We start from the raw sequence: 72,089 nt of genomic DNA on the forward strand, positions 1-72,089 counted from the left end.
CACAAGTTTATCCTTTCGGAGGACAATGCGCTCCTGATTGACAGCTCGGCCGGCAGCATAGCTGAGCATCCTCTGCTGTTGCTGTATGTCAGTCGCTTGCACCGTCCTCCCCCGCCACCTTACCAGGGACAGCGCGGTATATTTGCTGGTGGCTGCGCCGGGCACTGCAGCTCGCTCCTAGTCATTTCAATGGGACCAAGCTGTACTTGCAGGCAAAGCTGCTGGTGAAGGAATATCAGTAATCTGCTAAACACGGACAGGCCATGATTCCTGCAGAACTACAGAGCCCCTTTATTATACGAGCCGGGATTTACTGCATGCAGAACACTTTATTAAATAATCAGAAAAACTGTGCAGGTTGTGTGCTGGGAAGCCTGGGAACAGGTAAAAAAAAATTCTGAAGGGATCCGTCCGCAGAAACCTGTCGGGAAGAAAACATGAGATTAATATTCAGAGGTGGATGCAGTAGACTGAGGAGTACGGCACAGACCCCGTTTTTCAGCACCAATTGCCAAAATTAGGTTACTTGCAGTTTTTTTTTCCTTCAGCTGCGGTTTTTATCTTTTTGATTGTTGGAAGTGTCCTGTCACTTAGCTTGTATAAACTTTATTGATAATTATGAATGTAACCCATACATGATTATTTTGTTTTTATTTTTAATCTGTGGACTTTCCTCATCTCAATCAAAATTACGTGGAAAATCCGGGAAAAAAAAAAAATGCATCTTAACCTCGATAGAAATTGACATACTGCAGATTGCAAAAATCACACTGCAGGTTATGTATGGTTTATACAAAGAAAAGCATGAGATTTGGAGCAATCCAGTCCACTCTGCCGGAACTGTGAGACGCTGTGGTTTTTTTTTGTTTTTTTTTTTGCACAGTGGAAAAAAACCATGAAATGCTCATCATGGAAACTTGCAGGACTAAGCTTGTATATAGGAGAGAAGAAAAAACAAGCCGCACAGCCTGTAGTGAAAACCTGGTGCGTAATTGGCCACTAGAACTGACGTACTCAGGAGGGGCTCGCGTTAGAAAACAGCACATAAATTGTATATTGAGAGGAAAGCACGCGGCAACACTCACCGAGCCTGTGATAGGAATTCAACTTTATTGAAGCATATTTGTACCAATCTTCACGGCACGGGGGAGCAACAGAAGAAGAAATGGGAGCAGGAAAGGAACGACGGCCGTTTCACGCCAAAGTCGGCGCTTCTACGGGTTCAAGTTGAGAGGATGTGACGCCCGGGGAGGTAAGTGTAAAGCCCCCACCCCCTCAGTGTCAGAACCAATCAAACTTGTAGAGTGACAGGTGCAAAAAAATAATTAAGCAAGTTAAAAACAACAGGACCAACATTTCAACTTAATCTCAAAGTTATTAAATATACTGAAAACTCATTTTCTGGTTATATCTCACATAAATAAACAATTGTTAAAGAAAGCGACAGAATCGAGGGTCCAACGCTACATATAATCCAGAAACTGTGTCGAAGACCAAGAACGCCTACTAGCTGTCAGAAAAAAAACAAAACACAAAACTCTTTTGTTAACTGAATTAACCCAGAAACACGGACATGTCAATTTTTTCATTAAGACCAGCAGGTCCAGTTGCCCGTGTTCTTAGGATCCATCTCGCCTCTCGTTGTAACAATAATTTATGTAGGTCTCCTCCCTGTCTGGGTAACACAACCTTTTCAATACCAGCGAAAGTCAGACTATCCGGGTTACCATTATGGCATTCCCTGACATGTTGCATAAGTCTAGGCACCCCTTTTCCTGAGCGGATGGATTGAAAGTGTTCTCTAAACCGTACATATAATTTCCTGATTGTTTTCCCAATATAGAACCTCCTGCAGGGACAAAAAAATCACGTACACCACATATTCAGTTTTGCATGTTATAAACTGCTTCACAAAGTGTGTACAAGGTCCAATATTCAGGACAGAATCCTGAATATGGAACCGACAAAACTGGCATTGGCCGCAGCGATGGTTGCCTTTTGGAATAGCCTGTTCCAACCAAGTGGTCTTTACCTTGGTTAATCTGTTTTGGACTAACATGTCTCTAAGTCTTTTTCCTCGTCTATTAGCGATGAGGGGTCCCCCCGCTGCTTTTTTCTCTAGGTCTCTATCTCTTTCTAACACGTGCCAATGCTTTCTGATTATCGATCTAATCTCCCTGTCCATCGGGCCGTATTGGAAGCAAAAAGTAAAGCGTTGTTGAGGAACTGCACCAGAGTGCTCTGACTGAGTCTGACAATTGACCCGCTCCATTGCATTTAATAGAACTTCTTCGGGGTAGCCTCTATTTCGGAATCTGTTACAAATCTCTAGGGACTGAGTTTCAAACCCTTTGTGAGTATTATTCACTCTTCTGGATCTCAAAAGTTGGCTATAAGGTAGGGATCTCTTTACATGTGGGGGATGACAACTCTTGAAATGTAGAAGTGAATTGACGGCCGTGAGTTTACGATAAATCGACGTGCATAGTTTCCCCTCCTGAATATCGATTGCAACGTCCAAAAAATCCAATTTTTGACCCCCAAAAACATAGGTGAAGGACATACCCATATCATTATTAGTGTTGAGGAACTCAACAAATTGGGTGAATTCGTTTTCAGTACCGTCCCAGACTAGAAACACATCGTCGACGTATCTCAAAAAAAGCCTGATATTTTTCAACAAAACATTACAATCTGAGTATATATAATTCTCCTCAAACACCGCCATGTATAGATTCGCAAAAGTACATGCGACCGGGGTCCCCATGGCAGTCCCCGTGGTCTGTTTATACCAGGTATCAAGGAAGGTAAAGATCTTGTGGGTGAGGATAAACTGGAGACCCCCACACACAAAATCTATATAACCCTGACTTTTATCCGCTGTCTCCAAAATGCGTCTAATAGCTCCTATACCTCTCTCTTGTGGAATATTCATGTAGAGGTTAACCACCTCAGTGGATGCCATGGAGAACCCCGGTTGCCAATCGAATTTTTGAATGTGGCTGATGAAGGACTTAGTATCTTTAATATATGAGGGAATATCCTTCAACATAGGACGCAATAACCAGTCCATGTATTGAGATAAAGGCTCCGTAAGGGAGCCTATACCTGATACGATGGGTCTTCCCGGGGGGGGATACGACCGATTTGTGAATTTTGGGGAGGTAGTACCAATGAGGTTTGGTGGGGAATAAGGGAAGAAGTTTTTCTGCTTTCCTATGTGAAATGATTTTATTCTCCACTGCATTCCTCAAAAACGTGCATTATTCTCCCTTAAATTTATGTGTATAATCCCCCTTCAATTTGGTATAAATAGAAGTATCAGCTAATTGGCGATTCGCTTCAATCAGATATGCTTCTCTAGGTAAGAGCACAATTTTGCCTCCTTTATCGGCTGGACGTACAATGACGTCCGACCAACTGGCTATTTCTTTTAAAGCTCTTGTCTCCATCGTTGTAAGGTTAGAAGGAATCTTCTTATATAATAGCGCTTCCATATCTTTCAAGACAAGAGTCTCGAATAGATCAACCATATTTCCAGGGGACAGGGGAGGCATATATGAAGAAGGAATCCCACCCAAGAAGGGACTGTCAGATATCAACTCTGAATCCCCTAATTCTTTGGCAGTGTCAGTCAGACTCAGGAGGAGCCTGGCATCTTCTCGTACATCAGCGAGAGTACCCCCCTGTTCGTCAGCCATAAAGCCTAAAGGTCCTATGTGACAAGGTCGTTCACCTTCCAAAGCAATAGAATCTACTGTGTTTGAAGAAAAAGATTTAAATAAGTGAATCTTTCTAGTTGCTTTAAACAGGTCAATTTGAAAGGTAGAAAAGTCAAAGTCTTCAGGGACACAAAAATTAAGGCCTTTCGAGAGTAACATATGATGTGCTGGGTCCAAGTTATATGTGGTCAAGTTCAATACGTTGTCTTCATGGGTAGCCTCTGGTGCAGTTACTGTCTCCACGATACGAACTTTCTCTTGCGTCGCCATCCCGGACCAGTGCCTGTGTTTACCCCTCCTGGTTTTCCTCCTAAAGGGATCGAGGAGGTAGAAGGATTTTCAGAGGCAATCTCTTCTGATGAGCCAGCGTTGTTACCACAACCCTCACTTAGGCTGGAATCAGACTCAGCGGTTACATAGTCTCTTCTGGTAAACTGATTGCGTTGTCTCAAATTACGTTTTCTCTGTCTATGTCCATGGCCTTGGGAGCGAAATTCTTTACTCTTTGTTACCGTTGCGGATCTTATTCCAAGTAAATACATTGCCAGTATCATAATCATTTTTGTCACGCAAAAATTTATCACGTTTTTTGGATTTAATCTCAGCCTGCAATAAAATAAGTTTGGTGTCCAGTTTCTTATTATATGTAGACCATTGGTTCTCTGTTAATCTGCTTTTTAGTTCCGTCTGTGTTTTTGTTATTTCAGTATTAACCATGAATTCACCCAATTTGTTGAGTTCCTCAACACTAAGGCCGGCGTCACACTCGGCATAAGACAATACGGTCCGTATTTTACGGCCGTAATACGGAGAAATGTTCCCAAAATATTGATCCGTAGTCAGGGTGTGTCAGCGTATTGTGCGCATGGCATCCTCCGTATGTAATCCGTATGGCATCCGTACTGCGAGATTTTCGCACAGGCTTGCAAAACCGACATCTAATGGATTTATGTGCTCAAATGTTCAGGAAAACATATATACAGTGTGTGTGTGTATGTATGTATATATATATATATATATATATATATATATATATATATATATATATATATATATATATATGTCATTGAGACACATATATATATATATATATATTCTGTATTTATATTTAATTCAGCGCGATCTCTGTGAAAAGCCGGTAATTCAATTGCCGGCTTTTCATTTCTCCTGCCTAAACCCGACAGGATATGAGACATGGTTACATACAGTAAACCATCTCATATCCCCCTTTTTTTTTGCATATTCCACACTACTAATGTTAGTAGTGTGTATGTGCAAAATTTCAGCGCTGTAGCTGCTAAAATAAAGGGTTAAATGGCAGAAAAAATTGGCGTGGGCTCCCGCGCAATTTTCTCCGCCAGAGTGGTAAAGCCAGTGACTGAGGGCAGATATTAATAGCCAGGAGAGGGTCCTTGGTTATTGGCCCCCCGTGGCTACAAACATCTGCCCCCAGCCACCCCAGAAAAGGCACATCTGGAAGATGCGCCTATTCTGGCACTTGGCCACTCTCTTCCCACTCCCTGTAGCAGTGGGATATGGGGTAATGAAGGGTTAATGCCACCTTGCTATTGTAAGGTGACATTAAGCCAGATTAATAATGGAGAGGCGTCAATTCTGACACCTATCCATTATTAATCCAATTGTTTGAAAGGGTTAATAAACACACACACACATGATTTAAAAGTATTTTAATGAAATAAACACAGCGGTTGTTTTAATATTTTATTGCTCTCTCAATCCATTTGCAGACCCTCGCTTGGCAAAACAATAAACCCACAATATACATACCTTCTGCTGACCCGTCACGTCCCACGAGGTAATCCATCTGAAGGGGTTAAAATAATTTACAGGCAGGAGCCCTGCAAATGCAGCTGTGCTCGTGCTTGTAATTCCCCGGTGAATGAAGGAAATGTAGGTCATTGACCTACATTTCCTTCAGTCGCGGTGATGCGGTGATGCGCCCCTGCTGGATGTTCTGCAGCCTGGGAACTTTTTCCCACGCTCCAGGTCATATGAGGACATCCACTAGGGGGCGCATCACCGCGACTGAAGGAAATGTAGGTCAATGACCCCTTCAGATGGATTACCTCGTGGAACGTGACGGGTCAGCAGAAGGTATGTATATTGTGGGTTTATTGTTTTGCTAAGCGAGGGTCTGCAAATGGATTGAGAGAGCAATAAAATATTAAAACAACCGCTGTGTTTATTTCATTAAAATACTTTTAAATCATATGTGTGTGTTTTTTAACCCTTTCAAACAATTGGATTAATAATGGATAGGTGTCATAATTGACGCCTCTCCATTATTAATCTGGCTTAATGTCACCTTACAATAGCAAGGTGGCATTAACCCTTCATTACCCCATATCCCACCGCTACAGGGAGTGGGAAGAGAGTGGCCAAGTGCCAGAACAGGCGCATCTTCCAGATGTGCCTTTTCTGGGGTGGCTGGGGGCAGATGTTTGTAGCCACGGGGGGGCCAATAACCATGGACCCTCTCCTGGCTATTAATATCTGCTCTCAGTCACTGGCTTTACCGCTCTGGCGGAGAAAATTGCGCGGGAGCCCACGCCAATTTTTTCCGCCATTTAACCCTTTATTTTAGCAGCTACAGCGCTGAAATTTTGCACATACACACTACTAACAGTAGTGTGGAATATGCAAAAAAAAAAGGGGATATGAAACTCAGTCCCTAGAGATTTGTAACAGATTCCGAAATAGAGGCTACCCCGAAGAAGTTCTATTAAATGCAATGGAGCGGGTCAATTGTCAGACTCAGTCAGAGCACTCTGGTGCAGTTCCTCAACAACGCTTTACTTTTTGCTTCCAATACGGCCCGATGGACAGGGAGATTAGATCGATAATCAGAAAGCATTGGCACGTGTTAGAAAGAGATAGAGACCTAGAGAAAAAAGCAGCGGGGGGACCCCTCATCGCTAATAGACGAGGAAAAAGACTTAGAGACATGTTAGTCCAAAACAGATTAACCAAGGTAAAGACCACTTGGTTGGAACAGGCTATTCCAAAAGGCAACCATCGCTGCGGCCAATGCCAGTTTTGTCGGTTCCATATTCAGGATTCTGTCCTGAATATTGGACCTTGTACACACTTTGTGAAGCAGTTTCTAACATGCAAAACTGAATATGTGGTGTACGTGATTTTTTGTCCCTGCAGGAGGTTCTATATTGGGAAAACAATCAGGAAATTATATGTACGGTTTAGAGAACACTTTCAATCCATCCGCTCAGGAAAAGGGGTGCCTAGACTTATGCAACATGTCAGGGAATGCCATAATGGTAACCCGGATAGTCTGACTTTCGCTGGTATTGAAAAGGTTGTGTTAGGCTACTTTCACACTAGCGTCGGGAACAACCCGTCGCTGTGCGTCGGGCCGACGTTCCCGACACTAGCGTGGTCTCCGCCGCACAACGGGGGCAGCGGATGCATTTTTCCCACGCATCCGCTGCCCCATTGTGAGGTGCGGGGAAGTGCGGGGAGGTGGGGGCGGAGTTCCGGCCGCGCATGCGCGGTCGGAAAAAGCGGACCGTCGGGAGCAAAAAACGTTACATGTAAAGTTTTTTTCTCCCGACGGTCCGCTACCACACGCCCAAGCGTCGCAAATCGGACGCGACGTTTGGCAATGCGTCGCAAATGCGTCGCTAATGTTAGTCTATGACGAAAAAACGTATCCAGCAAGAACTTTTGCTGGATGCGTATTTTCGGCAAAACGACGCATTTGCGACGTATTGCAGTTAACGCTAGTGTGAAAGTAGCCTTACCCAGACAGGGAGGAGACCTACATAAATTATTGTTACAACGAGAGGCGAGATGGATCCTAAGAACACGGGCAACTGGACCTGCTGGTCTTAATGAAAAAATTGACATGTCTGTGTTTCTGGGTTAATTCAGTTAACAAAAGAGGTTTTTTTGTTTTTTTTCTGACAGCTAGTAGGCGTTCTTGGTCTTCGACACAGTTTCTGGATTATATGTAGCGTTGGACCCTCGATTCTGTCGGTTTCTATAACAATTGTTTATTTATGTGAGATATAACCAGAAAATGAGTTTTCAGTATATTTAATAACTTTGAGATTAAGTTGAAATGTTGGTCCTGTTGTTTTTAACTTGTTTAATTATTTTTTTGCACCTGTCACTCTACAAGTTTGATTGGTTCTGACACTGAGGGGGTGGGGGCTTTACACTTACCTCCCCGGGCGTCACATCCTCTCAACTTGAACCCGTAGAAGCGCCGACTTTGGCGTGAAACGGACGTCGTTCCTTTCCTGCTCACATTTCTTCTTCTGTTGCTCCCCCGTGCCGTGAAGATTGGTACAAAGATGCTTCAATAAAGTTGAATTCCTATCACAGGCTCGGTGAGTGTTGCCGCGTGCTTTCCTCTCAATATACTAAGCTTGTATATGCAGCACGTCATCAGTAGGGGGCGCTCCGTCTGCACTGAGATCCCCTGGTGTCACCCACTGAGGCCGTGTGTCTGATCCCATCATACCGTCTGCTGGGCTGGAGGATCTGAACCTGTCTCTGATACTGTCTATAAAGATGAGATGGTGAACGGTTTGCTGAGCTGCTGTATCTAAGCCTGTAGTGTGTGACACGAGGCTGAGGTGTATCTAAGCTGATCATTCTTGATCGGATACAGCTGCTCTGCAGAGTATTGTATCATGAATGATGCTGTCTGCTACTGTGCTGGATCTAACCCTTCTATGTGGGATTCTGTCTGCTGCATCTAAACCCAGAATGTATCTATACCATGTACCCACAGCAGCAGCTTATTAGCACCATGAAAGGCAAAATCCAAGAGCAACCCACATCTTTATTAATACGTCTAAAATAAACTCCGCAGATGAGATCAAGATGAGAGGAGAACACCAGGATAAAGTGCCCACCCTGCAATGTCAATGTCTACCACAAGATGGCGGTGTCTACCACAGGCGCTGAAAACCCAGAAGTGTTTGTGTTCCATTAAAGAGAAAATTAAAAGGGGTAAAAAAAATATATATATATATAGCATTAACCGATGCCACAAATGTGGGGCTCCCGGGAAGGCTGACAATAATAGCAAAAAAAAAAAACAGCCCCCCACTGAAGTAGGCATATGTTCCTGCAGTAATGCAAAGTGACACGACACAAAACTTACCAAGCAAAAAGCGCGTTCAGTGCGGCGCGTCCCGGCTGTTCACTGTGTATTATTGCGGGAACTCTTGTTCATGAGCCGCTTTAAAAGGTGACTGCCACTTTTTTTTTGTTGCTATTATTGTCAGCCTTCTTAGGAGCCTAATTTTACCACATTTGTGGAGTGGGTTAATGCTTAATATTTCTTGACTTTCCTTTAACCCCATTTACTCTATTTCTCCTTGAGTAACACAAACACTTCTGGGTTTTCAGCGCCTGTGGTTAGACACCGCCATCTTGTGGTTAGACACCGCCATCTTGTGGTAGACATTGACATTGCAGGCTGGACACTTGCTCCAGTTGTTCTCCTCTCCGGTCTGTATTATCGTGTTGTCTCTGTCCTGATCCCGTCGGTGTATTTTATATTAGATACAGTAATAAACCTCTAGAGCCCCAGTCATTATTACATTTACACCTTTGTCTAGTTTTACATTTTAATCGCCTGTTTTTCATTTGCGACTTATTCTTTTAATTTGCTCCTTATTAATGTTTATTTTGTGTTCCCATTTTTTTTTCTGTTCATGTTTTTATTATTTCTTTTGTCTTCCACTTGTTTGCGACCAATTCATCAATTGCGGCTTTTTAAAAAGCCGCAACGTGTTTGTGCAGATGGGCTCCAGCCCGGCCCCCCGGAGGGACTTTATTTAGGCGACATTGTAGTTAAATATGCAGCTTTTTGTGCTGAAAAGTTGTAAAAAAAAAAAAAAATGTTAAAGCTAAAAATAATGAATTTTTGGCTTTGATCATATGTCTGTTAAGGCTGCGTTCACATTTGCGTTGTTGGGCGCAGCGTCGCCGACGCAACGCAAAACGCATGCGTTCAACGTTTACATGAATTTTGGACGCAGAAAAACTGCATCATGTAGAGTCGGCTGCGCCCGGACTGTTGCGCCCAAATGATGCATGCGTTAGACAACGCATACCGGCGCATGCCCATGCGCCCCCCATGTTAAAGATAGGGGCGCATGACGCATGCGTCGGTATCCGCCGGCGACGCTGCGCCCAACAACGCAAATGTGAACGTAGACTGCGCTGTATCTAAGCCCGTCTTGTTTGATATCGTATTGTATCTAATCCTGTCCCGTGTGATACTGCGCTGTATCTGAGCCTGTCCCGCGTGGTACCGTCTTCTCACCTCGGTCACTTCTTCCTCATGGAGGTCCGCGGTTTCTCCCGCTCTGATGACGTCTTCTTATTCACCTTTTCTTTTTTGTCTTTCCTGCCGCTCAGATTCTCATAAACCATTCCTTCATCTTTAGGCCTGAAACAGCAGAAGTCGACCGTGAGGACATCAGGGGCACCGACGCTGGGGCACACTGACACTGGGGGGCAACGACGCTGGGGCACACTGACACCGGGGGGCACCGACGCCGGGGGACACCGATGCCGGGGGGCTACACTAACACTGCAGGGCAAGGACATCCTACCTGGAGGAGCTCCGTGTCACCTTCATCTTGGACAAGGACAGACCCAGGTTCCCATATTCTGACTCTGTCGTCTTCGTTCTCTGTTGGGGGAGAATTTCTTTTCATTGGGGGCACATCACTGTATACAGTCCACTTCCTTCAATCCAGAAGTTCCGATAGTTTGGCTCAGACTGCGGTATAATCTAGAATCTACATTATAGTGCCAGATTATCACATAACAGCCGCACTTCCCGTACCTCCAGCGCCTGCAGCTTGTGTTTGGCCGAGTCGATGTACTGGGCTATGGCGGCGTAGGTAAACCGGTACTGCGCCTCCGTCTGCACCATCCCCGAGCGCTGCGACCGCACCATCTGGATGGTTTTCTGTACGTCGATGTCACAGTCCAGACCTGCGGGCGACACGGGAACAGTGACAGACGGGAACGTACCAGATGAGACGAGCAAATCAATGATCCCCAGGATTCGGCGTCGGTCCATGGTCGCTGGGCAGGAGCTGTATGAGCGGCCTCCTACCTGCCGGCGTCCCCGACTCTACAATGTTGTGTGTGCACCGCAACAATAAGCCTACTGGTGAGAAGAGCCGGGGATCCAGCAGCTGGGAGGAGACAGTTCCCAGGACCCCTGTCCGGCGGCCATGCGACTCCTTAAGTGAGCGCTGGACCCCCTATGTGCATTGCAGCCAAATTCACTCCATAGTCTCAGCTTTATGGCCCGACTATTGTCTGATGGGGTCTGCGGTTGTCTGAAATCCACCTCCTGTCTCATCAGAGGCTCAGGCTGCCTGTCCCCTATGCTTTTCACTGCAGCTCTGATTGGATCCTGCGTTGTCTCAACTTCTTAAATGGATAAAAGTTCTAATAAAAAATCCTCTCAGTTCCAAAGAATAGAATAATTTTTTTTAAATGCTATCATTTATTATTCATTGCCTAGGTTACTGGCCACCTCTGCAGTAGTGGCCGGTCTCTTAGACAAGGAGAGCAGCACTTACAAGCTTTTTTGCTGTAGAGCTTGTAAGCACTTGCTCTGAAGCTGGTGGGATCTGCAGAGACTAAAGAGCGCACAGTTCAGGACCAGAGATGTGATGAAGCCGCTGGTCCCAGCTGTCAGTCTTCAGGAGCGCACCAGGGACCAGGAGGCAGAGGAGCGATATGCTCCTTTAAAGGGGTTGTTAAATCTATTATTTTTTTAAACACAAGCCCAGCAGGAAGAAATCTTGTTTTCCTTCTTACCTTTTGTCTGGATGGTGTCAACCAACATGTCAATAACGATAATGGTCCCGGTACGGCCAATACCGGCGCTGTGAAAAGAGCAGAAGAGGCAAAAAATGATGCACGTCTGATCACCAAGAGGCAGAGGAGGCCACAAATGATGCACATCTGGCCACCACGAGGCCACGAATGATGCAGTCTGGCCACGAATGATGCAGTCTGATCACCACGAGGCAGAGGAGGCCACGAATGATGCAGTCTGGCCACCATGAGGCCACGAATGATGCAGTCTGGCCACCACGAGGCAGAGGAGGCCACGAATGATGCAGTCTGGCCACCATGAGGCAGAGGAGGCCACGAATGATGCAGTCTGGCCACCATGAGGAATCTATCTATAGCTATTAGATTATGGTTCCTACTTCAATCACATCCAGAGCTGCATTCAGAATTCTGCCGCCTGCCAGACGCAATCTGTCAGATGCTCATCACAGCGCAGTCTGTACAGAACTGGGACCAGTAGAAGGCAGGAGGGCAAGTTCATATCCAGCAGTCAGAGGGTTAACTAAGCGTTAGCATTGTGATTTGTATGCAGCTCTGGTTGTGACTGGAGCACGAGCGATGCTTGTGACATTACCTGCAGTGCACAATGATGGGTCCGGCCTTAGGAATGCTTTCTTGCCTGCGATTGACCTCCCCTAGAAAGCTCAGGACGCCGCCGGGGTCAGCGGGCACGCCGTGGTCCGGCCAGCTCAGGTACTGGTAGTGGTAGATTTCCCGGCTCTTGCCACCCTGACAACACAAGCACATAGTGTGAGACCTTGCCACGGCGGGGGGCACAATCAATCTACAGCCAGACGGTGGTGGTGGAGGCGGCGACATTACTGCCGAGCTTTTCTTATTCTGATACTTGATGTTCAGCAAAATTCCAATAATCCGGCACAGATCAGAAATCCTACACGGGAGAGGATCCCTATAAATTGGAGGATCGGAATCCTTTATTTCCTAGTCGGCTAATACAGAAAATCTGTGCGACACCGGAGATGTAGACGCCGGATTACTGAAATATTACGGTATCTGTGTTCTGATCATCTGGAAACCGCTTTCGTCATTGGACTTTTCTAATATAAAAAGTTAAAGTTCAGATTAATTTCTATATTTTACTTTTATTTCATCCTCGTCCTTTGATGATGGTTTCCTGATTTCCTTCACTATTTCATTACACCATTTTTTTTCATTTTGGAAAATTTAAAATATTAGTTTGCAAAATTCTACACGGGGATCACAGAGAATTCGCCTGATGCTCCGCTTCATACTAACATAGGAAACTCGTAGAGACCGGATCTTGTATTCCATGGCTTCATGCTCTGATTGAAATTCAACCAAAAAGTTTCCAAACTCCTTGGTCCCAGCCTCCGGCCAGTAGAGGACGCATTTAGTCTAGAATTAAATGGAATGAGAATTAATCGAGTCTAGAAAGGAGGAGACATAAGGAAACAAAGATAAAAGCAAAAAAAGAAGAGCAGAAAGTTAGATTATAAAAGTCCAGCTGCCACCACTAGGGGGAGCTCCCTGCACACACATGGACATCAGTAATAACACAGTGAGCGGTGAGCTCCCCCTAGTGGTGGCAGAATGTCAAATAATACAGACTGAAAATATAAAATAAATTTTATAAAAAAACAGAATGTAAGAGACAACAAGAAGCCTCACCCGCCCTTTCTCTATTTCTTTGGTGGTCATCACTATGACCCGGCTATTCTCCTGCCAAACCATCTGCCAGAAGTCTCCTGTGGTGGACGCTAAACACCCCTGACAAGCAATGAAGCGTTTGGAGGGTTCATCTTCACCAATTAATTGGTTCTAAGAAAGAAAAAAAAAAAAAAACTTTTAAAATCTGAAAATTGTCACTTTTTTTATTTTTTTCTGGATAGGTGGAGAAACATTTGGAAGAAATGATCAAGGATCAATAGAAAGAGGCTGTGACCCCACAATCAAAATGATCCAAGATCAACTTGGAAGGAAATGTAAAAGCTTTTATGTCCCTTCTCCCAAACGTTCTTCTGTTCGGCGTCTCCTGGAGATCGTCCCGTCCTCCTCCTGGAGATCGTCCCGTCCTCCTCCATCCCTGGGACTCACCGTCACGTAATTGGCGTTGATGTAATCGGAGCCTGGAACGTTCGGGTCTCCGCTATGTAGAACGACTCTCGTGTGGTCAACTAGAAAAAAGGACAGAATTGGATTTAACAAAATAAAAAGGGAAAATGAAAGAAAAATTATTTCATAGGTCCAACTTAAAGGGATTGTTTCATCGGTCTTCTGTCGTGTTCTTACAGGGGATTCAGTGCAAACCAAAGGACTGAGAGGTGGGATTAATGGCAGGATCTGAACTGGGCGCCCCCAATGCTGCAAGCAGAGGCAAAATCAGAGGCCACTGGGCACAGAAGCCGCCAGGTTACAGCGACACATCCAGCGTCAGAGCAGTGTGTGAGCAATAAAGCAAAGAGCTTGTAAGCGCTGCGCTCCTCACCTAGGAGGCCGGCCGCCACTGATGGACTACAGAGGAGATGCTCTATTCTGAGGAGTGTCTGGAACATAGGGCGGCTGGCACAATGCACTTAGAGCGGCTGCCACTGAAAGTGACGGGCACAAAGAGAGGCAGGCACAATGAATGTTTGCCACTTAGAGTGGCTGGTACTTGGGGCAGCGGGAACTTGGTGCGGCTAGCACTTGGGATGGCTGGCAGTCGGAACGGCTGGCACTTGGGGCGGCTGGCATTTAGAGCGGCTGGCACTTGAGGCGACTGGCATTTAGAGCGGCTAGCACTTGGGGTGGCTGGCACTTGGTGCGGCTAGCACTCGGGGTGGCTGGCATTTAGAGCGGCTGGCACTTGGGGTGGCTAGCATTTAGAGCGGCTAGCACTTGGGGTGGCTGGCACTTGGTGCGGCTAGCACTCGGGGTGGCTGGCATTTAGAGCGGCTGGCACTTGGGGTGGCTGGCACTTGGTGCGGCTGGCACTTGGGGTGGCTAGCATTTAGAGCGGCTAGCACTTGGGGTGGCTGGCACTTGGTGCGGCTAGCACTCGGGGTGGCTGGCATTTAGAGTGGCTGGCACTTGGGGCAACTGGCATTTAGAGCGGCTGGCACTTGGAGCGGCTGGCATATAGAGCAGCTGGCATTTAGAGTGGCTGGCACTCGGGGCGGGTGACACTCGGAATGGCTGGCACTCGGAATGGCTGGCACTTGCAGCAGCTTCCTTGCTTTCAATCATCGGGAGATCTGCATCTGAGCAAATGAAATGAAGGAGGCGCCATTGTAATTACTACTAGATCATAGTTACGGAGTCTCCCGGAATAGAAAAATGGAGGCTCTCCTGGAAGACTTGGGCAGAAAAACTTCCCGGAAAGCAGTGTGATGTGGTAAAGTGGAGCTCCAACATCAACATTCACATTCAATGGTGGATAGAAGGACGTAGCGTGAAGAAAGGGTGAAAAAATGAATAAATAAACCTCCACGGATGCTCATATACACATGTGTGGGCGCATGACCCGAACATGGACACAAATGAGGTGAAAAGAAGGTCATGGCTGAGATTCAGGCAAACTCACAGGGAAGGATATTTTTGTAGCGGTTTTTGCTTTTGTTTTCCGGCCTCTGACCCTCCGTCCTCTCGTAGCATAAATTGGATTCCTGTTTCTGAAGAACCTGATGAGGAGAAAGACGTAAGATGAATGAAGAAGCCCTCAGTAATCCGCACCAAACACTGACATCTACCACCATGACGCCTCGTGGTGAAGCTCGGATGGCTGTGGTGTCTAACGGACAAATCTAAGAACTAGAAGAACTTTCTTGGCCAACGTCTGAAGGAAACGACATCAGATTCTTTAGATTTCCCCCCCGTAGTCATCAGCCATTTCTGAGTGACGTTTCCTTCCCTGTCTCGTGACTCCTCAGCTCCTTGCCCAAGCGACCGGAGACATTCTGTGCCCCATCCTGACCTAAAACACCCTGTAAAACCCCATAGGATCGGCTCATCTGCTTTAGATAAAGGCAAGAAAGGAGAGTGTACGAACACGAGCGATTGAGGGCGGTCAAAAATTACGTTTTCTGTGGAATAAATGAAAAAATTCACCAGAGTGGGACTGTCCTACTAAAAAGGCAGCGTAAAAGAGGGATAGAAAAAGAAGATAATTCGGACCAAACCCCTAAGACCAGGCCCCAAATTAAATCTAGAATCCCAAAAACATCCAGGCTCAAAGAAAAGAGACCCCAGACCAAATCCCCAAATTAATCAAGACACCTCCCCCCCAAAAAAAATCAGAACCTGAACCCCCCAAAAAACACCCCAGAATACATCCAGACCAGACCCCAGAATACATCCAGACCAGACCCCAAAATATTTCAGACCCCACCCCAGACCAAAAGAAAAATTAAATTGAAAACAGACCTCTAAAAAAAATTTCTACCCAAGACTAGAAGCCAATATAAATCCAGATCCCCAAGTCCCCCAAAAATATCCAGGCTCAAAAATAAATTGAGACCCCAAAATAAATTAATGTCACAGTCTAGATTTCTAAATAAAGACCCCATCGTAGGACACGTGATAATATCAGATCCTAAAGTATAATCAGACCCCAAAGTTTTTCAGACCCAAAAATTAATCCAGACCAGACCCCAAAATAAACTCACACAGCAGACCGGGCCTCAAGACTGATTTCTATCCAGATCACAATCTAAAATTAATCCAGATCCCCAGAACTAAAAGTCCAATTAGAACTCGAGACCAATCCCGTATATTTCCTTACTCCCATCATTCCTGAGAAGGGTCCTCACCAAGTCCCAGTGCTAAGGTGCCCGCGGGCAAGGGGAACTCGACTCTGGGGGTGAAAGAGGACCATACTCGGGATGTTGGGAGGACCCAACTCGGGGGGTGTTAGGAGGATTCGACTTGAGGGGTGAGGAGAACATGACTCGAAGAGTGAGGAGGACCCGACTCGAGGGATGAGGAAGATCCGGTTCGAGGGGTGAGGAAGACCCGACTCGAGGGGTGAGGAGGACCCAAATCATTGATAGCGGTGGACCCAGCTTGGCAGGTGAGGAGAACACGCTACAGGGGGTGAGGAGGAACCGAATCAGGGGGAAGGAGGATCCGACTCGGGGTGAGGAAGATCTGACTTGGGGGTTAGGAGGACTGACTCTAGTAATTGGGGCTGAATAGTCTACTCTATTGGGGGCTGCAGAACCCCTTTATTTGGGGGCCTAGTGTGCCTGAGCCTAGAGTAGGGGGTTTCAACCTAACAATCCTAAACTGAGACATCCCCCTAAAATAAATAAACCCCCCAAGAGCAATGTCTTATTACATAATTGGGTGGTGAACCACGGAGGACTTACATCAAACTCTTCCCAGAATCCAGCCTTCGATGTTTCCTCTTTTTCAGACTTTTTGTCTAGTTCCTTCATGCGACTCTCAATGTCAGCTGCGTTAACTCTGGTGGAGTGGTACGGCTGTGGGAGAAATGGACGGAGGGAGGAAGATAAATGAGAACCCCGAGGAGAGAGGAAACGAGGAGCCAAAGCGAATGTTTATCACATAACCCCCCATATATAACGCTGAGAATGTCCTGACACAAGAAGTATAATACCCAATGTAGTCCATAGTATAGAGGAGGAAATATAATACCGCAGATCTCCACTCACCACATCATCAAGTTCTTTTCTCACCTTTTGCAAGTAAACGTAGGCTCCAGAAACTTCTTCTATATGACGCTTCTTATAGGCTTCAATTAAATCCGTGAGAGAATCAAACCTTATATCCCCCAACGAATAATTCTCCCCCTACAGAGACAAAGAATAACATCCACAATAACACATAGGGGCAGTATTATAGTAGTGATATTCTTGTACATAGGAGCAGTATTATAGTAGTTATATTCTTGTACATAAGAGCAGTATTATAGTAGTTATATTCTTGTACATAGGAGCAGTATTATAGTAGTTATATTCTTGTACATAGGAACAGTATTATAGTAGTTATATTCTTGTATATAGGAGTATTATAGTAGTTATATTCTTGTACATAGGGGCAGTATTATAGTAGTTATATTCTTGTACATAGGGGCAGTATTATAGTAGTTATATTCTTGTACATAGGGGGCAGTATTATAGTAGTTATATTCTTGTACATAGGGGGCAGTATTATAGTAGTTATATTCTTGTACATAGGGGCAGTATTATAGTAGTTATATTCCTGTACATAGGAGCAGTATTATAGTAGTTATATTCTTGTACATAGGGGCAGTATTATAGTAGTGATATTCTTGTACATAGGGGGCAGTATTATAGTAGTTATATTCTTGTACATAAGAGCAGTATTATAGTAGTTATATTCTTGTACATAGGGGACAGTATTATAGTAGTTATATTCTTGTATATAGGGGCAGTGTTATAGTAGTTATATTCTTGTACATAGGGGGCAGTATTATAGTAGTTATATTCTTGTACATAAGAGCAGTATTATAGTAGTTATATTCTTGTACATAGGGACAGTATTATAGTAGTTATATTCTTGTACATAGGGGGCAGTATTATAGTAGTGATATTCTTGTACATAGGGGGCAGTATTATAGTAGTTATATTCTTGTACATAAGAGCAGTATTATAGTAGTTATATTCTTGTACATAGGGGACAGTATTATAGTAGTTATATTCTTGTATATAGGGGCAGTGTTATAGTAGTTATATTCTTGTACATAGGGGGCAGTATTATAGTAGTTATATTCTTGTACATAAGAGCAGTATTATAGTAGTTATATTCTTGTACATAGGGACAGTGTTATAGTAGTTATATTCTTGTACATAGGGGGCAGTATTATAGTAGTTATATTCTTGTACATAGGGACAGTATTATAGTAGTTATATTCCTGTACATAGGAGAAGTATTATAGTAGTTATATTCTTGTACATAGGGACAGTATTATAGTAGTTATATTCCTGTACATAGGAGAAGTATTATAGTAGTGATATTCTTGTACATAGGAGCAGTATTATAGTAGTTATATTCTTGTACATAGGAGCAGTATTATAGTAGTTATATTCTTGTACATAGGGGCAGTATTATAGTAGTTATATTCTTGTACATAGGGGCAGTATTATAGTAGTGATATTCTTGTACATAGGAGCAGTATTATAGTAGTGATATTCTTGTACATAGGAGGCAGTATTATAGTAGTTATATTCTTGTACATAGGGGGCAGTATTATAGTAGTTATATTCTTGTACATAGGAGAAGTATTATAGTAGTTATATTCTTGTACATAGGAGCATTATTATAGTAGTTATATTCTTGTACATAGGGACAGTATTATAGTAGTTATATTCCTGTACATAGGAGAAGTATTATTGTAGTTATATTCTTGTACATAGGAGCAGTATTATAGTAGTTATATTCTTGTACATAGGAGCAGTAATATAGTAGTTATTTTCTTGTACATAGGGGCAGTATTATAGTAGTGATATTCTTGTACATAGGAGCAGTATTATAGTAGTGATATTCTTGTACATAGGAGGCAGTATTATAGTAGTTATATTCTTGTACATAGGGGGCAGTATTATAGTAGTTATATTCTTGTACATAGGAGAAGTATTATAGTAGTTATATTCTTGTACATAGGAGCATTATTATAGTAGTTATATTCTTGTACATAGGGGCAGTATTATAGTAGTTATATTCCTGTACATAGGAGAAGTATTATTGTAGTTATATTCTTGTACATAGGGGCAGTATTATAGTAGTGATATTCTTGTACATAGGAGCAGTATTATAGTAGTTATATTCTGGCAGTATTATAGTAGTTATATTCTTGTACATAGGAGCAGTATTATAGTAGTTATATTCTTGTACATACGGGGAAGAATTATAGTAGTTATATTCTTGTACATAGGAGCAGTATTATAGTAGTCATATTCTTGTACATAGGAGCAGTAGTATAGTAGTTATATTCTTGTACATAGGTGCAGTATTATAGTAGTTATATTCTTGTACATAGGAGCAGTAATATAGTAGTTATTTTCTTGTACATAGGGGGAGTATTATAGTAGTTATATTCTTGTACATAGGGGCAGTATTATAGTAGTTATATTCCTGTACATAGGGGGCAGTATTATAGTAGTTATATTCCTGTACATAGGGAGCAGTATTATAATAGTTATATTCTTGTACGTAGGAGCAGTATTATAGTAGTTATATTCTTGTACATAGGAGCAGTATTATAGTAGTTATATTTCTGTACATAGGGGCAGTATTATACTAGTTATATTCTTGTACATAGGGGCAGTATTATAGTAGTTATTTTCTTGTACATAGGAGCAGTATTATAGTAGTTATATTCTTGTACATAGGAGCAGTATTATAGTAGTTATATTTCTGTACATAGGGGCAGTATTATAATAGTTATATTCTTGTACATAGGGGCAGTATTATAGTAGTTATATTCTTGTACATAGGGGCAGTATTATAGTAGTTATATTCTTGTACATAGGAGCAGTTGTATAGTAGTTATATTCTTGCACATAGGAGCAGTATTATAGTAGTTATATTCTTGTACATAGGAGGCAGTATTATAGTAGTTGTATTCTTGTACATAGGGAGCAGTATTATAGTAGTTATATTCTTGTACATAGGAGCAGTATTATAATAGTTATATTCTTGTACATAGGGGGCAGTATTATAGTAGTTATATTCTTGTACATAGGGGCAGTATTATAGTAGTTATATTCTTGTACATAGGGGCAGTATTATAGTAGTTATATTCTTGTATATAGGGGCAGTATTATAGTAGTTATATTCTTGTACATAGGAGCAGTATTATAGTAGTTATATTCTTGTACATAGGGGCAGTATTATAGTAGTTATATTCTTGTACATAGGGGCAGTATTATAGTAGTTATATTCTTGTATATAGGGGCAGTATTATAGTAGTTATATTCTTGTACATAGGAGCAGTATTATAGTAGTTATATTCTTGTATATAGGGGCAGTATTATAGTAGTTATATTCTTGTACATAGGAGCAGTATTATAGTAGTTATATTCTTGTACATAGGAGCAGTATTATAGTAGTTATATTCTTGTACATAGGAGCAGTATTATAGTAGTTATATTCTTGTACATAGGAGCAGTATTATAGTAGTTATATTCTTGTACATAGGGGCAGTATTATAGTAGTTATATTCTTGTACATAGGGGCAGTATTATAGTAGTTATATTCTTGTACATAGGAGCAGTATTATAGTAGTTATATTCTTGTACATAGGAGCAGTATTATAGTAGTTATATTCTTGTACATAGGGGCAGTATTATAGTAGTTATATTCTTGTACATAGGGGCAGTATTATAGTAGTTATATTCTTGTACATAGGGGCAGTATTATAGTAGTTATATTCTTGTACATAGGAGCAGTATTATAGTAGTTATATTCTTGTACATAGGAGCAGTATTATAGTAGTTATATTCTTGTATATAGGAGCAGTATTATAGTAGTTATATTCTTGTACATAGGAGCAGTATTATAGTAGTTATATTCTTGTACATAGGAGCAGTATTATAGTAGTTATATTCTTGTACATAGGAGCAGTATTATAGTAGTTATATTCTTGTACATAAACATTTTACCTCACAAATGATCTTAATGTGCGTCACCCGGGGTTTCCCATCTTTTACATCTGCCGTCAGAACAGAGATGACAAAGTCTCCCGGTTTACTACGACTTTCTCTGACAAGGAATGTCCATGGTTCCCCCTTTTGCTGTAGTAACTTCTCTGCATCTGGCCCAGAGAGATACCCGTGGTACCAGCTGTGGAATTTCAGAACATTAATAAAATCAATACATTTTCACTTCTGTTTTCCACAAGGTGGCGCTCTACAGATGCATAAATCAATATGAATGGAAAACTAATACCGATAAGTAACAACTGGTGAGAAGAATGCAAAATAGAGTAAAAATACCCGCAGCAGATAACAATACGTCTGTTAATACACAAATAAGCCTCTAAATATAACAGAGAACCTCACATGAGCGAAAGTAAAGTTGTAATAAGAGTTTTCACGCCTCTATAAGAGCAGAGGAAAGTAACAAAACGTCAGAGATGTAAGAACAATGTCATGAAAAGATGATTTTACTATATTGCAAATGATTCGGATGTAACCACTGAACAGAGAGAGCTCAGAGATAGATCTAAATGTCTGTGTGCAAGGGCAAGTAGCTGAAGTTTGAGTGCAGCTCTGGAGGTGAAAGGGGTATAACCCTTAGATAACATAGATAATAGATAGATAATAGATTGTTCTCATAATATTTGATGTGGTTTTCTAATTAATCAACAAAGATTTTCTGACACATTTTTTTCCACCATATTGCAACCTGTATAAAAAAATTGTGGTCACTTGGCCTCATTTATAAGCCGTAATCAGGACCGGAAGGTACAGGCAGTGGATTAGAGCAAACAACTGCTACCAGAGGCCCAATAACCTAGATCAGATACTACCATATATCATTCTGCATCCTGGGAGCAGAGAAACTCTGTACATTGCTCCTCTCTCCTCCTGCACTTGTGTGCCGTGTTTTACTCAGGTTTATTGTACTTGTCTATATTTGCCCCGTTCACATGTAAAGCGCCATGGAATAAATGGCGCAATAAAAATATATAATAATAATAATAATACATCAGTACTGCAGAGCAAACACACATCTCCCGCAGTGCACAGCATCACACAGGATCAGTAATGTAATGTATGTACACAGTGACTGCACCAGCAGAATAGTGAGTGCAGCTCTGGAGTATAATACAGGATGTAACTCAGGATCAGTAATGTAATGTATGTACACAGTGACTGCACCAGCAGAATAGTGAGTGCAGCTCTGGGGTATAATACAGGATGTAACTCAGGATCAGTAATGTAATGTATGTACACAGTGACTGCACCAGCAGAATAGTGAGTGCAGCTCTGGGTTATACTACAGGATGTAACGCAGGATCAGTAATGTATGTACACAGTGACTGCACCAGCAGAATAGTGAGTGCAGCTCTGGAGTATAATACAGGATATAACTCAGGATCAGTAATGTAATGTATGTACACAGTGACTGCACCAGCAGAATAGTGAGTGCAGCTCTGGGGTATAATACAGGATGTAACTCAGGATCAGTAATGTAATGTATGTACACAGTGACTGCACCAGCAGAATAGTGAGTGCAGCTCTGGGGTATAATACAGGATGTAACTCAGGATCAGTAATGTAATGTATGTACACAGTGACTGCACCAGCAGAATAGTGAGTGCAGCTCTGGAGTATAATACAGGATATAACTCAGGATCAGTAATGTAATGTATGTACACAGTGACTGCACCAGCAGAATAGGGAGTGCAGCTCTGGAGTATAATACAGGATGTAACTCAGGATCAGTAATGTAATGTATGTACACAGTGACTGCAGCAGCAGAATAGTGAGTGCAGCTCTGGAGTATAATACAGGATGTAACTCAGGATCAGTAATGTAATGTATGTACACAGTGACTGCACCAGCAGAATAGTGAGTGCAGCTCTGTAGTATAATACAGGATGTAACTCAGGATCAGTATTGTAATGTATGTACACAGTGACTGCAGCAGCAGAATAGTGAGTGCAGCTCTGGAGTATAATACAGGATGTAACTCAGGATCAGTAATGTAATGTATGTACACAGTGACTGCACCAGCAGAATAGTGAGTGTAGCTCTGGAGTATAATACAGGATGTAACTCAGGATCAGTAATGTAACGTATGTACACAGTGACTGCACCAGCAGAATAGTGAGTGCAGCTCTGGAGTATAATACAGGATATAACTCAGGATCAGTAATGTAATGTATGTACACAGTGACTGCACCAGCAGAATAGGGAGTGCAGCTCTGGAGTATAATACAGGATGTAACTCAGGATCAGTAATGTAACGTATGTACACAGTGACTGCACCAGCAGAATAGTGAGTGCAGCTCTGGGGTATAACATAGGATGTAACTCAGGATCAGTAATGTAATGTATGTACACAGTGACTGCACCAGCAGAATAGTGAGTGCAGCTCTGGGGTATAATACAGGATGTAACTCAGGATCAGTAATGTACTGTATGTACACAGTGACTGCACCAGCAGAATAGTGAGTGCAGCTCTGGGGTATAATGCAGGATGTAACTCAGGATCAGTAATGTAATGTCTGTACACAGTGACTGCACCAGCAGAATAGTGAGTGCAGCTCTGGAGTATAATACAGGATGTTAATCAGGATCAGTAATGTAATCTATGTACACAGTGACTGCACCAGCAGAATAGTGAGTGCAGCTCTGGGGTATAATACAGGAGGTAACTCAGGATCAGTAATGTAATGTATGTACACAGTGACTGCACCAGCAGAATAGTGAGTGCAGCTCTGGGGTATAATACAGGAGGTAACTCAGGATCAGTAATGTAATGTATGTACACAGTGACTGCACCAGCAGAATAGTGAGTGCAGCTCTGGGGTATAATACAGGAGGTAACTCAGGATCAGTAATGTAATGTATGTACACAGTGACTGCACCAGCAGAATAGTGAATGCAGCTCTGGAGTATAATACAGGATGTAACTCAGGATCAGTAGTGTAATGTATGTACACAGTGACTGCACCAGCAGAATAGTGAGTGCAGCTCTGGGGTATAATGCAGGATGTAACTCAGGATCAGTAATGTAATGTCTGTACACAGTGACTGCACCAGCAGAATAGTGAGTGCAGCTCTGGAGTATAATACAGGATGTTAATCAGGATCAGTAATGTAATCTATGTACACAGTGACTGCACCAGCAGAATAGTGAGTGCAGCTCTGGGGTATAATACAGGATGTAACTCAGGGTCAGTAATGTAATGTATGTGCACAGTGACTGCACCAGCAGAATAGTGAGTGCAGCTCTGGAGTATAATGCAGGATGTAACTCAGGATCAGTAAAATATTTGCAAAGCTGCTCAGCATTAAATGTTGACTTGCAGTGTAAATTGTTATGGGGATGTAGTAAAATTCTGACATATTTGTTTTGGATTAGTGTAAGGTGAGATATTTCGGGACACTGCAGGTATCTGGCTCGCGGCCATCACATCCACAATGCACTTGCTTATCAGACACCATTATGTTATGAGGCACCTGCCATAGTTCCCCACCGCGCAGTTTGCATTTTGCACAAGAGGATTGTGTGGTTGAGTTGTCAGAAGTCACATGATGGAAACTTTAGTGACAAATTATTTCAAAACAGAGCAGAGAATTTTCCAACCGCAAGAAGGAAGCTCAGAGGGACACAGCGGTGCACGGTATGGGTGGGGAGTCAGGGAGGAAAGAAGAAGGGGGAAACTGAGAACTAAGACCTGTAACTGCAAGCGCCCCGAAGTGTAAAACCGAGAAGGCGCAAAATAAAAGGTTAAATATAGAACAGACAGATAAAGTGAGATAAATAGATAGATATATAGATAAATAATAGATAGATGGATGATAATAGATAGATAATAGATAGATAGATAGATGATAATAGATAGATAGATAATAGATAGATAGATAGATAGATGATAATAGATAGATAGATAATAAATAGATAATAGATAGATAATAGATAGATAGATTACACAATAAGACATCCCTCTGACATTGAATGCAGACATACAGATTTATTTAGCCCTTGAGGCCATTTCAATCATCCGGTAACTGCAGAAATTTACTTTTTATATTTTGCTCCAATAAAACAGCTCTGCACAGTGCACTCGTCCATCAGCCCCATAGACATGAATGGAGCAGCTCTGTACAGTGCACTCATCCATCAGCCCCATAGACATGAATGGAGCAGCTCTGCACAGTGCACTCGTCCATCAGCCCCATAGACATGAATGGAGCAGCTCTGTACAGTGCACTCGTCCATCAGCCCCATAGACATGAATGGAGCAGCTCTGCACAGTGCACTCGTCCATCAGCCCCATAGACATGAATGGAGCAGCTCTGCACAGTGCACTCGTCCATCAGCCCCATAGACATGAATGGAGCAGCTCTGCACAGTGCACTCGTCCATCAGCCCCATAGACATGAATGGAGCAGCTCTGCACAGTGCACTCGTCCATCAGCCCCATAGACATGAATGGAGCAGCTCTGCACAGTGCACTCCTCCATCAGCCCCATAGACATGAATGGAGCAGCTCTGCACAGTGCACTCATCCATCAGCCCCATAGACATGAATGGAGCAGCTCTGCACAGTGCACTCGTCCATCAGCCCCATAGACATGAATGGAGCAGCTCTGTACAGTGCACTCATCCATCAGCCCCATAGACATGAATGGAGCAGCTCTGTACAGTGCACTCGTCCATCAGCCCCATAGACATGAATGGAGCAGCTCTGCACAGTGCACTCGTCCATCAGCCCCATAGACATGAATGGAGCAGCAGAGGTCACACAGGTCCAGGTTGATCCATTCAATCCCACCTGTGGCAGAATGAGTGGGAGATTGGGATCTCCCCTAGTGATCGGTGGGGGTTCTCGCAGTGGGGTCCTGATAGATCGGACACTTAGCACCAGCTCTTGATGATAGATGATAAAAAGCATTTGTGAAAAAAATATTAAAAGGAGTCATCAAAGATTTATAAAAAACAAACAAACAAACAAACATGTATTTCTTCACCACTACACACGGGTGTAATGACCGTTGTGACAGAGGGTGCAACGCAACAGGACCCTTGGAATCAGGGGGCCCTCCGACGCCAGCACCATTTTTAGCTGAACGTGGATTATGTTAGTGGAGCTCTGTGCACAAGGCAGCAATTGTGAAAGCAGCTCTGGATGTGACTAGAGTATAAAGTATTATGCAGCTTAACTCCTCAGCGACAAATGATGGATCTACTTGTCACGAGTGGCTGATAGTGCCCGGAATGTGATGAATATACCCGTTATAAAGGCTCGAGCTATGAGATCATGGCAGACTACAGTTGTGCTCAAAAGTTTACATACTCCGGCAGAATTTTTGCTTTCTTGGCCTTTTTTCAGAGAATATGAATAACACCAAAACTTTTTCTCCACTCATGGTCAGTGGTTGGGTGAAGCCATTTATTGTCAAACTACTGTGTTTTCTCTTTTTAAATCATAATCACAACCCAAAAAATCCAAATGACCCTAATCAAAAGTAACAGATCAACTTGGCCTTGTGTTTAGGATCGTTGTCATGTTGGAACGTCCAAGTACGTCCCATGCGCAGCTTCCGGGCTGATGAGTGTAAATTTGCCTCCAGTATTTGCTGATAACTTGCTGCATTAATCTTTCCTTCAACTTTGACCAAGTTTTCTGTGCCTTTGTAGCTCACACATCCCCAAAACATCAGCGATCCACCTCCATGCTTTACAGTAGGAATGGTGTTTCTTTCATCATAGGCCTTGTTGACCTCTCTCCAAATGTAACGTTTATGGTTGTGGCCAAAAAGTTCAGTTTTGGTCTCATCACTCCAAATGACCTGGTTGCAGTAGTTTTGAGGCTTGTCTCTGTGCTGTTTTGCGTATTGTAGGCGAGATACTTTGTGGCATTTGCGCAGTAATGGCTTTCTTCTGGCGACTCGACCACGCAGACCATTTTTCTTCAAGTGCCTCTTTATTGTGCATCTTGAAACAGCCACACCGCTAGTTTTCAGAGAGTCCTGTATTTCAGCTGATTTTATTTGTGGGTTTTTCTTAGCATCCCGAACAATTTTCCTGGCAGTTGTGGATGACATTTTTGTTGGTCTCCCTGACCTTGGTTTTGTTTTTACAGAGCCCCTGATTTTCCATTTGTTAATCACAGTGTGAACGCTGCTGACTGGCATTATCAATTCCTTGGATATCTTTTTGTATCCCTTTCCTGTTTTATACAGTTCATCCACCTTTTCCTGTAGATCCGTTGACAATTCTTTTGCTTTCCCCATGACTCACAATCCAGAAATGTCAGTGGCTGGATGAAAGATGCAAGAGTCTGTCTGGATCCCAGAAACTCACTCGGCTTTTATGCACACACACTGGTTACAAGCAAACAGTTCACAGGTGAGGATGTTATCTTTAGCAGCCATTCAAACCCATTTGTGTCAACTTCTGTGCATGTTATCAGCCTAAAATCACCAGGGTATGTGAACTTTTGATCAGGGTCATTTGGATGTTTTAGGTTGTCATTATGATTTAAAAAAGAGAAAACACAGTAGTCTGACAATAAATGGCTTCACCCAACCACTAACCATGAGTGGAGAAAAAGTTTTGCTATTATCTTTCATATTCTCTGAAAAAAGGACAAGAAAGCAAAAATTCTCCCAGGGTATGTAAACTTTTGAGCACAGCTGTATATATAGTCCGGCTCCTGCTGCAGATAACTCAGATCCTGACTGATTTACCCCCTTGGATGCCGCAGTCAATAACGACCTGGGCATCTAAGGTGTTTGAAAGAGAAAGGGGGCTCCCCATGGATCAATATGCAGCTGGAAGCCTAATGAAGACCCCCACAGTTTGCCATTGTCTTCTGACTACGGGGAAATTCCAGAATGTACCATTGACAGGTTATAATACTAATTTTTATACTATTTATTCAAAGAATCGCTGCTTCAACTAGTGGGAGAATTTAAAAAAAAAAAAACAGTATTACAAAAATATATTACTTTTTAAAGTTGCTCAACCCCTTTGTCCCATTAAATACTATTTTTTTTTTTTATAAATTGGTTCAGAAAAAAGTATATATAGTTCCAAAAAGTTTTGTAAAAAAATGAAAAGAATAAAAAAACAAAAAAGACAAAGGTTTGAATCACTCGCCCCAATTTTCCCAATCTAAAAATAAAGATATTTAAAAAAAATAAACACATCCAGATCTGGTATCATCACGTCCCTAAAAGTATGATATATGAAAATACCAAAAAAAAAAAAATGAACCCATAAGATAAATGCCGTAAAGAAAAAGGAAATTGCCATTTTTATGTCGACAAAACTCACAAAGAAATCCAGTAAAAAACGAACAAATCATCTTACGCACGTGGACAAAACTGTTGGTACCTTCTATTAAAGTAACAAATGCAAACAATAGTCACTTAATTAACCTGGAACTGACAAAAGTAATTTTCAATATAAATGTACACAATATCAACTAAATATAAACCAAATTTTGGTTCAACAGAAAAGTTTAAACAAACTAATGAAAATTGCCTGGACACAAATGATGGTACTCTCCTAGAAAAAATAGTAAAAATAATTTGAACATAGGGACATGTAAAACTAAGATGTGTCCCGAAATTATCATCACGGGTGTCTACAAACTATCAGTCAGTCGCCTATTTAGAAAGTGAAAAGTAGTCATGGTGCTGTTTGGGATCACGGTGTTTATCACACTGAACATGGAGCAAAGAAAGCTGAGGAGAGAGTTGTCTCAGGAGATTAGAAAGAATATTAGAGAGAAAAAGTTTAAGGTAAAGGCTATAAGACGTCTCCAGATAGCTTGATGTTCCTGTTACTCCAGCTGCATATATTATTCTGGAGTGTAAAGTCTGGGGGATTGTGGCCGACCTCCCTGGATGTGACTGAAAGAGGAAAATTGGAGAGAAATTGAAGAGACTGATAATATGAATGGTAACCAAAGAGCTCAAAACAACTTCCAAATATTAGAGGAGGCCTCCAAGGTCAAGGTCCATCAGGGTCAAGTTGCACCCTTCGTCACTGTATGGCCAAAGTGGACTTCATGGAAGATGACCGAGGAGGAAGCCCACTGAAATTATATCATAAAAAAGTGAGACTGGATGACAAAATGCACACTGATGAGCCACAAAGCTTCTAGAAGAATGTCCAATGGAAGAAGGAGACAGAACTGGAGCTTTTTGGCTTCACATCAGCTCTATATTCATAGATTAAAAAATGAAGCCTACAAAGAAAAGAAACGTTGTACCTGCTGCTAAACATGGTGGAGGCTCAGTTATTTCTTGGGATGGGTTTGCTGCATCTGGCACAGGGGCTCTTGAATCTGTACTGTGTATAATGAAATCTCAAGACTACCAAGGCATTCTGGAGCAAAATGTGCTGCTCGGTCTGAGCTGTAGGTCATGGGTCCTCCAACAGGATAGTGACCCAGAAAAATCCGAGAACAGGGAAGAGCAAAGCATCGGACTCTTCTGAGGTGGCTCCTATGAGCCCTGATCCAAATCCCACAGAACATCTGAAACCTGAGTCTGGATAAGATGCCTCCACACCTGAGAAACAAGGAGCTGTGTGCTCTTGAGGAGACGGACAAAATCTCTATGGATGGGGGCAGAGGTCTCATGAGAGTCAGAAATGATTTTTATAATAATAACAACGTTAGTTGTGCGACCCCAGCTGTAGCCTAAGTATATAGCCCTTTAAACTAGTAATCAGAGACACTTGATAGGGAGAGCAGATCCGTCAACAGCAGCTCACTGCTGGTTTCTCTATGACCTAGGATCAGAAATAACCTGAATTATTGGCTCCTGATGCGATCTGTGTCCAGCTGTGACCCCGGCAGCAGATCGGCCGCAGGTTACTACAATCAGCCCCATCCTGTCTACAAGACCCGACGCCACATCCTTATTTCAAGACATGGAGGTGGTGACGCGACTGGCCAAACCTCATCCTGTACCCAAAATAGCATCACGTCTCCGAGCGCCCGCATATTACTGAGACTAGGGGAGTTAAAGGGGTCCTCCAACTTTATACATGAGTAGCATATCCCACCTCTGGGGAGGAGTCCCTGGTTAGGACCCCTCCCCCCATCTATAAGACATTGGGGCCATATCTGCGCTGATCTCTGAAGGTTGGAGGACCCCTTAAATGTGACAGTGACATGATGAGAGTCCCAGCTAAAAAAAAGCCATCATGAGCTCAAGCACCATTTATTAGTGTGTATCTAAGCCCATTATGGTATTACCTGATGAGCCAGTGTATCTAAGCTTTCTGTGTGTAACAGTGTATCTAGGCCTATCATGGGTGATACCACCTGAGTGTACCTACGCTTATTGTCTGCTGAGCTATGTATATAAATCTCTCCTGTATGATACTGTAAAAGTGTATCTAAGCCCATTACATTTAATGCTGTCTGATAAGAGGTATGTCTAAGTTTTGGTGCGATACTGTTAAAGAGTATCTAAGTCCAAGATATGTGGTACAGACTGCTGAGAATTGTATCTCAGCCTATAGACTTTTATAGTATTTGCTGAGCTAGTGTATCTAAGCTTACCACTGTGTTCCGAATTTATGTATCTAAATCTCTCGTAAATTATACTGTTCAAGTGTACCTAAGCACATCGTATGTGATACTGTCTGCTGAGAGGTGTATCTAAGCCTATACTGTCTACTGAGATGTGTCTAATCCAGTCATGTGTGATACTGTCTGCTCAGTATATAAGTCTCTAAAAGCTACTAAGATAGTGTATCTAAGCCTATCATGTGTGATACCATTTTCTGAGATTATATATTTAATCCTATGTATCTAAGACTCTCCTAATTGATACTTTTCAAGTGTAACTAAGCTTTTCGTTTGTGATACTGTCGGCTCAGAGGTGTATCTAAGCCTATGCTGTCTATTGAGATGTGTCTAAGCCAAATGTGTGATACTGTCTGCTGAGCTGTGTATCTAAGCCACCATGTCACACAGGACTCTATACCATTACATACGACTTTAGTTTACAGACGGTTATAGTTTTACAAGATTATTAATAATTTACGGGGAAAGCGTTAACAAGTACAAGGTGCAGCCGGCGTCTCTCCTGGTTAGCCAATATTTACATATCCAACGTCATAACACAAAGGGGCGGAGCCAAGACACCAGCCAATCACATGCTGCGAGAAATCCGACAAGTGTAAATGTAATTACCACCCTCGTCATCAGGCAGGCTGCGCGGTGAAGATTTAATGAAAAAAAAAAAAAAAAACACAATAGACGACAAAATAAGTGAAAAATCAAAATAGAAATAGTAAAAATAGATAAAAGTGTAAAAATAAATGTGTAAAAAAAAAAATAAACAGTAAAAAGTAACTAAAACTTTTTGCATTTTTTAATTGTATTTTTTTTTTATCTGAAGAAAAAAGAATTTTGGTTCAATGAAAACAGAACAGGATATAAGCATTAAAGGGATATGTCGGGAAAAAAAAAGTCTGAAAGATCTCGGCCACCTGTATTTCAGGAATGGCACACCGCTGCGTGATTATAGATGTGCAGATCTTCATTCACTTCACCGAAAATTACCAAACAAACAACAGGCTACAAATGTCCCAGAGAGGAGAACCCCTTTAAAGGGGACCTGTCAATACACTTTAACATATAGTAATAGTGTTACGGCAGTGCAGGTGATTGTACCCCAGTAATGATGACACCTTTTTCATAAAGATTCGACGTGCCAGTCATTAGAAATTTAATGTAGAAGCCATATGCAAATCAAGCAGAAGTGTACAGGGGGTGTGTCAATGCAGAAGAAAAAAGAGGAAATGAGTCTCCTGACAAAACCCCCCAGAAAGGACATATTTAAAAAAAAGTTTCCTGTCCCCCAGGGTCCAAATGCACATCTACAGGGGTGAGGCCAAGATGTAGAGGTGTGGAGAAAGGGTGTGACCTCCAACATGGGGTGTACCCAAACTGCGGCTCACTGCCTGTAAGGAGCTCACTACCTGTAAGAAACTCACTGCCTGTAAGGAGTCACTGCCTGTAAGGAGATCACTGCCCGTAAGGAGGTCACTGCCTGTAAGGAGCTCACTGCCTGTAAGGAGTCACTGCCTGTAAGGAGGTCACTGCCCGTAAGGAGGTCACTGCCTGTAAGGAGGTCACTGCCTGTAAGGAGATCACTGCCCGTAAGGAGGTCACTGCCTGTAAGGAGATCACTGTAAGGAGGTCACTGCCTGTAAGGAGCTCACTGCCTGTAAGGAGTCACTGCCTGTAAGGAGTCACTGCCCGTAAGGAGATCACTGCCTGTAAGAAGGTCACTGCCTGTAAGGAGCTCACTACCTGTAAGAAACTCACTGCCTGTAAGGAGGTCACTGCCTGTAAGGAGATCACCGCCTGTAAGGAGTCACTGCCCGTAAGGAGATCACTGCCCGTAAGGAGATCACTGCCTGTAAGGAGATCACTGCCTGTAAGAAGGTCACTGCCCGTAAGGAGGTCACTGCCTGTAAGGAGTCACTGCCTGTAAGGAGTCACTGCCCGTAAGGAGGTCACTGCCTGTAAGGAGGTCACTGCCCGTAAGGAGGTCACTGCCCGTAAGGAGTCACTGCCCGTAAGGAGCTCACTGCCCGTAAGGAGTCACTGCCCGTAAGGAGATCACTGCCTGTAAGAAGGTCACTGCCCGTAAGGAGGTCACTGCCTGTAAGGAGTCACTGCCCGTAAGGAGTCACTGCCTGTAAGGAGCTCACTGCCTGTAAGGAGATCACTGCCTGTAAGGAGGTCACTGTCTGTAAGGAGATCACTGCCTGTAAGGAGGTCACTGCCTGTAAGGAGATCACTGCCCGTAAGGAGCTCACTGCCTGTAAGGAGATCACTGCCCGTAAGGAGGTCACTGCCTGTAAGGAGGTCACTGCCTGTAAGGAGATCACTGCCTGTAAGGAGCTCACTGCCTGTAAGGAGATCACTGCCTGTAAGGAGCTCACTGCCTGTAAGGAGATCACTGCCTGTAAGGAGGTCACTGCCTGTAAGGAGGTCACTGCCTGTAAGGAGCTCACTGCCTGTAAGGAGATCACTACCTGTAAGGAGATCACTGTCTGTAAGGAGCTCACTGTCTGTAAGGAGGTCACCGCCTGTAAGGAGGTCACCGCCTGTAAGGAGATCACCGCCTGTAAGGAGCTCACCGCCTGTAAGGAGGTCACTGCCTGTAAGGAGGTCACTGCCTGTAAGGAGATCACTGTCTGTAAGGAGGTCACTGCCTGTAAGGAGATCACTGCCTGTAAGGAGATCACTGCCTGTAAGGAGCTCACTGCCTGTAAGGAGATCACTGCCTGTAAGGAGCTCACTGTCTGTAAGGAGGTCACTGCCTGTAAGGAGGTCACTGCCTGTAAGGAGATCACTGCCTGTAAGGAGGTCACTGCCTGTAAGGAGCTCACTGCCTGTAAGGAGGTCACTGCCTGTAAGGAGATCACTGCCTGTAAGGAGGTCACTGCCTGTAAGGAGATCACTGCCTGTAAGGAGGTCACTGCCTGTAAGGAGATCACTGTCTGTAAGGAGATCACTGCCTGTAAGGAGATCACTGTCTGTAAGGAGGTCACTGTCTGTAAGGAGGTCACTGCCTGTAAGGAGGTCACTGCCTGTAAGGAGATCACTGTCTGTAAGGAGATCACTGCCTGTAAGGAGATCACTGCCTGTAAGGAGCTCACTGCCTGTAAGGAGGTCACTGCCTGTAAGGAGCTCACTGCCTGTAAGGAGCTCACTGCCTGTAAGGAGGTCACTGCCTGTAAGGAGGTCACTGCCTGTAAGGAGGTCACTGCCTGTAAGGAGATCACTGCCTGTAAGGAGGTCACTGCCTGTAAGGAGGTCACTGCCTGTAAGGAGATCACTGTCTGTAAGGAGATCACTGCCTGTAAGGAGATCACTGTCTGTAAGGAGGTCACTGTCTGTAAGGAGGTCACCGCCTGTAAGGAGGTCACCGTCTGTAAGGAGATCACCGTCTGTAAGGAGGTCACTGCCTGTAAGGAGATCACTGTCTGTAAGGAGATCACTGTCTGTAAGGAGGTCACTGCCTGTAAGGAGATCACTGTCTGTACGGAGATCACTGCCTGTAAGGAGATCACTGTCTGTAAGGAGATCACTGCCTGTAAGGAGATCACTGTAAGAAGGTCACTGCTTGTAATGAGATCACTGCCTGTAAGGAGATCACTGCCTGTAAGGAGATCACTGTAAGGAGGTCACTGCCTGTAAGCAGATCACTGCCTGTAAGGAGATCACTGCCTGTAAGGAGATCACTGTAAGGAGATCACTGTCTGTAAGGAGATCACTGCCTTCTTGTTTGTTGCTCTTGGACAGCAACGATGTCAACACCATAGTGATGTCACTTGTGTCACAATATTGAATGTGTGATGAAGAGAAACCTGCAAGGAAAAGTGACCGCACCTGAGTGTCAGCACACACAATGCTATGGCTGTCACTCACTGCCTCTGAGGAATGAGAAGAGAAGGAGAGAGAAGAAAGGAGAGACAGAAAGAGAAGCAGAGAGGAGAGAGTAGGGAGGAGAAACAAAAGGGAGAGAGAGAGGGGGAGAGAGAGAGGGGGAGAGGAGAGAGACAGAAGGGAGAGAAAAAGAGGAGAGAGATAACAGATAATTTCACAGATCTCTACACCGGACATTTCTATCTGTTATTCTGTCCAGTGCGGCCGCTGCTTCTACTGGACACAATTCTATAGATACTATTTGTACGCGGTTATTGTCCTTACATAGGTTGTAGCCATATGTATCACACATGTGGGATTACATACACTAGCACTGTATCACACATGGTGAGATTAGATACACTAGCACTGTATCACACATGGTGAGATTAGATACACTAGCACTGTATCACACATGGTGGGATTAGATACACTAGCACTGTATCACACATGGTGGGATTAGATACACTAGCACTGTATCTCACATGGTGGGATTAGATACACTAGCACTGTATCACACATGGTGGGATTAGATACACTAGCACTGTATCACACATGATGGGATTAGATACACTAGCACTGTATCACACATGGTGGGATTAGATACACTAGCACTGTATCTCACATGGTGGGATTAGATACACTAGCACTGTATCACACATGGTGGGATTAGATACACTAGCACTGTATCACACATGGTGAGATTAGATACACTAGCACTGTATCACACATGGTGGGATTAGATACACTAGCACTGTATCACACATGGTGGGATTAGATACACTAGCACTGTATCTCACATGGTGAGATTAGATACACTAGCACTGTATCACACATGGTGAGATTAGATACACTAGCACTGTATCACACATGTGGGATTAGATACACTAGCACTGTATCTCACATGGTGGGATTAGATACACTAGCACTGTATCACACATTGTGGGAATAGATACACTAGCACTGTATCACACATGTGGGATTAGATACACTAGCACTGTATCTCACATGGTGGGATTAGATACACTAGCACTGTATCTCACATGGTGGGATTAGATACACTAGCACTGTATCACACATGTGGGAATAGATACACTAGCACTGTATCACACATTGTGGGAATAGATACACTAGCACTGTATCACACATTGTGGGAATAGATACACTAGCACTGTATCACACATGTGGGATTAGATACACTAGCACTGTATCACACATGGTGAGATTAGATACACTAGCACTGTATCACACATGGTGGGATTAGATACACTAGCACTGTATCTCACATGGTGAGATTAGATACACTAGCACTGTATCACACATGGTAAGATTAGATACACTAGCACTGTATCACACATGTGGGATTAGATACACTAGCACTGTATCTCACATGGTGGGATTAGATACACTAGCACTGTATCTCACATGGTGGGATTAGATACACTAGCACTGTATCACACATGTGGGAATAGATACACTAGCACTGTATCACACATTGTGGGAATAGATACACTAGCACTGTATCACACATTGTGGGAATAGATACACTAGCACTGTATCACACATGTGGGATTAGATACACTAGCACTGTATCTCACATGGTGAGATTAGATACACTAGCACTGCATCACACATGGTGGGATTAGATACACTAGCACTGTATCACACATGATGGGATTAGATACACTAGCACTGTATCACACATGTGGGAATAGATACACTAGCACTGTATCACACATTGTGGGAATAGATACACTAGCACTGTATCACACATTGTGGGAATAGATACACTAGCACTGTATCACACATGTGGGATTAGATACACTAGCACTGTATCTCACATGGTGAGATTAGATACACTAGCACTGCATCACACATGGTGGGATTAGATACACTAGCACTGTATCACACATGATGGGATTAGATACACTAGCACTGTATCACACATTGTGGGAATAGATACACTAGCACTGTATCACACATGTGGGATTAGATACACTAGCACTGTATCTCACATGGTGAGATTAGATACACTAGCACTGTATCACACATGGTGGGATTAGATACACTAGCACTGTATCACACATGATGGGATTAGATACACTAGCACTGTATCACACATGGTGGGACTAGATACACTAGCACTGTATCACACATGGTGGGATTAGGTACACTAGCACTGTATCACACATGGTGGGATTAGATACACTAGCACTGTATCACACATGATGGGATTAGATACACTAGCACTGTATCACACATGGTGGGACTAGATACACTAGCACTGTATCACACATGTGGGATTAGATACACTAGCACTGTATCACACATGGTGGGATTAGATACACTAGCACTGTATCACACATGGTGGGACTAGATACACTAGCACTGTATCACACATGTGGGATTAGATACACTAGCACTGTATCACACATGGTGGTACTAGATACACTAGCACTGTATCACACATGGTGGGACTAGATACACTAGCACTGTATCACACATGTGGGATTAGATACACTAGCACTGTATCACACATGGTGGGACTAGATACACTAGCACTGTATCACACATGTGGGATTAGATACACTAGCACTGTATCACACATGATGGGATTAGATACACTAGCACTGTATCACACATGGTGGGACTAGATACACTAGCACTGTATCACACATGGTGGGACTAGATACACTAGCACTGTATCACACATGATGGGATTAGATACACTAGCACTGTATCACACATGGTGGGATTAGATACACTAGCACTGTATCACACATGTGGGATTAGATACACTAGCACTGTATCACACATGGTGGTACTAGATACACTAGCACTGTATCACACATGGTGGGACTAGATACACTAGCACTGTATCACACATGTGGGATTAGATACACTAGCACTGTATCACACATGGTGGGACTAGATACACTAGCACTGTATCACACATGTGGGATTAGATACACTAGCACTGTATCACACATGATGGGATTAGATACACTAGCACTGTATCACACATGGTGGGACTAGATACACTAGCACTGTATCACACATGGTGGGACTAGATACACTAGCACTGTATCACACATGATGGGATTAGATACACTAGCACTGTATCACACATGATGGGATTAGATACACTAGCACTGTATCACACATGGTGGGATTAGATACACTAGCACTGTATCACACATGGTGGGATTAGATACACTAGCACTGTATCACACATGATGGGATTAGATACACTAGCACTGTATCACACATGGTGGGACTAGATACACTAGCACTGTATCACACATGGTGGGACTAGATACACTAGCACTGTATCATACATGATGGGATTAGATACACTAGCACTATATCACCCATGGTGGGATTAGATACACTGGCACTATATCACACATGATGGGATTAGATACACTAGCACTGTATCACACATGGTGGGATTAGATACACTAGCACTATATCACACATGGTGGGATTAGATGCACTAGCACTGTATCACACATGATGGGATTAGATACACTAGCACTATATCACCCATGGTGGGATTAGATACACTGGCACTATATCACACATGATGGGATTAGATACACTAGCACTGTATCACACATGGTGGGATTAGATACACTAGCACTATATCACACATGGTGGGATTAGATACACTAGCACTGTATCACACATGTGGGATTAGATACACTAGCACTATATCACACATGGTGGGATTAGATACACTAGCACTGTATCACACATGATGGGATTAGATACACTAGCACTATATCACACATGGTGGGATTAGATACACTAGCACTGTATCACACATGATGGGATTAGATAAACTAGCACTGTATCACACATGGTGGGACTAGATACACTAGCACTGTATCACACATGTGGGATTAGATACACTAGCACTATATCACACATGGTGGGATTAGATACACTAGCACTGTATCACACATGATGGGATTAGATACACTAGCACTATATCACACATGGTGGGATTAGATACACTAGCACTGTATCACACATGATGGGATTAGATAAACTAGCTGTAGTCTGTATCACACATGAAGAGATTAGATACACCAGCACTAGTGGATATCACACATGATGGGATTAGGTACTACTGCTGAGCCAGTGTATCTAAGCCTATCATGTGTGATACTGTGCAGCTAAACTAGTGTATCTAAGGCTATCATGTGTGATACTGAGCTGCTTAGGTAGTGTATCTAAACCTATGATGTGTGATAGTGTACAGCTGAGCCTTGGTATCTAAGCCTATCATGTGTGATACTGTGCCGCTGAGCTGTGAATCTAAGTCTAATCTTAATGATACTGTTTGAACCCTGAAATATATGTTGCATGACCCTGTGTGACTGTATCTAAGCCACGTTATGCTCACTCTGTGTATCTAATCCCGCTCTGTGCGGTACTGTGTCAGTGGATCTCAGCACACTCTGTGTATGTGGCGCCCTGCAATGTCAGACGTCACACACATCTGTGAGCTCTGATGGGCGAGCAGCGGCTCTTCAGCCATCTTTACACACACAGTAATTAGTGTAATTAGGCTTCTTTCACACTTCCGATGTTACAATGTGCACAGGATCCGTCAAAATGTTGAAATGACGGATTCTGTGCAGATTGTAAAAAACGGGTGCACTGGGCCTGTTTTTTTGACGGACCCGTCGAGGCTATGTGCACCTGTTGTGTATGCTTCTTCGTAGCGGTTTTCCACTGCAAAAACGCATACACAACACAATCCATGTTAAAAATAATAAAAAAAATCTTGATATTCTCACCTTCCGGCGTCCCTCGCAGCCTTCCCGATGCTCCCGTTCCCAGTAATGCCTTCCGAAGTGACCCGATGACGTAGCGGCCTCGCGAGACCGCTACGTCATCTGGGGTCATTGCCGCGATGCAATACTGGGAACGGGAGCATCGGGAAAGCTGCGAGGGACGCCGGAAGGTGAGAATATCAAGATTTTTTATTTTTTACATTTTTTTTAACATTATATCTTTGTACTATTGATGCTGCATAGGGAGCATCAATAGTAAAAAGAGAGAGAGCGAGAGAGAATTTCCTTGACTGGAAATTCTTCTGTGCATGCTCAGTTTCAAAAGACGGGACCCGTCGCTGGATTCCTGCCTTTGACAGTCATCCTGCGTCCATAGGCTTCCATTATAGCCAATGACGGGCAGCGCAGGATCCGTCGCTGTGCGATTTTCCGACGTGCACAAAAAATGTTCCTCTGTGCGCTGTCTCCTCCCGACGGACAGCAATTTTACGACGGATCCAGTGCATGACGGATGAAACAGAAGGTCATCCGTCACAATCCGTCACTAAGGCTACTTTCACACTAGCGTCGTACGACACACGTCGCAATGCGTCGTTTTGGAAAAAAAACGCATCCTGCAAAATTGCTTGCAGGATGCGTTTTTTCTCCATAGACTTGCATTAGCGACGCATTGCGACGGATTGCCACACGTCGCAATCATCGTGCGACGGTTGCGTCGTGTTGCGTCGGACCGTCGGCACAAAAAAAGTTACATGTAACTGTTTTTGTGCGTCGTGTCCGCCATTTCCGACCGCGCATGCGCAGCCGGAACTCCGCCCCCACCTCCCCGGACATCACAATGGGGCAGCGGATGCCTTGTAAAACTGCATCTGCTGCCCCCGTTGTGTTTTTAACTCACAGTTTGCGTCGGTACGTCGCAACGTCGCATTGCGACGTGCGTCGTACGACGCTAGTGTGAAAGTAGCCTAATACAAGTCTATGAGAAAAAAACGGATCCAGCAGAAACATTTGCTGGATCCATTTTTTTCACAAAACGACAGATTGTGACGGAAAAAGAAAGACGGAAGTGTGAAAGAGGTGCGGCGTACGCCAAGGTCCAGACTGAGGGGAGAAGTTAGTGCATGTATAGTGCTGTATGCAGCGAGAGGGAGGAATAGAGCCGGGGTCCTCACACCATGGGGGGCTATGGTGAGCTAGGGAGAGCTGCAATCATCATCAGCTGCTCCAGTAAAAGCGAGGTTTTGTTGCCCCTGAGGTCTGGACTTCGCTTACTGAGACCGGCTGATCCCGCATCCCTCCCACAACTTCTCCCTTTTTATTATGCTGAGGACGGCCCGCCGGCCGGTGAGACCACCGTGACCATTGGCAGCCATCGGCGGAGGCCGACCCGGACATGTATCTAATCCATCAGAGGTTATTAGATGCCGACTCTGCACCTGAGGTTCCAGCCTTTGGGCCTCGGACAGAATGTTTCCTCCTGTGCCACCACCTGTCGTGGAACCAGGGCCGGTACTGTACTCACCGCTCGTTGGTGGGGTCGGAGCAGTTCAGGGGGTACTTCAGTGGGATGACAGTGCCATCGGTGTCCTGCAGGCAGTCATGTTGTCCTGTGTAATAATCCACCAGTTCTGTTAATGTAGCAAACTGCTCCCCGCCGTACAGGTCGTAGTAGTCGCCCGTGTTCTGGATCCGGATGTGGGTGACGGAGTCCTCCAACCTAAGGGGGCAAAAAGGGGGAAGAATCCATCATATCCCCCCTGAATGTGCTCTGTGGACAGTGGGGACTGTATCGGCATCATGAATGCTAATTCTCCTGGAAAGTCTCATCCCCTGAAATACTCTGTGCTGCTGGGAGACCTTACATCTTACTTCTCACCCACTTGTTTCCATTTATGCAGTCCCATATTACTGGTACAGTCATGTCAGTGGTCAGGTCCTTCTTGTCATCTGTCTCCCTATACTACTTTACAGGATCAACACTCTCCATCTGAAATCCTCTGCGCTGCTGGGAAACTCTGCTCCCTGTACTATGAGTCTGTAGCTACCTGGCCATTGCTTCATTTCACTATGTGCAGTCTGTTCCTATCATAAAACTGAACCTGTCTGATGCAACCCTGGCCTCACACCAACCAAGAACCGCTCTCTAAAAATGAGCAACACTCTCCTTCTGAAATTCTCTGTGCTGCTTTGACATAAAGGGACACAATGAATTCTGACCCGGCTGAGGTCATCCCCTAGATATTAATGAGACTTCACTGTTGCAAAATCTTTGTACTACGATTAAAAAAAAAAAAAAAACTTAAAGTGTTTCGCTGAATTAGGAAGTCTATAGTCTATGACATATATAAAAGCGGTGCTTCCTCTTTATGCGCAGGAAGCGTTGCCCCCATCACCATGGGAAAAGCAGAATGAAAGAATTGCAAAATTGGGGGAAAAAAAAGGCAGAAAGATAAAAAGCAGAAAATTATCACTAAAGATGACAGTAAAAAAAAAACAACTACATTTTTTACTAATCTCTGCGCCCCGATTCTTTTGCCTTTGGGTGATTTCCTCATAGACACGTAAAGAATATCTGTCACCAAGTCAAAAATAGCCAGTTTTTGCTCTTATTGTATTCCCTCTGTTCTTCTCATATGGTTTATTTCAAGGGGGCGTGGCTTACAGAGTAATAATTCAAAGCATCCTAGAGACACACCCCCGAGGATCTCGTGAGCCACCTAGAGACACCCCCCCGAGGATCCCATGAGACACAGAGACACCCCCATGCGGATGCCGGGAGCCATGTCCCCTTTTGAAATATCATAAAAGTTAGCCCTAAAAAAACTGAACCAGGAGAGCAGAGGGAATAAAATAAGAGCCCAAATTGGCTACTTTTGACCTGGTGACCGGTCCTCTTTAAACATGCCCTTTCCTTCAACTTATGTTGGTAATTGTGTATGATGAATGCTCTGACAGCTAGCGTCAGGAAGGAGCTACACAAGCAGTTTGGATTTTCGGCAAAAGTAACATTATGGATCCACAATACACATTTGTGACCAGTAAACAGAATGTAAATGTTTTTTCTTTATCTTTTCCTGATAACAAAAATCTAAACCCAAAACTAGGCTAAGCCACTGCCCACAGCCTGGAATTCCCCAACATGCTATCACAGCAATTAATGTGATCATGGTGGACTGACCTGACTGATAATGAAAAGTCTTCGGGCCTCTTCCTGCTCGGACGCACAAGAAAACTGCCATGGACTCCTCTCGCTTTCAGACGGGCCTCAGCCTCTAACCCGGTTATATCTCTATGAAACCACCTGGAAATGAAAGGAGACGAGGAGATCATCACTCAATTTATCCATAGGCTCAAATCCATCATAGGATAAAAGAAAATGGTTAAAGCACACAGATTCAGATTTTCAATCCTGTGAGAATGTCTCAGTAATACAGACTGGATGTGAGGTCTGTGTGTCTCCCAGTAATATAGGCTGGATGTGAGGTCTGCATGTCTCTCCCAGTAATATAGGCTGGATGTGAGGTCTGTGTGTCTCTCCCAGTAATATAGGCTGGATGTGAGGTCTGTGTGTCTCTCCCAGTAATATAGGCTGGATGTGAGGTCTGTGTGTCTCTCCCAGTAATATAGGCTGGATGTGCGATCTGTGTTTCTCCCCTAGTAATGTAGGCTGAATGTGTGGTCTGTGTGTCTCTCCCAGTAATATAGGCTGGATGTGAGGTCTGTATGTCTCTCTCAGTAATATAGGCTGGATGTGATGTCTGTGTGTCTCTCTCAGTAATATAGGCTGGATGTGAGGTCTGGGTGTCTCTCCCAGTAATATAGGCTGGATGTGAGGTCTGTGTGTCTCTCCCAGTAATATAGGCTGGAGGTGAGGTCTGTGTGTCTCTCCCAGTAATATAGGCTGGATGTGAGCTCTGTGTGTCTCTCCCAGTAATATAGGCTGGATGTGAGGTCTGTGTGTCTCTCCCAGTAATATAGGCTGGATGTGAGCTCTGTGTGTCTCTCCCAGTAATATAGGCTGGATGTGAGGTCTGTGTGTCTCTCCCAGTAATATAGGCTGGATGTGAGGTCTGTGTGTCTCTCCCAGTAATATAGGCTGGATGTGAGGTCTGTGTGTGTCTCCCAGTAATATAGGCTGGATGTGAGGTCTGTGTGTCTCTCCCAGTAATATAGGATGGATGTGAGGTCTGTATGTCTCTCTCAGTAATATAGGCTGGATGTGATGTCTGTGTGTCTCTCTCAGTAATATAGGCTGGATGTGAGGTCTGGGTGTCTCTCCCAGTAATATAGGCTGGATGTGAGGTCTGTGTGTCTCTCCCAGTAATATAGGCTGGAGGTGAGGTCTGTGTGTCTCTCCCAGTAATATAGGCTGGATGTGAGCTCTGTGTGTCTCTCCCAGTAATATAGGCTGGATGTGAGGTCTGTGTGTCTCTCCCAGTAATATAGGCTGGATGTGAGCTCTGTGTGTCTCTCCCAGTAATATAGGCTGGATGTGAGGTCTGTGTGTCTCTCCCAGTAATATAGGCTGGATGTGAGGTCTGTGTGTCTCTCCCAGTAATATAGGCTGGATGTGAGGTCTGTGTGTCTCTCCCAGTAATATAGGCTGGATGTGAGGTATGTGTGTCTCTCCCAGTAATATAGGCTGGATGTGCGATCTGTGTTTCTCCCCTAGTAATGTAGGCTGAATGTGTGGTCTGTGTGTCTCTCCCAGTAATATAGGCTGGATGTGAGGTCTGTATGTCTCTCTCAGTAATATAGGCTGGATGTGATGTCTGTGTGTCTCTCTCAGTAATATAGGCTGGATGTGAGGTCTGGGTGTCTCTCCCAGTAATATAGGCTGGATGTGAGGTCTGTGTGTCTCTCCCAGTAATATAGGCTGGAGGTGAGGTCTGTGTGTCTCTCCCAGTAATATAGGCTGGATGTGAGCTCTGTGTGTCTCTCCCAGTAATATAGGCTGGATGTGAGGTCTGTGTGTCTCTCCCAGTAATATAGGCTGGATGTGAGCTCTGTGTGTCTCTCCCAGTAATATAGGCTGGATGTGAGGTCTGTGTGTCTCTCCCAGTAATATAGGCTGGATGTGAGGTCTGTGTGTCTCTCCCAGTAATATAGGCTGGATGTGAGGTCTGTGTGTCTCTCCCAGTAATATAGGCTGGATGTGAGCTCTGTGTGTCTCTCCCAGTAATATAGGCTGGATGTGAGGTCTGTGTGTCTCTCCCAGTAATATAGGCTGGATGTGAGCTCTGTGTGTCTCTCTCAGTAATATAGGCTGAATGTGTGGTCTGTGTGTCTCTCCCAGTAATATAGGCTGGATGTGAGGTCTGTATGTCTCTCTCAGTAATATAGGCTGGATGTGATGTCTGTGTGTCTCTCTCAGTAATATAGGCTGGATGTGAGGTCTGGGTGTCTCTCCCAGTAATATAGGCTGGATGTGAGGTCTGTGTGTCTCTCCCAGTAATATAGGCTGGAGGTGAGGTCTGTGTGTCTCTCCCAGTAATATAGGCTGGATGTGAGCTCTGTGTGTCTCTCCCAGTAATATAGGCTGGATGTGAGCTCTGTGTGTCTCTCCCAGTAATATAGGCTGGATGTGAGCTCTGTGTGTCTCTCCCAGTAATATAGGCTGGATGTGAGGTCTGTGTGTCTCTCCCAGTAATATAGGCTGGATGTGAGCTCTGTGTGTCTCTCCCAGTAATATAGGCTGGATGTGAGCTCTGTGTGTCTCTCCCAGTAATATAGGCTGGATGTGAGGTCTGTGTGTCTCTCCCAGTAATATAGGCTGGATGTGAGGTCTGTGTGTCTCTCCCAGTAATATAGGATGGATGTGAGGTCTGTATGTCTCTCTCAGTAATATAGGCTGGATGTGATGTCTGTGTGTCTCTCTCAGTAATATAGGCTGGATGTGAGGTCTGGGTGTCTCTCCCAGTAATATAGGCTGGATGTGAGGTCTGTGTGTCTCTCCCAGTAATATAGGCTGGAGGTGAGGTCTGTGTGTCTCTCCCAGTAATATAGGCTGGATGTGAGCTCTGTGTGTCTCTCCCAGTAATATAGGCTGGATGTGAGGTCTGTGTGTCTCTCCCAGTAATATAGGCTGGATGTGAGCTCTGTGTGTCTCTCCCAGTAATATAGGCTGGATGTGAGGTCTGTGTGTCTCTCCCAGTAATATAGGCTGGATGTGAGGTCTGTGTGTCTCTCCCAGTAATATAGGCTGGATGTGAGGTCTGTGTGTCTCTCCCAGTAATATAGGCTGGATGTGAGGTATGTGTGTCTCTCCCAGTAATATAGGCTGGATGTGCGATCTGTGTTTCTCCCCTAGTAATGTAGGCTGAATGTGTGGTCTGTGTGTCTCTCCCAGTAATATAGGCTGGATGTGAGGTCTGTATGTCTCTCTCAGTAATATAGGCTGGATGTGATGTCTGTGTGTCTCTCTCAGTAATATAGGCTGGATGTGAGGTCTGGGTGTCTCTCCCAGTAATATAGGCTGGATGTGAGGTCTGTGTGTCTCTCCCAGTAATATAGGCTGGAGGTGAGGTCTGTGTGTCTCTCCCAGTAATATAGGCTGGATGTGAGCTCTGTGTGTCTCTCCCAGTAATATAGGCTGGATGTGAGGTCTGTGTGTCTCTCCCAGTAATATAGGCTGGATGTGAGGTCTGTGTGTCTCTCCCAGTAATATAGGCTGGATGTGAGCTCTGTGTGTCTCTCCCAGTAATATAGGCTGGATGTGAGGTCTGTGTGTCTCTCCCAGTAATATAGGCTGGATGTGAGCTCTGTGTGTCTCTCTCAGTAATATAGGCTGAATGTGTGGTCTGTGTGTCTCTCCCAGTAATATAGGCTGGATGTGAGGTCTGTATGTCTCTCTCAGTAATATAGGCTGGATGTGATGTCTGTGTGTCTCTCTCAGTAATATAGGCTGGATGTGAGGTCTGGGTGTCTCTCCCAGTAATATAGGCTGGATGTGAGGTCTGTGTGTCTCTCCCAGTAATATAGGCTGGAGGTGAGGTCTGTGTGTCTCTCCCAGTAATATAGGCTGGATGTGAGCTCTGTGTGTCTCTCCCAGTAATATAGGCTGGATGTGAGGTCTGTGTGTCTCTCCCAGTAATATAGGCTGGATGTGAGCTCTGTGTGTCTCTCCCAGTAATATAGGCTGGATGTGAGGTCTGTGTGTCTCTCCCAGTAATATAGGCTGGATGTGAGGTCTGTGTGTCTCTCCCAGTAATATAGGCTGGATGTGAGGTCTGTGTGTCTCTCCCAGTAATATAGGCTGGATGTGAGCTCTGTGTGTCTCTCCCAGTAATATAGGCTGGATGTGAGGTCTGTGTGTCTCTCCCAGTAATATAGGCTGGATGTGAGCTCTGTGTGTCTCTCTCAGTAATATAGGCTGGATGTGATGTCTGTGTGTCTCTCTCAGTAATATAGGCTGCATATGAGGTCTGTGTGTCTCTCCCAGTAATATAGGCTGGCTGTGAGGTCTGGGTGTCTCTCCCAGTAATATAGGCTGGATGTGAGCTCTGTGTGTCTCTCTCAGTAATATAGGCTGGATGTGATGTCTGTGTGTCTCTCTCAGTAATATAGGCTGCATATGAGGTCTGTGTGTCTCTCCCAGTAATATAGGCTGGCTGTGAGGTCTGGGTGTCTCTCCCAGTAATATAGGCTGGATGTGAGGTCTGTGTGTCTCTCCCAGTAATATAGGCTGGATGTGAGGTCTGTGTGTCTCTCTCAGTAATATAGGCTGGATGTGAGGTCTGTGTGTCTCTCCCAGTAATATAGACTGGATGTGAGGTCTGTGTGTCTCTCCCAGTGATAGATAGATAGATAGATAGATAGATAGATAGATAGATAGATAGATAGATAGATAGATAGATAGATAGATAGATTCCAGCTACATTTTTCCGAGCAATAGGTATAAAAAATGTTAGGGCTCCAAATTGTAATTTGTGCATTTGTTTTTTATTGAAGTTACAGAAACAGCCGAGCAGTTGTGCACCTATCCGATACTTACGGCTATCCTGTGACTGCCCCTTTAAACATGACTCACACACTATGTGTAGGCACAGTTATTCTCTGCATTGCTTTGGAGAAGTTTCTAAAGTACAAAAATAAAGCTATTTTTACATTAATCTTTCTAACAAAAGAACTTTCTCACTTCTCACAAAAAAATATATAAATATTCCTCCTTTTTTTTTTTTCAATTTCACGCAACATTTTTTCATAAATTTTTTAGTAAAAATATCGACATTACTTAGGCTACTTTCACTCATCAGGTTTTTTGCATCAGGCACAATCCGGCGAATGTTGGAAAAAAACAGATCCGGCGCAGATTGTGAAAAACTGATGCGACGGATCCATTTTTTCGACGGATCCGGCTAGCACATCCAGATAATTGGATAAAAAAAAGATTGGAGCATGCTCAGTTAAAAAAAAAGGAATCCGGCACCGGAATCCGTCATTTTCCGGATCCGGCACCTTCCGGCTCCCATTCTAGCAAACAGCCAGAAGTGCTGGATCCAGCGCTTCTGGCTTTTTTGCCGGAGACAAAAAAACGTTGCTATGGATGTTTTTTCCAGAAACCGGAAACGGCACATTTGCCAGATCTGGCGAAAACCGTACGAAACGCAAAGTCTATGGGAAAAAAAACGGATCCGGCGGCAACATTCGCCGATCCGTTTTTTTTTTTTAATTTAGCCGGATTGAGCCTGACAGCGAAAACCTGATGTGTGAAAGTAGCCAAAGAGTTGAGGTTAATGGGATTCTGTGCAGATGAACTTCTTATATCTGTGTATCTATCAGTCGGAGATCTCAATTCTTCTAGCACCCAAAAAAAAGACACATATCGGGTATCACTCATTTCTAACAACCAGCAGAATAAAAGTATTTCAATATTCACCCCACACAGTTAAAATAAAAATTTGAAAAACTACTCCAGAACTACCATATTTGTTTCTTTTTGCAATATGAAATAATTAAAAAACTTGTGCGGACCCCAAAGAACGACAAAAAAAGTGATACTGATAGAAAAACTAACTGTTATAGAAAAAAAGGAATTTTTATTTTAGCCAAAGTAATGGAACTTTGGTAATCGAATCGACCCGTATTATAAAACTATATCAATATTGATCTCACATGGAAAACTGAAAAAAAGTCAAAATTCCATTTTTTTTTTTTGTTTATCCTCCCTACCAAAAAAAAAATTAAAATTGATCAAGTAACCATATATACCAAAAAATGGTACTGATGAAAATGACATCTTGTCATGCAAAATATACAAAATATTAAACTTGTGACTCTCAGAATATGGAAAAACATAAACATTTTATTTTTTTCAAAATATTTATTGTATAAAAGTAATAAAACATAAATAATTACATGTTCGGCAACTGAAATCATAACCTTTAAAATGTAAACAAACAACCAAATTGCTGTTTTTGTTTTCTATTTTTCTTACAAGAAGATTTAGGCATGAGGTTGTGTGTACCCCAAATAGGGTTCCACTGACAAATACAACTAATCCTGGAAATAATAAGCCCTCACACGGCTATTACGCTAAAAAATAAAATGTTATGGTTTCTGGAATGTAACAAAGTAAAAATGAAAAAAACAAAAACCTATGTGAACAAGCTAAACTGAGCTGAGAAAAAGACAGATAAGAGAGTTAGACAGACAGAATGAGCTCACTGATGGAATCTCAGTTAACTCATTCTGCAGATCAATTGTGCAACATTTTTTAATTCAACCCAAATATAAAAATGATTTAGTTTAGACAAAATAAATGCGTTGAAGAAATAAAAAATAAACAACCCCTCTAAAGGGGAAGATGATGACCAGCAGCAATAAGGATGGAGAGAATTTCAGAAGTCATGGAGAAGCTTGAAGATCTAAGCAGAAGACTCAGAACGAGCAATGGTCATATGGTCGCCAGGAGCGAAAACAAACCGGACGGCAAATCATGATAATGATGCCGGGTCAAGATGGAAGATGTTTTCACCCTACAAGTACTGGATTTATGCAGTTCAGGGAAAGGTTTTACCTTCTTTTGTATCAACTGTGATCAAAACAATTGGGCACTGATTTAAGATATCGGATTCATTTTATTCCCATTATTTGGGAGATGGGAGGAGGCCGTCCACATTAGATAATCAGGGTCACCCGATCTCACGGAAATCAGTTGGTTCGGACGACATTAATCCTAAAGAGCAGAGTGCTGTGATTAGGAATCTTTTTAGAGCTCTGATATAAGTTTGTAGCTGTGTGAGGACCACACTGCACTTTAGTGGCTTTTGCAGCAGCGGCACATGTCAGCGCAGAGTCAGGAAGAGTCATCATCGCTTTAAAAGGACAGGAAAGTTGGCGACTGGTACCCGCTTTATTTAGGAATATTAATATGGCGCGAGATGGGGCGATCTGGGACTTCATTTTATATCAAACGTAGCTAGATAACTTTGTAACAATAAGGAAGCAAAAAAAAAGTTATGGCTCAAGGCTATGAAACCATGAGGCTATGTGCACACGTAGGGAATGGGGTGCAGAATTTTCTGCACAAAATCCACATCTCCTGGCAGAATCCGCAGCTGCGGATTTGACGCGGATTTTGTGCGGATTTACCGCGGAATTGATGCAGATTTTGTGCGGATTTTCTGCAGTTTTTGCCACTGCGGATTTCTATTATGGAGGGGTGCAGAAACGCTGCAGATCCGCACAAAAGAAATGACATGCACTTCTTTTAAATCCGCAGCATTTCCGCACTGATTTTTCCGCACCATCTGCACAGCTTTTTTTTTTACCCATTGATTTACATTGTACTGTAAATCACAGTGTGGATCTGCAGCGTTTCTGGGCGGAAAAATCCGCTGCGGATCCACACTAAATCCGTATCATATGCACATACCCTTACAGTCACACTTTGGACTTTCTTGCAAAGTGTGAGAATTTAATACAGGTTGCAACACGGAAAAACTATAAATGAAAGCTTCAGAAAGAAGCTTCCGAGATCACAAAGAGGAGCAGCTGTAAAATATATGGAGGAGATAGACCAGATGGGACAAGGATCAAGGCAACAAACGAGGACCAGTTGTGATAGGTGAAGACCAGAAGAAGTGGAACCAATGGAAGACCAGCAGAACATGAGCCAAAAGTTAATGACAAGTCTCCAGGAGCAATCAATGAAAAAAGATTTGGAAGTGTCATCTCGCAGGCAGTGAAAAAGGGCCATCATGTTCAGAGTAAGAACTTGAGGGCCATTTTTAATAAATTCGTATCTCATGGATGTTTTGGAAATTGTGGAAGAAAAAGTCTGGGAACACTGAGAAAAAATGGGAGAAGAGTGAAAAAGCAAGGAAGGCAGAGAGAAAAGGCAAGGGAGACAGAGAAGACAGAGAAAAGGCAAGGGAGACACAGAGAAAAGGCAAGGAAGACAGAGATAAACAGCAAGGGAGACAGAGAAAAAAAGGCAAGGAAGACAGAGAGAAAAGGCAAGGGAGACAGAGAGAAAAGGCAAGGAAGACAGAGAGAAAAGGCAAGGAAGACAGAGAGAAAAGGCAAGGGAGACAGAGAGAAAAGGCAAGGAAGACAGAGATAAGCAGCAAGGGAGACAGAGAAAAACGGAAAGGGAGACAGAGATAAACAGCAAGGGAGACAGAAAAGGCAAGGGAGACAGAGAAAAAAGGCAAGGAAGACAGAGATAAAGGAAAAGGGAGACAGAGAGGAAAGGCAAGGAAGACAGAAAAAAAGCAAGGGAGACAGAGAGAAAAGGCAAGGAAGACCGAGATAAACAGAAAGGGAAACAAAGAAAAACAGCAAGGGAGACAAAGAAAAACGTCAAGGGAGACAGATAGAAAAGGCAAGGGAGACAGAGATAAATGGCAAGGGAGACATGGAGAAAAGGCACGGGAGAGAGATACGGCAAGGGGAACAGAGATAAATGGCAAGGGGAACAGAGATAAACAGTAAGGGAGACAGAGAGAAAAGGGAAGGGGGACAGAGATAAGCAGCAGGGGAGACAGAGAAAAATGGAAAAGGAGAGAGAAATGGCAAAAGAGACAGAGAAAATTCAAGGGCTACAGAGAAAAATGGCAAGGGGGACAGAGAAAAGGTAATGGACACAGAGAAACGGCATGGTGGACAGAGAGAAATGGCAAGAGGGACAGAGATAGACAGCAAGGGGGAAAGAGAGAAACAGGCAACGGAGAAATGGAGAAAGGGTAGCAGAGAAAGAAAAAAGATAATAATTGAGGTAGAAAATAAAAGAGGAGCCGGAAAAAGTCAGGGGAAATAAGCTGAGGGACAGAGAAAAAGTTAAGGGAGACAGAAGGAAAGGAAGGAGTCTGGGATAAAGGAAAGAGAGATAAAAAGACCATAAAGTAAAAAATGAGAGAAAGTGATACCGGCAGAGACAGAGAGGTTGTAATGTCAGATACTATCTATTTTTTCCTTACCTGACCATCTCTGAACCTTTGTTTGGGGGTCCTCCCGTGCGGTGCGGTGACTTGTCGCCGGGGTTTGGGGGTCCTCCCGTGCGGTGCGGTGACTTGTCGCCGGGGATTGGGGGTCCTCCCGTGCGGTGCGGTGACTTGTTGCCGGGGTTTGGGGGTCCTCCCGTGCGGTGCGGTGACTTGTTGCCGGGGTTTGGGGGTCCTCCTGTGCGGTGCGGTGACTTGTTGCCAGGGTTTGGGGGTCCTCCCGTGCGGTGCGGTGACTTGTCGCCGGGGTTTGGGGGTCCTCCCGTGCGGTGCGGTGACTTGTCGCTGGGGTTTGGGGGTCCTCCCGTGCGGTGCGGTGACTTGTTGCCGGGGTTTGGGGGTCCTCCCGTGCGGTGCGGTGACTTGTCGCTGGGGTTTGGGGGTCCTCCCGTGCGGTGCGGTGACTTGTTGCCAGGGTTTGGGGGTCCTCACGTGCGGTGCGGTGACTTGTCGCCGGGGTTCTTCCCCTTTCTCTCGCCGTCTTTTGCTTTTCTCCGCAGCCAACGTTTACTTACATTCGCCTCACAGACACAACTTGTGGAAAGCCCTTTCTGTGACGGCGGTCCCGGGGCAGACCTGTGTCACTGCATCTCTGCTCTTGACATCATTGCCCCCACTCGACGTCCTCTCACCAAGAAGTTTTCTTTTCTGCCAGTTAATCCCTCTCTCGCTCTCTCAAACAGGAAGCTTGTGTTCTCTAAAGCTTCTACTTCTCATTTTCGAGCTGTTCACCTCAGACACATTGTGTAAGCTCCGCTGCACAACACTCACAGCAACGTCAACTTGCAACATAAAAGGCCCAGAGGCCCCAGGCGTATAGGTAGGGACGGTGCAAGGTGCGGGAGAGCGGCTTCACGGTGCAAGGTGCAGAGGGAATGGGAAATACGGCAGTGACCAGAGTTATAGTACCTGATACAGCCCCAGGTAACCAGGCGATGCCTCCTCCCACACTGTGCAATGCCGGCCAGTGGGAGGGTGCGCAGGGCCAGAAATAAGATACAGGGCTAAAGATAAAAGGTCGACGAAATAATGCATCTCTGAAACGGAGCCTGAAGGGAAAAACCAAGACTGGATTAAAGGACTTCTCGAACGTTGCCCGATACAAAAACTTTTGCAACTTTCTATAACATTTTAGAATTCACTTCCTACTCAAAATCAAGAACTTGACTTACGATCACTGCAAGGAAACACTTCACATTCAAAAGCTAAAAAAAATAATGAAGAAACACCATAAAAATCTAATTCTTATCACTGGTGACAGATACAGTGGGTGCGGAAAGTATTCAGACCCCTTTATATTTCTCACGCTTTGTTTCATTGCAGCCATTTGGCAAATTCAGAAAAGTTCATTTTCTATCATTAATGTACACTCTGCACCCCATCTTGACTGAAAAAAACAGAAATGTATAAAGTTTTGCAAATTTTTTAAAAAAGAAAAACTGAAATATCCCATGGTTATAAGTCTTCAGACCCTTTGCTCAGTATTGAGGAGAAGCCCCTTTGGAGCTAGTACAGCCATGAGTATTCCCGGGAATGATACAAGTTTTCCCCTCTGGATTTGGGGATCCTCTCCATTCTTCCTTGCAGATCCTCTCCAGTTCCGTCAGGTTGGATGGTGAACGTTGGTGAACACCATTTTCAGGTCTCTCCAGAGATGCTCAGTTGGGTTTAGGTCAGGGCTCTGGCTGGGCCGGTCAGGAATGGTCACAGAATTGTTCTGAGGCCGCTCCTTTGTTATTTTAGCTGTGTGCTTAGGGTCATTGTCTTGTTGGAAGGTGAACCTTCGGCCAAGTCTGAACTCCAGAGCACTCTGGAAGAGGTTTTCATCCAGGATATCTCTGTACTTGGCCGCATTCATGTTTCCTTCAATGACAACCAGTCGTCCTGTCCCTGCAGCTGAAATACACCCCCATAGCATGATGCTGCCTCCACCATGTTTCACTGTTGGGATTGTATTGGGCAGGTGATGAGCAGTGCCTGGTTTTCTCCACACATACCGCTTAGAATTATCACCAAAAAGGTCTATCTTCTCTCATCAGACCAGAGATTCTTATTTCTCATAGTCTGTGAGTCCTTCATGTGTTTTTTAGCAAACTCTATGCGGCTTTCATGTGTCTTGCACTGAGGAGAGGCTTCCATCGGGCCACTCTGCCATAAAGGCCTGACTGGTGGAGGGCTGCAGTGATAGGTGACTTTGTGGAACTTTCTCCCATCTCCCTACTGCATCTCTGGAGCTCAGCCACAGTGATCTTGGGGATCTTCTTTACCTCTCTCACCAAGGCTCTTCTCCCACAATTGCTCAGTTTGGCTGGACAGCCAGGTCTAGGAAGACTTCTAGTGGTCCCAAACTTCTTCCATTTAAGGATTATGGAGGCCACTGTGCTCTTGGGAACCTTGAGTACTGCAGAAATTCTGTTGTAACCTTGGCCAGATCTGTGCCTTGCCACAATTCTGTCTCTGAGCTCCTTGGCCAGTTCCTTTGGCCTCATGATTCTCATTTGGCCTGACATGCACTGTGAGCTGTGAGGTCTCATATGGACAGGTGCGCCTTTCCAAATCAAGTCCTATCAGTATAATTAAACACAGCTGGACTCCAATGAAGGAGTAGAACCATCTCAAGGAGGATCACAAGGAAGTGGACAGCATGTGACTTACATATGAGTGTCTGAGCAATGGGTCTAAATACTTATGACCATGGGATAGTTCAGTTTTTATTTTTTAATACATTTTAAAAAATTTCTACATTTCTGTTTTTTTTTCAGTCAAGATGGGGTGCGGAGTGTACATTAATGAGAAAAAAAATGAAATTTTTTGAATTTACCAAATGGCAGTAATGAAATAAAGACTGACAAATTTAAAAGGGTTTCAATACTTTCCGTACCCACTGTATTTACTAAAAATCTTCCTACAAGCTCTTCTAATCTCCACAAGGCATTAAATAAAACTTTAAAGACATTTCCTTCTATGAAAAACTGCGATTGCAGCACAATATATAACTCATACATGAAGTGTAAGAAATACGTTCAGAAAAAAATCAGATGAGGACCTGAAGTTCTTTTCCACAGGAACATTATGTAGATCTGGTAATTTAAGGAAAAAGCAAACACACCCAACCATACAGAACACCGCCCTGCGATGCACAATGTGCCATACTAATACTCAGAGCAGCGCACGAGCCACTGGGGACATACAGTATACACAGACATCATCTCTGATCTCCACTCTGCAGGAACGCAGGTAAATCAGAGACAAATCTATCACCGTCCTTAGGGTACCGTCACACATTGAAATTTCCATCGCTATGACGTTACGATTCGTGACGTTCTAGCGATATCGTTACGATATCGCAGTGTCTGACACGCAGCAGCGATCAGGGATCCTGCTGAGAATCGTACGTCGTAGCAGATCGTATGGAACTTTCTTTCGTCGCTTGATCACCCGTTGACATCGCTGGATCGTTGTGTGTGACAGCGATCCAGCGATGTCTTCGCTTGTAACCAGGGTAAACATCGGGTAACTAAGCGCAGGGCCGCGCTTAGTAACCCGATGTTTACCCTGGTTACAAGCGTAAACGTAAAAAAACAAACCGTACATACTCACCCGTCGGTGTCCTTCAGGTCCCTTGCCGTCTGCTTCCTGCTCTGAGTGCCGGCCGGAAAGTGAGAGCAGATCACAGCGGTGCTGCGCTCTGCTCTCACTGTACGGCTGCACTCAGAGCAGGAAGCAGACGGCAAGGGACCTGAAGGACACCGACGGGTGAGTATGTACGGTTTGTTTTTTTACGTTTACGCTGGTAACCATGGTAAACATCGGGTTACTAAGCGCGGCCCTGCGCTTAGTTACCCGATGTTTACCCTGGTTACCCGGGGACTTCGGCATCGCTCCAGCGCCATGATTGCAACGTGTGACAGCAGTCTACGACGCTGGAGCGATATTCATACGATCGCTGCGACGTCACGGATCGTGCCGTCGCAGCGATGAAAATTTCAATGTGTGACGGTACCCTTAGTGCGATATCCCTTAACCTTCCAGCTGCAAACTCACCCTTGTAAATCAGGAATCAGTGACATAAGTACAAGGAAGAAGGAAAACAGTCACTGCAAACTGCCTGGAGGAAGAGGACAATAGCAATGTTATGTTCTGCAGCCTGCAAAGTAATAGCACAATTATATTACTGTACATAAGAAAAGTATTATACAGTAGTAGTTATATTTTTGTACATAGGGGCAGTATTATAGTAGTTATATTCTTGTACATTGGGGGCAGTATTATAGTAGTAATATTCTTGTACATAGGGGCAGTATTATAGTAGTTATATTCTTGTATATAGGAGCAGTATTATAGTAGTTATATTCTTGTACATAGGGGCAGTATTATAGCAGTTATATTCTTGTATATAGAGGGCAGTATTATAGTAGTTATATTCTTGTACATAGGGAGCAGTATTATAGTAGTTATATTTTTGTACATTGGGGGCAGTATTATAGTAGTAATATTCTTGTACATAGGAGCAGTATTATAGTAGTTATATTCTTGTATATAGGAGCAATATTATAGTATTTATATTCTTGTATATAGGGGGCAGTATTATAGTAGTTATATTCCTGTACATAGGGGCAGTATTATAGTAGTTATATTCTTGTATATAGGGGGCAGTATTATAGCTGTTATATTCCTGTACATAGGGGCAGTATTATAGTAGTTATATTCTTGTACATAGGGGCAGTATTATAGTAGGTATATTCTTGTACATAGGGAGCAGTATTATAGCAGTTATATTCTTGTACATAGGGGCAGTATTATAGTAGTTATATTCTTGTACATAGGGAGCAGTATTATAGCAGTTATATTCTTGTACATAGGGGCAGTATTATAGTAGATATATTCTTGTACATAGGGAGCAGTATTATAGCAGTTATATTCTTGTACATAGGGGCAGTATTATAGTAGTTATATTCTTGTACATAGGGAGCAGTATTATAGTAGTTATATTCTTGTACATAGGGGCAGTATTATAGCAGTTATATTCTTGTATATAGAGGGCAGTATTATAGTAGTTATATTCTTGTATATAGAGGGCAGTATTATAGTAGTTATATTCTTGTACATAGGGAGCAGTATTATAGTAGTTATATTTTTGTACATTGGGGGCAGTATTATAGTAGTAATATTCTTGTACATAGGGGCAGTATTATAGTAGTTATATTCTTGTACATAGGGGCAGTATTATAGTAGTTATATTCTTGTATATAGGAGCAATATTATAGTATTTATATTCTTGTATATAGGGGGCAGTATTATAGTAGTTATATTCCTGTACATAGGGGCAGTATTATAGTAGTTATATTCTTGTATATAGGGGGCAGTATTATAGCTGTTATATTCCTGTACATAGGGGCAGTATTATAGTAGTTATATTCTTGTACATAGGGGCAGTATTATAGTAGTTATATTCTTGTACATAGGGAGCAGTATTATAGCAGTTATATTCTTGTACATAGGGGCAGTATTATAGTAGTTATATTCTTGTACATAGGGAGCAGTATTATAGCAGTTATATTCTTGTACATAGGGGCAGTATTATAGTAGATATATTCTTGTACATAGGGAGCAGTATTATAGCAGTTATATTCTTGTACATAGGGGCAGTATTATAGTAGTTATATTCTTGTACATAGGGAGCAGTATTATAGTAGTTATATTCTTGTACATAGGGGCAGTATTATAGCAGTTATATTCTTGTATATAGAGGGCAGTATTATAGTAGTTATATTCTTGTATATAGAGGGCAGTATTATAGTAGTTATATTCTTGTATATAGAGGGCAGTATTATAGTAGATATATTCTTGTACATAGGGAGCAGTATTATAGTAGTTATATTCTTGTACATAGGGAGCAGTATTATAGCAGTTATATTCTTGCACATAGGAGCAGTATTATAGTAGTTATATTCTTGTAAATAGGAGCAGTATTATAGTAGTTATATTCTTGTACATAGGGGCAGTATTATAGTAGTTATATTCTTGTATATAGGGGCAGTATTATAGCAGTTATATTCTTGCACATAGGAGCAGTATTATAGTAGTTATATTCTTGTACATAGTAGCAGTATTATAGTAGTTATATTCTTGTACATAGGGGCAGTATTATAGTAGTTATATTCTTGTATATAGGGGCAGTATTATAGTAGTTATATTCTTGTACATAGCGGGCAGTATTATAGTAGTTATAGTCTTGCACATAGGAGCAGTATTATAGTAGTTGTATTCTTGTACATAGGAGCAGTATTATAGTAGTTATATTCTTGTACATAGGAGCAGTATTATAGTAGTTATATTTTTGTACATAGGGATCAGTATTATAGTAGTTATATTTTTGTACATTGGGGGCAGTATTACAGTAGTTATATTCTTGTATATAGGGGGCAGTATTATAGCAGTTATATTCTTGTACATAGGGGCAGTATTATAGTAGTTATATTCTTGTACATAGGGGCAGTATTATAGTAGTTATATTCTTGTACATAGGGAGCAGTATTATAGCAGTTATATTCTTGTACATAGGGGCAGTATTATAGTAGTTATATTCTTGTACATAGGGAGCAGTATTATAGTAGTTATATTCTTGTACATAGGGGCAGTATTACAGTAGTTATATTCTTGTACATAGGGAGCAGTATTATAGCAGTTATATTCTTGTACATAGGGGCAGTATTATAGTAGTTATATTCTTGTACATAGGGAGCAGTATTATAGCAGTTATATTCTTGTACATAGGGAGCAGTATTATAGTAGTTATATTCTTGTACATAGGGGCAGTATTATAGTAGTTATATTCTTGTACATAGGAGCAGTATTATAGTAGGTATATTCTTGTACATAGGAGCAGTATTATAGTAGTTATTGTGATGGTGGGATATGGTATGTGGATAATATTTTTGTGTATATTTCTATTTTACTTATTTTCATGGTGTTCTTTTGTAGGATGAGTTATTTGCTAATTGGTGAATGGCTGTTGTTGCCATCTGATATCAGCCCCCACAGCACTGTATTGTTTGCTAATATGCTAATGACATGTTGACCTAGCTTGTTGAAACAATAAATCCCTGAGACCTTACCCCTCCTGACCTGTGAATGAGGAGAGGGACTTGTAAATATCAGGGCGGTGAGACACAGATCAGTCCTGTGTGGAACTATGATGTGTTCACAGCATCTCCAAGAGAAAGAAGAGTATATGGACTATGCTATCCTCAGTCTGCTGGATTGTTGGACTTTTATCCTGTTACTGAACTGCATTCGGCTTCTGGACTATTTTATCCTTTGTGTGGTGGATCGTATATGGACCTTTCGTATTTTTGCCTAAATAAAGGTCTTGGGATTGTTTACTATTCTCTAGCTCTGTTGATTGTGTGGTATCGGAGAAGGACCCCGTGACAGTTAAGTTCTTCTACATAGTGGGCAGTATTATACTAGTTATATTCTTGTACATAGGGGCAGTATTATAGTAGTTATATTCTTGTACATAGGAGCAGAATTATAGTATATTCTTGTACATAGGGGCAGTATTATAATAGTTATATTCTTGTACATAGGGGGCAGTATTATAGTAGTTATATTCTTGCACATAGCAGTATTATAGTAGTTATATTCTTCTACATAGTGGGCAGTATTACAGTAGTTATATTCTTGTACATATGGAGCAGTATTATAGGAGTTATATTCTTGTACATAGGGGCAGTATTATAGTAGTTATATTCTTGTACATAGGGGCAGTATTATAGTAGTTATATTCTTATACATAGGGAGGAGTATTATATGTTGTGAACTGTATTTCTTGGCTCCCTCTTGTGATCACTAGCGGTATGACACTTTGATTGTCTTTCTCCAGGTTGGTACCCACCTGGTTCGTTAGGCCTTGGGTGTTCCTATTTAGACTTCCTGGAAGCTCAGTCTAGTGCCTGGAATCGATGTAATCAGTCTATGTCTGTTTTCTCCTGACTCCTGGTCCTCTGATTTTTGCAAGAAAAGCTAAGTCCGCTTTCTTATTTTGGTTTATTGCATTTGTTCTTATTTTGTTCCAGCTTGTACAAAATGTGATTCCTGTTTTTGCTGGAAGCTCTAAGGGGGCTGATATTCTCCCCCCACACCGTTAGTCGGTGCGGGGGTTCTTGGATATTCAGCGTGGATATTTTTGTAGGGTTTTTGCTGACCGCATAAGTCCGCTTCCTATTTTCTGCTATTAATTAGTGGGCCTCTCTTTGCTAAATCTAGTTCATACTTACGTTTGTCTTTTATTCTTACCTCACCGTTATTATTTGTTGGGGGCTTGTATATTAACTTTGGGGTCCTTTCTCTTGAGGCAAGTGAGGTCTTATTTTCTCTGAAAGGGTTAGTTAGTTCTCCGGCTGGTGCGAGACGTCTAGAACCAACGTAGGCACGTTCCCCGGCTGCTTCTAGTTGTTTGTGCTAGGATCAGGTATGCGGTCAGCCAAGTTACTACCTCCCTATGAGCTGGTTTTTGTGGTTGCGGACTTAGCTACAACTCCTGAGATCCTCTACCACTAGGATCATAACAATTATAGTAGTTATGTTCTACATAGTGGGCAGTATTATAGTAGTTATATTCTTGTACATAGGAGCAGTATTATAGTAGTTATATTCTTGTACATAGGGAGTATTATAGTAGTTATATTCTTGTACATAGGGGTAGTATTATAGTAGTTATATTCTTGTACATAGGGGCAGTATTATAGTAGTTATATTCTTATACATAGCAGTATTACAGTAGTTATATTCTTGTACATACGGGGCAGTATTATAGTAGTTATATTCTTGTACATAGGGGCAGTATTATAGTAGTTATATTCTTGCACATAGAGGCAGTATTATAGTAGATATATTCATGTACATAGGGGGCAGTATTATAGTAGTTATATTCTTGTACATGGGGCAGTATTATAGTAGTTATGTTCTACATAGTGGGCAGTATTATAGTAGTTATATTATTGTACATAGGGGAGAATTATAGTAGTTATATTCGTGTACATATGAGCAGTATTATAGTAGTTATATTCTTGTACATAGGGGGCAGTATTATAGTAGTTATATTCTTGTAAATAGGAGCAGTATTACAGTAGTTATATTCTTGTACATAGGGAGCAGTATTATAGTAGTTATATTCTTCTACATAGTGGGCAGTATTACAGTAGTTATATTCTTGTACATAGTGGGCAGTATTATAATAGTTATATTCTTGTACATAGGGGCAGTATTATAGTAGTTATATTCTTGTACATAGCAGCAATATTATAGTAGTTATATTCTTGTACATAGTGGGCAGTATTATAGTAGTTATATTCTTGTACATAGGAGCAGTATTATAGTAGTTATAATCTTGTAAATAGGAGCAGTATTATAGTAGTTATATTCTTGTACATAGGGGCAGTATTATAGTAGTTATATTCTTGTACATAGGAGTATTATAGTGGTTATATTCTTGTACATAGGAGCAGTATTATAGTAGTTATATTCTTGTACATAGGGGCAGTATTATAATAGTTATATTCTTGTACATAGGGGGCAGTATTATAGTAGTTATATTCTTGTACATAGGAGTATTATAGTAGTTATATTCTTGTACATAGGAGCAGTATTATAGTAGTTATATTCTTGTACATAGGGGCAGTATTATAATAGTTATATTCTTGTACATAGGGGCAGTATTATAATAGTTATATTCTTGTACATAGGGGGCAGTATTATAGTAGTTATATTCTTGCACATAGGAGCAGTATTATAGTAGTTATATTCTTGTACATAGGGGCAGTATTATAGTAGTTATATTCTTGTAAATAGGAGCAGTATTATAGTAGATATATTCTTGTACATAGGGGCAGTATTATAGTAGTTATATTCTTGTACATAGGAGCAGTATTATAGTAGTTATATTCTTGTACATATAGGAGCAGTATTACAGTAGTTATATTCTTGTACATAGGGGCAGTATTATAGTAGTTATATTCTTGTACATAGGGGGCAGTATTATAGTAATTATATTCTTGTATGTAATGGGCAGTATTATAGTAGTTACTAAACATCACCATCAGTTTTGCGCAGTGAGCTCCTTTAGGATACATAATCAGTAGATCTACACACAGCGTTTGTTTCTCGTTAATGAATCTTCCTCTCAGCCACAGTATGACAGACCGGGCACATTGTTGGTGTAATCTGTTCAGCACTTTTGCAGTTAAATCATTTGCACATGGCCCCCGGCCGGTCTGCGTTGTACCAATACGGAGCTGTTATGGTCTCTTGTACAGTCGGGTGTGTCAGGATTATCTCGCCAGAGTATGAAAATTGTCACGGATCAGAAATTGTTCCACATCGGTGTTTATCCAAATAATCAGACAAGCTGCCAACGCACCAAGGTCTCTACTGAGGTTATAGAAGGCGACCCCCTCCTTCTGCTGGACCGTGACCCACATTGGCAGACCCTTTATGATGGTCTATGGTGAAGGCTCTTCGTGGATGATATTTATTGGCACCAGAGGAGAATCCTCACTTTGAGGCTTGTTCACACTCTACGACCCCTGACGGTAATCATCCGATCAGGGGGTTGATTAGTAGCCTGTTTAGACAGACGGACGTCTCTTATGATGTGCACAGAATGATAGGTGGGCAGACTGGCATTCTAGGCAGCACGTGTACATGTGACTATGTGCTGCAGAGAACGATGATTTGTAAGCCAGCTTCGGGTGCATTTACCCCGTACGATTATTAGGAAAGCGTTGTAACTCATGGATACAAGCAGCCGATCACCCGATGAAGAAAAAAAAAAAAAAAACACTCATTGCCTTAAATTATTTTTAGGCTGACTTAGAAGTCATCATGCTCAGCAGCACAGCGTCTCGTGTAAACATGCTGCCGAGAATAACAAGAGTATATGCAAACGGATCTATTACTGTTCTGTGGGTCCTGTATTAACGAACTATTAATCTACCGCCATTTGGAAGTTATTTAACGCCGCCGATTGTGTAGTGTAAACCCGTCATTAAAGGGGCTGGCTTTCTCCTTTCAGAAAAAAACATTCATAGGTGCAGCTTAATAACAAACTGTGCTTTACTCACCCTCACCAGGACAAGAATCGAGTCTCCACCGCTGCTCCCGTGATCTGTTATGGTCTGCAGCGCTGCCGTCATATCGACAACACTGCAGACAATCAGTGAGGTTGGTTGCAGTGCGGTTATTGTGACAATAAATATAAACATGGGGCACTTTAGCAGACTCAGCGCTGGACCTGGGGAGGTTAAGTGAAGCGCAGGTGTTTTTTGTATTTTATTTTTTTTTAAACAAACTGCAGCCAGGGAACATCTAACAATGAACGATCCTTTGTTTGACAGCCATTGTAGCCAACTCTCCCTTAGACCGGCTAACACGACCACCGACAGCTTATCTTTGGGAGAACGATGCGATCGGCAGCCCACTATCGGACATATCCGATCAACATCTTTCCAGGCCATCAGTTGGCCAGCACCCCCATACACATTAGACGGTCAGCGGAACCCGGCAATATTGACCGACTTTAGTCTAATATCTATGGTGACCTTGAGGATTATTGTTTGTCCGATCCTTAGTTTCCTCCAGAGATAAGCGTCACCTGGCAGCTGCTTATATCCTCTTTAATCGACACAGCAAACACATTCGGCCGATGGCCGTCATCTCAGCTGTATTGTACAGTCACTCTTAGCTTTAGAAACAAGGATATGATTGTTGGGAATTTGCTTAGACATCCTAAAACTGTGGAGATTTATAAAATCTAGTGCGTTCTGCTATCAGCCATTACACTTACAACACTACTGCATTATTATAAGCCATTGATTTCTAAGCAGCATTTAATAGTGATTCTGTCAAACAGGCGTCTTCTCGTCTAGTGAGCGGCCGTCCGCAGCGCAGTCTGAGCGTAATGACAAGTTACCTAACGACGCGCGACATTTCTTCCCTTTTACAATGTATAATGGGTTTTCCTAATAGAGCAGTGCCATCCAGAGGATATTGGTGGCATTACATGTAAAGCTTGAGAGTCGCGCTCCAGCCTGTGATCGTGTGCAGCTTCCTAATACAATGGAATCGATTGTACCTCTGCAATCAGAGTCCCTGCAGCTTCCCGTCCATCGCAGAAGACTATCACTGAAGAATAAGAACCTTCCTACAAGGGAGGAGGAGGCGGCGCTCTGTGCATGGATATAGGTGATCAATACACTTCTATTTCTGCAGTCGGCTCTCAGGTGGAACGTTCCCTTGAATGCTCCTTACTTCTAACATTACCCCGCCTGCAGCGTTCCCTTTTTCTGTGCTGATGTACGGAAGACCCCCACAGACCACCTGCCTCCCACCTGATGCACAGACACCTTAGTAAAAAAACAATACATTTAATAGCAGACGATGTAACAGCAGTGCGAGATGTGGCGGCAGAGTCCTGTGTGTAGTGATGAGGCCGCAACCATGGAGGAGTGTACGGTCCTATGATGACGGGATGGGCAGCCCGGCGTGAGGCGGCAGAGGCAGGGGTGGAAGGAAGAAGGATTTCAGCTTGTTGGACATGGCTGCGATCTCCGGATCCTGGGACTCGAAGGATTTCACCAGACGAGCAAAACGGAGGACACCTGAAAGAAGGAAGATCCAAAGTGAAGATGCCGCTCAGTCAGCAGTGAGTCCCTGCACTGGGCTATGATGTCAGGATCAGCGCCGTACACGATGTGGTGGCTGTACGTAGGTACTGCAGCTCAGATCACATTCACTATCTGCTCGCTGTCATCCTGCAACATTCCCTTTAATGGTATATAACGGTGCCTGCTGAATGTTTGCTACATCCATTTGTTGCATTGTACTCACGTCTGTGTATCTATGCTGGGGCCACAGGAGATGTTATCTGGTACAAGGTGTTACAGCATATGGATGTAGCCAGGCTCAGCGCCTTTGATCATCTAACCTCCCCTGGTGTGTTGGCCAATTGCTAATTTATCCCAAATCAGCTCCCACAATCCCTCTCACCTGATCCTCTACTTAAGGTACCGTCTCACAGTGGCACTTTGGTCGCTACGACGGTACGATCCGTGACGTTCCAGCGATATCCATACGATATCGCAGTGTCTGACACGCAGCAGCGATCAGGGACCCTGCTGAGAATCGTACGTCGTAGCAGATCGTTTGAAACTTTATTTCGTCGCTAGATCACCCGCTGTCATCGCTGGATCGGTGTGTGTGACACCGATCCAGTGATGTGTTCGCTTGTAACCAGGGTAAACATCGGGTTACTAAGCGCAGGGCCGCTGTCACGTCCCTCGCCGTCAGCTTCCCGCACTGACTGTGACTGCCGGCCGTAAAGTAAAAGCAGAGCACAGCGGTGACGTCACCGCTGTGCTGTGCTTTACGGCCGGCACTGACACAGTCAGTGCGGGAAGCCGCCGGCGAGGGACGTGACAGACATCAGAAGGTGAGTATGTAGTGTTTTTGTTTTTTTTACATTTACAATGGTAACCAGGGTAAACATCGGGTTACTAAGCGCGGCCCTGCGCTTAGTAACCCGATGTTTACCCTGGTTACCTGGGGACTTCGGCATCGTTGGTCGCTGGAGAGCTGTCTGTGTGACAGCTCTCCAGCGACCACACAACGACTTATCAACGATCACGGCCAGGTCGTATCGCTGGTCGTGATCGTTGGTAAATCGTTTAGTGTAACGGTACCTAAGTCCTATAAATTTAGTAGCATTCTAAGGGGGACACGCGTGTGGGGTCAGGCACACGTTTCCCGGCAGCTAAAGTATTGTGCAGCGCAGTTATTTCAACGGCAGGAGTCAGGACCCCACACTATGTATCTGTCTCTTCAGGGTATGTCTGCAGAGTAAGCACTTCCTATTACTTGGAACTAGCTTTTCTATTAACCCATCTTAAGGCCCCGTCTCACACAGCGACGCTGCAGCGATACAGACAACGATGCTGATCGCTGCAGCGTCGCTGTGTGGTCGCTGTGGAGCTGTCACACAGACAGCTCTCTCCAGCGACCAACGATCAGGGGAACGACTTCGGCATCGTTGAAACTGTCTTCAACGATGCCGAAGTCCCCCTGCAGCACCCGGGTAACCAGGGTAAACATCGGGTTACTAAGCGCAGGGCCGCGCTTAGTAACCCGATGTTTACCCTGGTTACCAAAAAAAACCAAACACTACATACTCACCATCTGTTGCCCGTCAGGTCCCTTGCCGTCTGCTTCCTGCTCTGACTGTGTGCCGCCGTACAGTGAGAGCAGAGTGCAGCGGTGACGTCACTGCTGTGCTCTCACTTTCCGGCGGCTCACTCAGAGCAGGAAGCAGACGGCAAGGGACCTGACGGGCAACAGATGGTGAGTATGTACTGTTTTTTTTTTTTTACATTTACGCTGGTAACCAGGGTAAACATCGGGTTACTAAGCGCGGCCCTGCGCTTAGTAACCCGATGTTTACCCTGGTTACCAGTGAAGACATCGCTGGATCGGTGTCACACACACCGATTCAGCGATGTCAGCGGGACCTCAACGACCAAAAAAAGGTCCAGGCCATTCCGACACGACCAGCGATCTCGCAGCAGGGGCCTGATCGCTGGTACGTGTCACACATAGCGAGATCGCTACTGAGGTCGCTGTTGCGTCACAAAACTAGTGACTCAGCAGCGATCTCGCTAGCGATCTCGCTATGTGAGACGGGGCCTTTACTCCTTCACCATGTTTACATATGCCCTTACAGTGTTTGCTTCACTAATCCTCACTCTCCTTCTCTATCCACAAACCCCAGCACCCTCTAACACTCAGATCTACCTCTCTGGCCCAGATGTCACCGCTCTGCTGTCCAGAATCCTGGAGTGTCTATCAGCCATATCCTCCTCCTTCTCCTCTCGCTTCCTCAAACTCAATGTGGACAAATCTGACCTAATCATCTTTCCTCCATCTCATAGATCTTCCTTACCTGACATATCTATCGCAATTAACGACATCACGCTTTCCCCCGTACCGGAAGTCCGCTGCCTCGGAGTAACCTTCGATTCTGCCCTGTCCTTCAAACTGCACATCTAAGCTCTTTCCACCGCCTGTCGCCTCCAGCTCAAAAATATCTCCAGAATCCGTCCTTTCCTCAACTGTCAATCTACTAAAATGCTTGTGCATGCCCTCATCATTTCCCGCCTCGACTACTGCAACACCCTTTTCTGTGGCCTCCCTGCTAACACCCTTGCACCTCTCCAGTCCATCCTTAACTCTGCAGCCCGACTAATCCATCTCTCTCCTCGCTACTCCTCCGCTTCCCCCCTCTGCAAATCTCTTCACTGGCTCCCATTCCCTCAGCGTATCCAGTTCAAATTACTAATACTGACCTACAAAGCCATCCATAACCTGTCTCCTCCATATATCTCTGAACTAATCTCCCGATATCTTCCCTCACGTAATCTCCGGTCCTCCCATGACCTCCTTCTCTCCTCCACACTTATCCGCTCCTCACCCAACCACCTCCAAGACTTCTCCACAATATCCCCCATCCTCTGGAATTCTTTGCCCCAACACATCCGACTATCAACCACATTCGGATCCTTCAGACGGAATCTGAAAACCCACCTCTTCAGGAAAGCCTACAGCCTGCACTGACCCCACTGCCTCCTCACCACTACTGGAGCTACCGCCTCACCAACACTGGAGCTGCTGCAACCCCCAACCTATTGTCTCCATCCCCACCATCCTGTAGAATGTAAAGGCCCCGTCTCACATAGCGATTTACCAACGATCACGACCAGCGATACGACCTGGCCGTGATCGTTGGTAAGTCGCTGTGTGGTCGCTGGGGAGCTGTCACACAGACAGCTCTCTCCAGCGACCAACGATCAGGGGAACGACTTCGGCATCGTTGAAACTGTCTTCAACGATGCCGAAGTCCCCCTGCAGCACCCGGGTAACCAGGGTAAACATCGGGTTACTAAGCGCAGGGCCGCGCTTAGTAACCCGATGTTTACCCTGGTTACCAAAAAAAACAAACCGTACATACTCGCCTTTCGGTGTCCGTCAGGTCCCTTGCCGTCTGCTTCCTGCTCTGACTGAGCCGCCGTACAGTGAGAGCTGAGAGCAGAGCGCAGCGGTGACGTCACTGCTGTGATCTGCTCTCACTTTCCGGCAGTCAGTCAGAGCAGGAAGCAGACGGCAAGGGACCTGACGGACATCAGATGGTGAGTATGTACTGTTTGTTTTTTTTTACATTTACGCTGGTAACCAGGGTAAACATCGGGTTACTAAGTGCGGCCCTGCGCTTAGTAACCCGATGTTTACCCTGGTTACCAGTGAAGACATCGCTGGATCGGTGTCACACACACCGATTCAGCGATGTCAGCGGGACCTCAACGACCAAAAAAAGGTCCAGGCCATTCCGACACGACCAGCGATCTCACAGCAGGGGCCTGATCGCTGGTACGTGTCACACATAGCGAGATCGCTACTGAGGTCGCTGTTGCGTCACAAAACTAGTGACTCAGCAGCGATCTCGCTAGCGATCTCGCTATGTGTGACGGGGCCTTAAGCCCCCAAGGGCAGGGTCCTCGCCCCTCTGTATCAGTCTGTCATTGTTAGTTTGTTAACTGTAAGTGATATCTGTAATTTGTATGTAACCCCTTCTCATGTACAGCACCATGGAATCAATGGTGCTATATAAATAATAATTCATCTTTATAGGAGATGAGCTGCAGTACCAGGAAACAGCCACTACATAGTGTACGGCGCTGTTCTAGTCCAGCTCCATCCAATATCCGGCCCCTGCAGAGTGTCGGACCCCCACTAATCCAATACCGACCCTGAGAACAGGTCATCGCTATCTCGTCCCTTTAATGTTCTATTTCTCGGCCCCCGAGCAGCAACGTACCCTCCCCGTCCGGGCTGAATCCGTAGTTCTGCAGAACCTCTTGCTGGATCTGAACCGCTGCAGGGAGCAGAAGCTGCAGCACTTTCCCCAGGTCGTTCCCAGAATTCTCTCTGGCTTCCTCCAGGCGAGCGCTGCCGGTGGGAGACTGCAGAGCGTCCAGCACCTCCCCCAACGCCTCTGCAAGAGAGAGCAGCGCTCACATGGTTAATGGACTGGACTTTCTTCTATGGGGGGGGGGGGGGGGAGACACGCGGCTTTTTCACCACTTTGCCTTTAATTTTTCAGATAATGAAGTGAGACAAGTTTTAAAAATATAGTGACCGTCGCCTTCATCCCGCTGCTTAAAGGGATTGTCCGGCGTTGGATACATTTTTATTTATTTTATACATTTAGGGATAAAAATAATTATTGAATTTAGTTTAATAAAAAAAAAAATGTCCACCATTTGCCTTCATCATCTGCAGAATGAGACAACTGAGGGTCTGTCAGCGAGCGCAGCCGGCCGGCACACAGGGGACGTAGGCTTCTTATCTGCCCCTTTCTTGGCTTCTCTCCGCTCATTTATGGTCACCGACCGCATCAATTATGAAAGTGCAAGAAACGTAAAGCCTGGAAAAGCCAGACGCTGCAAAATCTAACGAAAGCAAATTGTAAAAGTGATTTTTAGCCCAAAATACAAGTAAGGAAGAAAAAATATCCCCCTAAATGGACAATCCCTTTAAATGCTGCACTTGCTATGGAGTGAGACAGCTAGTGGCGGACTGACAGCTGACCCACGGCGACGTGCTCCGCCACGCACGGCGACGTGCCCCCCTCACGCACGGCGACGTGCCCCCCTCACGCACGGCGACGTGCCCCCCTCACGCACGGCGACGTGCCCCCCTCACGCACGGCGACGTGCCCCCCTCACGCACGGCGACGTGCCCCCCTCACGCACGGCGACGTGCCCCCCTCACGCACGGCGACGTGCCCCCCTCACGCACGGCGACGTGCCCCCCTCACGCACGGCGACGTGCTCCCCTCACGCACGGCGACGTGCCCCCCTCACGCACGGCGACGTGCCCCCTCACGCACGGCGACGTGCCCCCTCACGCACGGCGACGTGCCCCCTCACGCACGGCGACGTGCCCCCTCACGCACGGCGACGTGCCCACTCACGCACGGCGACGTGCCCCCTCACGCACGGCGACGTGCCCCCTCACGCACGGCGACGTGCCCCCTCACACACGGCGACGTGCCCCCTCACACACGGCGACGTGCCCCCTCACACACGGCGACGTGCCCCCTCACACACGGCGACGTGCCCCCTCACACACGGCGACGTGCCCCCTCACACACGGCGACGTGCCCCATCACACACGGCGATATGCCCCATCACACACGGCGACATGCCCCGCCACACACACGGCGATATGCCCCATCACACACGGCGATATGCCCCATCACACACGGCGATATGCCCCATCACACACGGCGATATGCCCCATCACACACGGCGACATGCCCCGCCACACACACGTCGATATGCCTCCTCACACACGGCGACATGCCTCCTCACTCACCTTTCACCTGCTCCAGGCTGAGGGTGACATTCTGTGCGGGCGGAGCCGGTCGCTGCAGACTGGACATGGCGCTCCCCTGGGGACTGCAGCCGCTGCTATGGATGTCTGATGAGCGCTCCAGCTTCTAATATTCCCCGGCTGCCTGTAGTGTGAACACCCGGAGCGGCCCTCAGCTCAGTGGTGTCAGAACCGGACGAGCCGTAGCGTCACAGCGCCCTCTGCTGACGGGAGGGAGAATTACTCAGGATAGTGTCAGAACGAAGAGAGACGTAGCGTGAGAGCGCCCTCTGCTGACGGGAGGGAGAACTACTCAGCATAGTGTCAGAACGAGAGCCGTAGCGTCACAGCGCCCTCTGCTGGCGGGAGGGAGAACTACTCAGCATAGTGTCAGAACGAAGAGAGACGTAGCGTGAGAGCGCCCTCTGCTGGCCGGAGGGAGAACTACTCAGCATAGTGTCAGAACGAGAGCCGTAGCGTCACAGCGCCCTCTGCTGGCGGGAGGGAGAACTACTCAGGATAGTGTCAGAACGAAGAGAGACGTAGCGTGAGAGCGCCCTCTGCTGGCCGGAGGGAGAACTACTAAGGTTAGTGTCGGAACAAAGGTATACATCGCCCTCTGGCGGCGGAAGGTAGAACTACAGTTTCATAATGTCATAACTGAGTCTGACCGATTGCGACGTGCCCGAAACCCCCCTCTGCTGACTGGAGGTGGAACTACACAGAACAGTGAGAGAGCGCCCTCTGCTACCAGGAGGTGAAACTACATGGTCACAGTGTGAGCCCGCCCTCTGATTCCAAATAGTATCACTCCTGAGAGAGGACATAGGAGGAGAGCGCCATCTGCCGTCCGGAGGTAGAATTACACGGATAGCGTCACGTGACATTACCCTGCAGCTAAAGCTAAGACCCCGTTCTGCTTTTCACCACCAGAGGGCGGCTCCTGTTTCCAGGAACCTTCTAGACAAATAGCAAAAGAGCTATAAAACCTGCAGAAAGATCAGCTGGTCGGGGCCCAGTTCTCCACACAATCTAAGCAAGTAATGGCGACTCCGCACCCGCACGTGACTGCACATCCTGCCGCCTCATTAGTCTTCGCTGAGCCCGGCCGCCATATTACCGGGGACAGAGCCGTACATGTCAGCTGTTATCTGTACAGCTGCAGCAGGATAATCCCTGAGCGATATGCAGATTCACGAGCGCTCATTGGTTGAGCAGAGTTGTGGGTGTTCCCTTCTGCCAGCAGAGAAAGGAGGCGTGTCTTCCATGTTCTGGGTTCTGTTGCTAGGAGACGGGTGCGCGGATTCCTGAGGCAGAAGGGCGGGGCCTGTCCTCGTGAGACTCGTCCTCCCGGGGCGGCTGCTGTGCGGAGTCAGTCACTCAGAGGCAGTCAGTGCAGAGCGCGGCTCCTCTCCCTGCGGCTGGGGCACTACGACTCCCAGCATGCCTGTACTAGTGCGCCCATTCTACTCACAGTCTGTGCTGGTGCATAAACAAGACTGGTACAACTGACGGTCAGGGCAGGATGGGAGTTGTAGTTGCAGCAGATTGGGGAATAACAACAAAGTCTCTCCGCAACAGTCAATAAATATGGGGTCTGGCGTCACCAACCTGCGCTGTAAGAATAGGACAAGTCCCGGCACATGAATGACACAGC

General features: G+C 44.2%; 2 protein-coding genes and 1 non-coding gene across 5 annotated transcripts; all 3 read right to left on the bottom strand.

Moving 5' to 3' along the window:
* Positions 1-269: 269 nt before the first annotated feature.
* PTPN6 (protein tyrosine phosphatase non-receptor type 6) lies at positions 270-52,371 on the bottom strand. 2 transcript variants are annotated; one of them, XM_077258198.1, is made up of 16 exons: positions 51,926-52,371; positions 42,682-42,804; positions 41,026-41,220; positions 21,209-21,389; positions 17,261-17,374; positions 16,931-17,044; positions 15,148-15,244; positions 13,680-13,759; positions 13,254-13,403; positions 12,861-12,980; positions 12,178-12,332; positions 11,565-11,632; positions 10,573-10,724; positions 10,337-10,416; positions 10,045-10,170; positions 270-421 (listed from the first exon to the last, which is right to left on the bottom strand). In XM_077258198.1, the coding sequence occupies exons 1-15, from the start codon at positions 51,931-51,933 to the stop codon at positions 10,050-10,052; spliced, it is 1,758 nt and encodes a 585-aa protein (XP_077114313.1). In that variant the 5' UTR covers positions 51,934-52,371; the 3' UTR covers positions 270-421; positions 10,045-10,049. The 2 variants fall into 2 exon arrangements, with proteins under 2 accessions (XP_077114313.1, XP_077114312.1); XM_077258197.1 differs by lacking the exon at positions 270-421 and adding an exon at positions 9,571-9,590 and having other exon boundaries at positions 51,926-52,057.
* Positions 52,372-64,361: 11,990 nt separating this feature from the next.
* On the bottom strand, positions 64,362-71,605 carry C4H12orf57 (chromosome 4 C12orf57 homolog). Of its 2 annotated transcripts, none has more exons than XM_077258174.1 (4): positions 71,422-71,605; positions 70,436-70,656; positions 68,874-69,050; positions 64,362-64,611 (listed from the first exon to the last, which is right to left on the bottom strand). In XM_077258174.1, the coding sequence occupies exons 2-4, from the start codon at positions 70,500-70,502 to the stop codon at positions 64,469-64,471; spliced, it is 387 nt and encodes a 128-aa protein (XP_077114289.1). In that variant the 5' UTR covers positions 70,503-70,656; positions 71,422-71,605; the 3' UTR covers positions 64,362-64,468. The 2 variants fall into 2 exon arrangements, with proteins under 2 accessions (XP_077114289.1, XP_077114290.1); XM_077258175.1 differs by having other exon boundaries at positions 70,436-70,653; positions 71,491-71,548.
* On the bottom strand, positions 71,368-71,423 carry LOC143770844 (U7 small nuclear RNA). Its single transcript, XR_013214753.1, has one exon. It is a non-coding gene; the product is annotated as a U7 small nuclear RNA (small nuclear RNA).
* Positions 71,606-72,089: the final 484 nt, after the last annotated feature.

The sequence above is a fragment of the Ranitomeya variabilis genome, chromosome 4 (assembly GCF_051348905.1).
Source record: "Ranitomeya variabilis isolate aRanVar5 chromosome 4, aRanVar5.hap1, whole genome shotgun sequence".
Taxonomy (NCBI): Eukaryota; Metazoa; Chordata; class Amphibia; order Anura; family Dendrobatidae; genus Ranitomeya; species Ranitomeya variabilis.

Excerpts from the sequence above, each read along its gene's own strand:
- PTPN6 (XM_077258198.1), bottom strand. Across the intron at positions 11,633-12,177 it reads CCCATCATTGTGCACTGCAG|CGCCGGTATTGGCCGTACCG; the intron begins GTAATGTCACAA and ends CTCTTTTCACAG. Across the intron at positions 10,171-10,336 it reads GTGACACGGAGCTCCTCCAG|GCCTAAAGATGAAGGAATGG; the intron begins GTAGGATGTCCT and ends CTGCTGTTTCAG.
- C4H12orf57 (XM_077258174.1), bottom strand. The coding sequence starts at position 70,502 with ATGTCCAGTCTGCAGCGACCGGCTCCGCCCGCACAGAATGTCACCCTC. Across the intron at positions 69,051-70,435 it reads CAGCCTGGAGCAGGTGAAAG|AGGCGTTGGGGGAGGTGCTG; the intron begins GTGAGTGAGGAG and ends TCTCTCTTGCAG. Across the intron at positions 64,612-68,873 it reads ATTCAGCCCGGACGGGGAGG|GTGTCCTCCGTTTTGCTCGT; the intron begins GTACGTTGCTGC and ends TCCTTCTTTCAG.